The 60,948-nt window shown below is 43.3% G+C and overlaps 1 protein-coding gene across 2 annotated transcripts; it reads right to left on the bottom strand.

The window, feature by feature from the left end:
- Positions 1-11,163: 11,163 nt before the first annotated feature.
- Positions 11,164-37,532, bottom strand: cdk1 (cyclin dependent kinase 1). Of its 2 annotated transcripts, none has more exons than XM_072557912.1 (9): positions 37,358-37,532; positions 35,468-35,572; positions 24,644-24,700; positions 23,207-23,363; positions 22,061-22,184; positions 15,357-15,527; positions 13,760-13,923; positions 12,416-12,554; positions 11,164-11,514 (listed from the first exon to the last, which is right to left on the bottom strand). In XM_072557912.1, the coding sequence occupies exons 3-9, from the start codon at positions 24,678-24,680 to the stop codon at positions 11,401-11,403; spliced, it is 906 nt and encodes a 301-aa protein (XP_072414013.1). In that variant the 5' UTR covers positions 24,681-24,700; positions 35,468-35,572; positions 37,358-37,532; the 3' UTR covers positions 11,164-11,400. The 2 variants fall into 2 exon arrangements, with proteins under 2 accessions (XP_072414013.1, XP_072414015.1); XM_072557914.1 differs by lacking the exon at positions 37,358-37,532 and adding an exon at positions 36,751-36,769.
- Between the last annotated feature and the right edge of the window lie 23,416 nt (positions 37,533-60,948).

Below are 60,948 nucleotides of genomic sequence, written 5' to 3'. Positions count from 1 at the left end.
ATCCCCAGACTGAGGCGGACAGGAAACTTCCCTCAATAAACCCACCCCCATTGAGGGCAGGCACTGGGCTGGATTGGGAGGGGGAGGGTGGAGGATCGGGGTGGCAGGGGGGTGAGGGAAAGGTAACCACAATAACCAAACCCACCACCCCCAGGGAGCCGTCAGTGCCCCATCCCCCGGGCAGCCATCAATGTCCCCTCTCCGCTCCCCCGCCCTCTCTCTCCGACAGCCATCAATGCCCTCCTCCCCCAGGCAGCCGTCAATGCCCTCTCCACCACCGCCACCTCTCCCCCCCCCCCCTCCCCCTCCCCCCCACCTAGTGCACCCTCCCCTCCCACTGAGCAGTGGTCAGAGCAGGCAGTGCCCCCTGCCCAGTCAGTGGTCAGTACAGCTTCATCCTGGGGTAGACCCAGGGCTCAGGGCTTGTGGGCTTCCAAGTGGGTGTCTGAGGGGCTCTGCCCCAGCCTGGCGCCTGGAGAGTCAGCCCACTCCAAGGCCCCTGACGGTGGGAAATAAAAGGCCGGGGAAGCGGCAAAGCCTCTACTTGGGCCTGAGCTGGCCACAGCCAGGGGTCCAGACCAGCACTGCCACAGATGGACTGGCGCCCCCTAGTACCGGTGGCTGACTCAGTGGCCCCCTCCAACACCTGTGGGCAGTACAAGTTGCCAATGTCTCCTAAGGGCAGACCCCTGATCCTGTGCCCCTCGGGATCGCCAGTGATAGGGCCCCGTAACCGTCTGGGAAAGTGGCTGCAGCTGTTCCATCCTGGGCCTCCCAGCCTCTTCCCCGGAAGCCGCTGTTCTTCCCTGACCTTCAGGCGTGCTGGCAGCTGGTGGCAGTGGAGACAGGCCACAGTTCCTCTCCATCCCGCTCACCGCTCTGGTCAGCAGACCCCAGGCGCTCTCTGACTGGCTCGGGGTGAGGACAGGGCTCGGAAAAATGGCACCACCCACTCAGGCTGTCTGCAAGGGCCCAGCGTTTGCCCACAAACACATCTGCTGAGGCCTGGCACAGTGCTGCGATGTAGGTCTCTCCTGGACCTGACTCCTAGGCCTCAGGAGATGGTGACTGGCCTGAGAGGCAGTGATCAGAGTGGCTCCGTCAGTCACTTCCTGCTGGAGACAAGAGGCTGTAGAGGCTGTGGCAGTGGCAGCATGGACACATACTGAGAAACCGTCGCTCTGCTGCTGTCTGTACCAAACGCGATTCACCATCAGTGGTGTTGAATGCACAGGAAATTCACAATCCCTCTCATTGCGGACCAGGGAGGTCTTCTTGGTTAGCTGGTCCCCCGAAGGTGAGGTGTTACTGGCAATGACGTGCCCTTTAGGTGGGTCAGTGCCTGAATGTGGCCCTTGTATCTCTGTGGCGTTGGTGGCAGAAGCGTTGCCCTCCAGCAGCCTCACTGCCCAGCGTCCATGCCTCTTGACTTGGAGCTACAGCAGCTGCTGCTGCGTCTGCCGCACCAGGGTCTGACCTGGAAATGCCCGCTGGGTGCCCAGGGCCCAGAGGAGCTTCTGTGCCACCTCGTCGACGGGTGCGGGGGGTCAGTGTGTGACCGTCGGTTGGCACCCCTTCCTCACTGGCTCTGGTGTCGGGGACCTTGGTTCCTCCACGGGGGCTGGCAGTGGGGTGACTTCTTTCCCTGGCAGAGGTGTGCCGCCCAGCGAGGCATCCTTGGCAGTTTGGGGCACAGGCTCTCTGGCATTGCCTTGCCCGTCGCTCAGGGGGAGCCTCTCGGCGGCGACAGACTTGACCTCCTTGTTGAAGATGCCCAGGTGCCGCTGGGTGAGGCGGTTCTGGGTGATCACCCAGCTGGAACGGGCGGAGGGTTTGGCAGCAGATCCCGACTCAGCCCTGGCCCGCTGGCAGTGACACCCGCTGGTCTTACTCGCTCCCTGAGCCCAGGGTTTGCGTTGAGATGGCTTCTTGCCGAGGTCCCAGCCAAACTTGGCGCGGTTCAGCTCTCGCCGCGTCTTCCTGCGCTTCACTTTGACGGCCGTGTTGCAGGTCTGTCCCGGCGCAGGACGCGTGTTCGTGACGGCCGACGGGAGGCTGCCCTTCTCTCGGGGTGATCCCCTCAGCGCCGACTCAAAGGACTTCAGGATGTTGCTCCTGTTTGCTGTGTGATGGTGGCTCATTGTCAGCCCGCTCCCATGACACTCTCTTTCCAGACGCTACATCTGGGTTCCTTAAACACGCTCCGCCATTCACCGCATATCCCGCCCTATTTCGGCCATCCTAACAAGGGCTTTTATTTAATTGTGATGGTGACCCTGGCTGGGCCGGGGCCCCCTTGGGAGAGGAATCCCGCACGAATATGTGTTTTTGTTACGAGTTGATGTTAATGCATTCCGAGCATGTATCTCACTACCCAATTTCTGTGTTATCGGTCGTTTTTTTTTCTCTTCTTTGAATAATGTAAGAGACTTAATTATACACTCTGGTTAGTTGTAGGTTAGGTTAGTAGTTTTGTTTTTTAGGGGTTTTTTTTGTGTTTGATAAATTTTGGTTATTATTTATTTAAGATTTAATTGTATATCAATGTTTATACTGGGATTTTTTAATTTGTAAACTTGTAAAAATGTTAAATTTTCAATAAAATATCTATTTAAAAAATTATTATGTGTTCAGGCCTCCAGCACGGTGCACAGTTCTACCCATGTTCCTAATCCCAAGTTGAGGTGTCAGTGGGGAAGCGCTTTGGGGCCAGTGACTATAACTATTAGTTTTAAAATAGCGACGGAAAAGGATAGACCAGATCTAAACGTTTAAGTTCTCAATTGGAGAAAGGCCAATTTTGACGGTATTAGGCAAGAACTTTCAAAAGCTGACTGGGGGCAGATGTTCGCAGGTAAAGGGACGGCTGGAGAATGGGAAGCCTTCAGAAATGAGATAACAAGAATCCAGAGAAAGTATATTCCTGTCAGGGTGAAAGGAAAGGCTGGTAGGTATAGGGAATGCTGGATGACTAAAGAAATTGAGGGTTTGGTTAAGAAAATGAAGAAAGCATATGTCAGGTATAGACAGGATAGATCGAGTGAATCCTTAGAAGAGTATAATACGTTAAGGACAAAAGGGGAACTAGGGAGAAGATAGGACCTCTCAAAGATCAGCAAGGTGGCCTTTGTGTGGAGCCGTAGAAATAGGGGGAGATACTAAACAAGTATTTTGCATCAGTATTTACTGTGGAAAAGAATATGGAAGACAGACTGTAGGCAAATAGATGGTGACACCTTGCAAAATGCCCATATTACAGAGGAGGAAGTTGCTTTTCAGACTGGAGGCCTGTGACCAATGGTGTGTCATAAGGATCGGTGCAGGGTCCACTACTTTTCATCATTTATATAAATGATTTGGATGTGAACATTGGAGGGATAGTTCGTAAGTTTGCAGATGACACCAAAATTGGAGGTGTAGTGGTTAATGAAAAAGGTTACCTCAAAGTACAACGGGATCTTGATCAGATGGGCCAATGGGCTGAGGAGTGGCAGATGGAGATTAATTTAGATAAATGTGAGGTGCTGCATTTTGGGAAAGCAAATCTAAGCAGGACTTATACACTTAATGGTAAGGTCCTAGGGAGTGTTACTGAACAAAGAGACCTTGGAGTGCAGGTTCATAGCTCCTTGAAAGTAGAGTCATAGGTAGATAGGATAGTGAAGAAGGCGTTTGGTATGCTTTCGTTTATTGGTCAGAGTATTGAGTACAGGAGTTGGGAGGTCACGTTGCAGCTGTACAGGACATTGGTTAGGTCACTGTTGGAATATTGCGTGCAATTCTGGTCTCCTTCCTATTGGAAAGATGTTTTGAAACATGAATGGGTTCAGAAAAGATTTACAAGGATGTTGCCAGGGTTGGAGGATTTGAGCTATAGGGAGATGTTGAATAGGCTGGGGCTGTTTTCCCTCGAGCCTCGGAGACTGAGGGGTGATCTTAGAGAGGTTTATCAAATCATGAGGAGCATGGACAGGATAAATAGACAAAATGTTTTCCCTGGGGTGGGGAAGTCCAGAACTAGAGGGCATAGGTTTAGGGTGAGGGGGAAAGATATAAAAGAGACCCATGGGGCAACATTTTCACGCAGAGGGTGGTACATGTATGGGATGAGCTGCCAGAGGAAGTGGTGGAGGCTGGTACAATTACATTTAAAAAACATCTGGATGGGTTTGGAGGGATATGGCAGGTGGGACTAGATTGAGTTGGGATATCTGGTCGGCATGGACAAATTGGGCCGAAGGGTCTGTTTCCATGATGTACATCTCTATGACTCTATGTTCACAATTCAACACTGCTCCCAGTGGAGCAAGGCATAAACTACACTGTTTAGGCCCTAAGATGATCACCGAACACCCAAATGCTGACAATCCCTAGTCACCAAGATCAACACTTCCTTGCCCTTATGCTGTCCACTTTATACTTCACCATTTTGTCTGCGTAGTTCTGCACTTCACCTTGTCTTGTCAAAAATGCTTGACTATTTAAAGTAAATCCTGCTACTGTAATTCTATGGGAGAAAATACAATTATGAATAAAAATATCCAATTGTAATACAAGGACGTTTATTGTGCATTCAGTATGTTCAAAGCTTGAATGTGTTTCAAATTGCTACATATTATTTGGACCACTACTTCCTGACTTGTTTCTCAATAATTGCAAACAGCTTATAATGAAAGTATTGTATACAATTGCACAAACAACAGCACTACCATGACATCTAGTGGTTAGTCAGGCCTGATTCAATCACATGATGAAATCTAATCTGAATACTCAAATTTCCAAATGAAGTGCAATTAACTTAAGAGGAAATTTAGAACCACAAAAATAGTTCTCCTTGGAAGTGAATTGTTTCTTCAAGAAAATATATCATGCAGTGGACTCCACATAACTTTGGAGTAAAAACAATGACTGCAGATGCTGGAAACCAGATTCTGGATTAGTGGTGCTGGAAGAGCACAGCAGTTAAGGCAGCATCCAAGGAGCTTCTTGGATGCTGCCTGAATTGCTGTGCTCTTCCAGCACCACTAATCCAGAATCCACATAACTTTACTGTGTTGTGACACTTTGACACTCCAGTCATTAATTCAGGTTCTTTGTCACCTCAAATCCTGTATTAATTTTCCTGTCCACCTGGGGTTTCAATCTACCTGGAGTTGTAGTTACTTCTCAGCACTCTACCGACTAATACTATCAACTTTGTCCTAAAAGTCCAACTGTAAACCATTAGTGACCCAAATACGGCTGGACTATATTAATTACTACTCAAGCTCACAACAGCAGCAGAAAGGGGCTGGGAAACTGGAGGGTTAATGTACAAGATTGGACTGGTTTGGGATAAAACGATGGCAGGATGGTTGGGTGCTGTTGGAAGGAAAGGAGATCCTAGTGAATCTGAAAACCACCTGCCAGTCATGGGTCAGCAGGATACTGTGGCACTGGACATTGGTCATTGGTCAGATCTAGAGTGACTGAGCACCGTCCTCAGCAGTTTGGATAGTCTCGAGATTAAAGTCATCAGGGGGCATATAAATGTCAAGCATAGAGTGGAAATTCAAGAAGAGGAAGGAAGGTAGGGAGGCAGGCAGGCAGTGGGAGGAAAATGAGCTTTGCCACATGGTATTTGTCAGCAAATTAGATCCTAATTTCAGTTGTTGCCTTTGGCAACATTTCAGGTATATACTTCAGCATCTGCCTTACATTTTAATTGAAACGTAAATTGACTCAGATTTAATTGAAACAGGAAACCTATACTAATTCAGAAAAATAGTTCAGACTTGAGTGGGGACCCATTACTTCTCCATTCGAATAAACTTTAAACTACTTTCATGGAAGGAAAGTATAATTAAAAACCAATAACTTCAATTTCTACAAAAATTGAAAACTGCCCTTAGCCAATGTCTCTGAAACTGCAGCATGGAATCATCTAAAAATCATAAGCTTTGTTGCGAGCTTAAGTGTTTACTGTTAAATACCAACATCTTGAAGACATACCAACGGTGCCATGAGGAGGAGGAGGAAGGTATTTACCTGATTCATGAAGACTCAAGAATCACACTGAGTGTAGCTTGACCACATCCAAGAAGTGTTCATTTAATGGTTAATCTCATGTACCAATACTTTAAGTCTACAGATTGAAGTTGGTACATCTTCATCAACATAGCTACATGTTACAGAGGTGCTGGGGTGGACAAGGTCAGAAGTCACCCCACACCAGGTTATAGACCGACAGGTTTATTTGACATCACAAACTTTCGGAGCATTGCTCCTTCGTCAGTGACTATAACCTGGTGTCATGTGACTCCTAAACATGGCTACATGTACTCCTAAACAGATGTGTGGGCCTCTGTTCAAATGATAGAAAATGCATGAAATGAGTTGATATGGGAGAAGAATCATTTGTACTCAAATGAAAACACCAAAACTGGGCATTCAAACATACTTCCTGCTTTGTTCGCCAACCACATACGGAGCAGGATACTTGCAAATTACGGTGCCTGGATGGGATACAGGTTCAATTTCTGCAAACTGCAGTCACATTATCTCACAAATGACCAAATGGAAGCCGGGTGCACCTTCAACAATTAAACAGTAGCAATAAACAGGCAAACACCGACTCCAACTTCCAAGGCCAAGGAACCCTGAGAAATGACTTTACTTCCAGTGTGATTTAACCATCTCAGATTGAAAATGAAATCTTGCATTGGTTATATAAAACACGAATCGTGCCATATTATTGTGAATCATTTCATAATTCAGAAGCTCATGGATAAATTTCAAAATAAGCCATCGACTGAGATTTAGACCACCGGCTCAGCTTTTAAGAGGGGCTCAGGGTCCATACCTCTGAGCTAGGAAGCCCAGGTTCAAGTCCCACCTGCTTCAGAGGCATATAGTAACATCTATGAACAGGTTGATTAGAAAATATCAATGAAATGAATTCATCTTAAGCAGATGAATTCACAACCTCCCAAGATGAACAAACAACCTCCCAATACTCAGCTCCTCCCAGCTCTATTTCATATTACAACCTTGATTCAAACAGACAAAACAGCACAATTCCAAATGCCAGAAAGGGCAATCAAGGTAACATATGACTAAATCTATCAATAAGCATGAGTACAATTCAAGTAAAGTGAGGGAGAAAATCAGCCACTGGTTAGTCAGAGCAACCACAGCTAATGGTTGTAGTCATTGGAAACCAATCATCTCACTTTGGGGCAGAGTCATAGCATGGAAACAGACCCTTCGGTCCAACTAGTTCCCAAAGTAAACTAGTCCAACGTGCCTGCATTTAGCCCCTTTCCCTCTAAATCTTTCCAATTTGTGTACTTACTCAAACATATTTTAAATGTTGTAACTGTACCTGCATTCACCACTTCCTCTGGCAGTTCATTCCACACATGAACCATTGCAAAAAAGTCACCCTCTGCCTTTAAAAACTCTAACCTTAAAATTATGTCCCTTAATTTTGAACTCACCCACCCGATTCACCATATCTATGTACCTCATGCTTTTATAAACCTCTAGGTCACCCTTCAACCTACTACACTCCAGTGAAAGAAGTCCCAGCCTATTTTTATAACTCAAACCCTCCAGTCTTGGCAACATCCTGATAAATTTGAGAAGGTTCAGAAAAGATTTAACGATATCCTTCCGATAGTAGGGCAACCAGAACTGCACACAAAACTCCAGAACAGGCCTCTCCAACTTCCTTTACAATCTCATGCTCCAACTCCTACACTCAAAGGTCTGCACAATGAAGGGAGTATGCTGCATGGTTTAACCACCCTGTGTCATAACTAAGGGACATAACTACCTGTGATACAAATTTCAAAGAATTATGTACCTGAACCCCTAGGACTCTGTTCTACGGCACTAACCAAGGCATGAACACGAATTGTGTAAGTCATGCCCTTGTTTGTTTTACAAAAATGCAATACCTCACATTTCTCCAAATTAAATGCTGTCTACCACTCAGCCCATTGACCCAATTGATCAAGATCTCTTTGTAATGTTAGATCAGCTGTCCACTATACTACTAATTTTGGTTTCACCCACAAACCATACCTCCTATATTTTCACCCAAATCATTTATATAAATGTAAGTGGACCCAGCAGCAACTTCTGTGAAACACTGCTGGTTACAGGTCTCATCCTCAAGCTCTTCTTGGCAGTGCGTTAGGCCAAATTATCTTCAGTTGCTTCCTCAATGACTATGGTCTATTATAGGACCAGAAGTCAAAATGTGCTGATAATTGCAAAATATTCATTCCAATCTTAACATCTCAAACAACAGGACAGTTTGCATCTCAATGCAAACCCTAGATAGTATTGAGGCTGGAGTTAAATAACATTCAGACCAGACATTGACCATTTCCAACAATCTGATCCAAGAATCATCACTTGACATTCAATGGCTTTACTGCTAAATTCACTACTGTTACCATCCTGGGGCATACCAGAACTGAATAAGTCACAGATACTGGAGTAATAAGAACAGGTCAGATGGTGGAAACTAGAGTAAATCTCACCCTATTTCCCCAATGCTTGTTTGTTCACCATCCTCAAGGCAAAACTCAGTGTGAATGAATGCTGTCCATTTTGTTGGATGAATGCAGCTCTGACAACACCCAGAATACTCCACATCATCTCGGGCAGTGCAACCACTTACACAGCACTCCCTCCACAACTGACAGCAACAGCAGTATGCCCCATCAACAAGTTTCACTGCAGCAACTTGCCAAGACCCCTTTAACACCACCTACCAAACCTTTGGTTCCTGCTTCCCAAGAGGAGAAGGGCAGCACATAGAACATAGAACAGTACACCACAGTGCAGGCTGTTCAGCGTTGTCCTTTTATCCGACTCAACATCAGACTAATCTATCTTCCATGTGCCTATCCAAGAGTTGCTTACATGTCCGTAAAGTACCTAACTCTACACAGAGACTGGTGGGTGTGTGGAATGCATTGCCAGCAGTGGTAGTAAAGAACCAACTCTGACATCTCCCCTAAACCTTCCACCAATTACTTTAAAATTATGTCCCCTATTTCCACCCAGGGAAAACATCTCTGGCCATCCACCAAATCACATCTCATGCTTTTTCACTCCCACGAGAAAAGTCAGAGCTCCTTCAACCTTTCTTCGTAAGACATGTCCTCTGGTCGAGGCAGCATCCTGGTAAATATCCTCTGCACCCTCTCGAAAGCTTCCACATCTTTCCAATGAGGCAACCAGAACTAAATACAATATTCCAAGTGTGGTCTGACCAGGGCTGTAACAAACTGCAGCATAATCTCACAGCTCTTAAACTCAATCCCCTACTAATGAAAGCCAACACACTATACACCTTCTTAACAACACTATCAACTTGGGTGGCAACTTTGAGGGATCTATGGACACGGACCCTAAAATCCCTCTGTTCATCCACACTGCCAAGAATCCTGCCTTTAACCCTGTAATCTGCATTCAAATTCAATTTTCCAAAGTGAATCACTTCAGTTTTCCAGGTTGAATTCTATCTGCCACTTAGCAGTTCAGTTCTACATCCTGTCAATGTTCTGTTTGCCACTAGCAAGTTCGGAGAAGATTTCTAGCCCAGGTTGAGGTTCTGGATCTAAGTTTGTTTGCTGAGTTGAAAGGTTTGTTTTCAGATTTCCGTCACCATATTAGGTAACATCATTGTCGAGCCTCCAGTGAAGCACTGGTGTTATGGCCTGCTTTCTATTTATGAAAGCAGGCCATAACATCAGTGCTTCATCGGAGGCTCACTGATGATATTACTAGTATGGTGACAAAACGTCTGAAAACAAACCTTCCAGCTCAGCGAGCAAACTTACATCACTCCACCAACCTTTGTGGCATCAGCGAACTTATGAACCGTTCCACTTCCTTAAAGTCGTTTATAAAAATCACAGAGCAGAGGCCCCAGAACCAAGCCCTGCGGATCACCACTGGCCACCAAGTTCCAGGCTGAATACTTTCCATCTCCCATCACCCTCTTTCTTCTATGAGCCAGCCAATTCTAAATCCAGACACCCAAATCTGATATAGACAAGTATAGGACTATACACTTTCCCATATCATCGGCTTCTATCCCTCTCCACAAGTATCCTATGCCTCCTTACTTTCTGAATGAGCCTACGGGGAAACTTATCAAATGCCTTGCTAAAAGGTTCTTTCAACTTATGCCTTTCCTTGCCTCAATGGGACAAACCTGTCCAGCACTATCAGCAATTGCTCCCTAAACAACACCCACATATCTGTCGTGCATTTCCAAGAATATCTGTTCCAATTTAGGCACCCCAGTTCCTGCCTCATAGCATTGTAACTCCCCGTGCCACAATTAAATACTTTCCCATACCATCTGCTGCTATCCCTCTCCATGAGGGGGTCAGGGAGTTGTGACCACTATCACCAAAATGCTCTCACCTGGCATGGCTCATTGCCAAGCTCCAAATCCAATATGGCCTCCCCTCTAGTCAGCCTAATGCATATTGAGTCAGGAATCCTTCCTGGGCACACTTGACAAAAACTGCTTTATTCAAACTATTTGAACTAAGGAGGTTCCAATAAATATCTGGGAAGTTAAAGTCACCCATGACAACCCTGTCACTTCTGCACCTTCCCAAAATCTGCTCTTCCGTGTCTCTGTTGCTATTGGGGATGTGTCTGGAGAAAACTCACAATAAAAAGTGACTGCTCCTTGCCTGTTTGATTTCCACCTATTCTGACTCTGTAGACAAACCCTCCTCAACGACCTCCTTTTTGCAGTTCTGATATTATGCCTGATTAACAATCCCACTCCCCCAACTCTTACCTGTCCCAATTCCTTTGAAAACATTTAAACCCTGGAACATCCAACAACCATTGCTGCCTCTGTGACAGAGGAGTCTCCATAATGGCCACAACATCATAGCTCCAAGTAATAACCCGCTATTTCCCATTCCAACCACACACCATCCTGAGTGGGACATATTGCCATTTCTTTCACCGAAACTCGGTCAAAATCCTGGAATGTCCCTCTCGAAAGTCAGTGGCTCACCTTCAAGAGAAATTAGTAAATGCTAACCTAGTCAGTGTTGCTTACATACCAATGAAGAATGGAAAAAAAAATTGAACATGAAGAGTGTCAATCACAAAAAACCTAGTCCACCTGCAATATGGTGTACATTAAGCCTTTATTTGTATTTACAAGTTATACAGGTACAAAAACAGTATTGTGCCACAATAGAATAGTTAGAAGGAAAGAAATACATAGATATGAACAGACAAATCTACACAGAGGTTTAACACAAATGGTTGTAGCTGGATTTTTTTTTTAAAAAGTTGGTGAAGTGGTCCTGGTGCATTTGGCGATTCCCAACTGCCAAAAAGAGGCAACACACCTTTCAACAACCATTAATTCCTTTGGATATTGGCAGGGAGACTAGATTTATCCAAGTCATCAAAATACGGGTGACGCAAAGCTTCCTTTGCAGATATTCTTCTGGCAGGATCATAAATCAAGGTTTTCTGGTAAAAGACAAATACTTCATTACAGAGGTGAGAGTTTGCTATGCCTAGTGAGAGAGAACTATCTAGTTTACAAAATTTAACAGGTACACGTGAATGTAGCCATAAACACACAAAGCTTAAAAGAAAATAATGTAAACTCAAAATTCTAACAAATAAATGCTTGTACAAGTCAACGGTGCAATGAAACATTTGAGTTTGTCTTGTTTTATTTATGCAGGTCATTCTGCTTTAATGTGTTTCATCAACAAGAGTTCGCTATATGTGATTAGAAAATGTCCCCAGTTTGTTAAAGTGTGAACTTTTAAAATGTGTGTTGGCTGTAATGCAATTACATCACCAACACTTAGTATTATTTCTAAAGCACAATCTTTCTCTAACACAGGGCTGTAAAAACAACTACAGACAGTTCTGTATTGTGCTAACTCTGAATTTCACAAGTTCAGGTGGTATTCCTAAATACATCAATATGCTTGCTGTTTATGAAATGGTAACATTTCATATTTGAAAACGTTCACATCAGCACAAATTTTATTCCCAATTGCTTCTTGCACCATTACATACAGCTTACTCATTACAATGCAAATTGGCTTTGTTCAATTTGCCAAATAATTGGAGCATAAGCAAACATTGCAGCCAGTTAACAGAAGACTGTGTAATGAAAGCATTCATAGAAATTCAGAAAATATGCTGCAAATGTGTACTGATAGTCTAATTGTAGCAGTGAACTGTTAAAATCTGAATCCATTACCATAGGGCATATAAATTTAGCTCAAACGTAGTTATAGCAGGGAATTTAAAGTTCCAGCTAGTGGTACTACTATTTAAATGAATGAATTCACATCTGCTTACACAAAATAGCGACAGAAAGCAGGGAACATATTTGTAAAAATTCACTTACTGCTAGCAGGTCAAGGCCATTTGCATCAATGTTCTTGACTTGTGACAAGCTGCCTGCCTTCCATTTGGGAAAGGTGTTCTTGTAATCTGGCAAAGCCTCAACCTCAGGCCAGATTTCATTGTTTGGGGTACCCAAGGTCCTGAGAAAGCAAGACAAGATTGAAAATTACAGTAAGGTGCTTCAATGTTGCCTCAAGGTCCATTGTGGCCCTCCAACCCACTTCATACTGGGATAACCCAGAAGTCTAACATCTTCGTAAAGTCATTACCACCCTAAAGTCACAACATAAAAAGGCTAAAAGCTATCACTTCCATTACTGTTCTCTCTGCAATTTGGTTGAATGGGAATAAACTGGCTCTCGAACTGAACTTCCAGGAAGGCTTTCATAAAGAAGCTGCTTTGATTTTATATTCACTGCCAACATGGAGGTAGGATTACAAAAACAGCTGAAGGGGAGAAGTGACTTACAGATTCATCTGACAAGACCTTAATACACTGGCTTTCAATGACTCAAATTACACCAAGTTAGTCATCTCATCAACACCCCAAATTTTTTTATTATCTTGGTGACCTCCTTGTTACTCCACCATGAATACTGATGCACAAAGTAAATTAAATTCTCACTGCTCTTCAAATATGAAAGTTAACATGTTAATTAACTTGATGATAGAGTTACATGAGACACTTGAATGAAAACATTGCCTGGTCACTTGCATCACTCAGCAACTTATCCTCAGTAAAGAGCAAGGAAATACAATAGAATCCTCCAGACTTATTTTGGACAATCCTTTAGAATTGATCATAACCACTTCAAACAAAGAACACAAGGAGGAACCTAAACATATAGATGTTAATTCAAAGCAAGTTCCCTCTGGATTATGGACAGGTGTCAGTAAATTGAGTCACTCATGAATAGTACTGATTGGCATATAGAGGACTTCTCTGGACACAAAATGGATTTATGCCATGTGAAATAGCTTCCATTTCCATAGACTGAGCTGACAGAAATGCTGTATACTCTCATGTTATTTAGAGGGATAGGAGCCAAACATGAGCAATGGGACGAGTTCAGTTTAAAAAACCTGGTCACAAAGAAGAGTTGGGCCAAAAAGCCTGTTCCCATGCTGGATGACTATAATTCTGTGACTGCTGTCATGTTGTAAATCTTTTTTTTTGCCCCATTATAAAAAGGGAACATTTCCTCCTTGTAGTGCACTTCTAACTTTGGAAAACATGGAAAACATGGAAAACATGGAAAACCCACTCTAGAGATGAGGGGAAAGATAGAAGCAGAAATCTTCTTGCACCTTGTTATGGAGACGGAGTGCTTTTGTTTCAATGTACCTGAAAATTCTGAACAGTTGATCAATTTCAGAGTCTCCATGGAAGAGAGGTCTCTTAGTGGCCATTTCAGCGAATATTGTGCCAATACTCCAGATATCCACTGGTGTGGAGTAACGGGCAGAACCAAGGAGTACTTCAGGAGCCCTATACCACAGTGTCACAACCTTTGAAAACAAAATCACACATGCAATTACCTATTAGCCTGTAAAACTCCCATTTAATGGAGGCCCCAATGACAGTAAGGCACACCACAGAATACTGTTCAGCACTGATAATGAAATCAATATTTCTTGACAACAGCTTTTAGAATTAGAAACCCTGTCAAAAGAGGAACTCGAAAACAAACATTTTCACAAGCACAGAGATGACTTAAATGTGTCCATGAAACATTACATGGGAAAGATTAAAATGCTGGCAAAGTACTACTTTGTTGAAAAAATTCAAAACGTGAGGGAGAGTGTGTGAGAGAGTGAAAGTGTAAACATTTCTGATTAATAATCTTTTGTCAGAACTGAGAACATCATCATCCGATAGGGAAGGAAAGATCAAACAGAAAAGTTTTCGATCCAGTGGATGTGGAGAGACTAAACACCCAAATATTGATATCTGTTAAAAAAAGTGTCAAGTGAAGAACCCATCTAAAAGAGAATATGGGTGGAATCCGGAAAACTGTTTTTAAAACCGTGAACTTTGTTCTGGAATAAATCCTCTCCAGGTTAAGACTGGCCCTGAATTCCTCCCTCATTTATTAGGAATATAACAAAGCTGAAGATAATGGGAGATGGCACTGGAACAAGAAAAAGCAATGTATTAGAGAAGGTCAGACCACCAACAGCTGCCATCAAGGACCAATGGCTCTGACTCAAATTATATGATCGCATATTGAGTCCTGAAAGCTGTGAAGTACATCACAAACATGGAATGCTGTTCCTTGAACTTAAATTTGAAAAGGCATTGCCTAGCCTTCTGGACTCAACATGAACAACTATCATCGATCGTCTGTATAAATGGGAAGCGTACAGGGACAAAAGCTGTTTTTCCTTTTACTGTTACCCATTTCTCAATGTCCTGTCTTCTAGCTGATCATCTTGCTTTTGGCCAGTCCTCTCCAGCTGAAAGCCTTTACGTTGCCAAGTACCAGTTCTGATAAATGGTCATCAACCTGAAGCATTCATTCTATTCCTCTTTTACTGTATGTTTGTTTTTACTTAGGAGAATGTTGGCTCCCTGGGATTTCAGATTCCAATTGTCCATCTATGAAGGTAAAGATGGAAATCAACATACTTCCATTTAAGGTTGCATGAACGGTTAGACCATCTGTGTTACACTGCTTGCAAATAGCTGTGCTTTCATCTGTAAAGTGGACACAAAGAATGCAAAGGGCCAGGAAAGATTTAAAGCTGAAGACCTATTCGGTAGCAAAAGGCAGCCAGTCCAATTATTGAGGAATCTTAATAAACGGGCATTCTATTGAAACTTAAAACTGCTAATTTGAAAACAGATGCAAAGCAATCATTAAAGCAACTTGAATAGAAAACCTTTAAAAGCGCATTCATTCATATGCTGGAACAAAGAAACTGCACAACTGGACATGTACCTCATGAGTATAAACTCTGACAGGGACACCAAAGGCACGAGCCAGTCCAAAGTCAGCCAATTTAATTACGCCTTTACTATCAATCAGCAAATTCTGAGGCTTTAAGTCTCTGTGCAAAACTCTTCTCGAGTGACAGAACGCAATCCCTTGTGTTATCTGGTACAGGTAACTCTGAGAAAAAAAAAAGAGAAACGAACCACATCAATCACCATAGGTCATAAATACGGAGAGAAAATTGGTTTAAACCACATAAGGAGACTATCATTTTACTTCAAAACTGATTGCGTAGCAGAGTAACAGGCTAGGGAGAAATACAGACAACAGCGAACGTTAGCATGCACTTATCAACCTAAACAAGTTTAAACAAAAAGTGGATGGGAGAGGCTCAAGGAGACTGGAGATGCTGTGGAGGGCAGTGTGAAAGTTACTGTTTAACCCAACATCTACGTATCCATCATTGCTGACAACTTTTTTTAATAAACCAAACTTTGGAGCAAATAGATTAGCTGTAAGGGTGCACTTTTAAAAGCAGTATTCATTTATTTGAAATTGGGAAACCAAACACCAGCATCCAGGATAAAAATTTAAAAATTAGGATATGCAAGGAGTCCAGAGTAGATAAGACTCAAGATTGTACAAGTGCAAAGACTTGGGAATTGAGATCAGAGCAAAGAATGAGTTTAAGCAAAAGACAGATGAATTAACTAAACACGCAGCATTCATACAAGGACAAACATGGATAAAATGACACTTGGAGCTCAAGAAGATATCTTACAAAATAACACATGGAAAGTGGATTCTAAAAACAACAATCTATTGTCCCTGGCTAAAAGTGGAAGATGCGTAACATTGCACATAAACAGACTGGTTCTTAAACAAAAACAGATATCACTGGAAAAGCTCAGCAGGTCAGGCAGCATCTGTGGAGGGAAATCAGAGTTAACGTATCACATCCAGTGACCCTTCTTCAGAACTGATGGTAGCTCAAAAGAAAAAATGGATTTTATGCAGAAGATAGGGTGTTGGCGGGGTAGGGATAGCAGGGAAGAGGAGAGAAGAAGAGGTAAGGAATAAAGGATAGTGAAGAGTTCAAAGAGAGAGAAGAACAATTGGATAAATGAGTGCATAACCATCAGTCTAGGAGAACAAGCAGCTGGTCATAGGGACTAGTAGCGGCTCACAATAGGTTGTGTGTATTAGCAGACCATATAATAACATGGGGAAAGAAATGAGGATTGCAGATTCTGGAGATTAGAGTCAAGAGTGTAGTGCAGGAAGAGCACAGCAGGTCAGGCAGCAGAGAAGTAGAGTTAATGTTTCGGGCACGAGCCCTTCGACAGGAATGCTCCTCAAATGCTGCCTGACCTACTGTGTTTTTCTAGCACCACACTTTTGGACTCATCACCAGCTTTTCAGGCCTCACTTTCTCCTAGTACGTTCAAGGAGGCAGCAACTGGAGGCTCTTTTTTTATGGATACACGTAGGTGTTCTGCTAAGTGGTCAGCCAGTCTATGATTCGCTTCCCCAATGTTGATGAGGACATTGTGAGCAGGGAATGCAGTAGACTAGATTGCGTGAAGTGCAGGTAAAGCACTGCTTCATCTGGAAGGTGCGACTGGAGGTGGTGGAAACAGCCACAAATGATCCTCTGGTTCTTGTTTCTTTCTGCCAATTACAAGAAACAGAAGCACTGGGGTCCATAAGATACAGGAGAAGAATTAGGCCATTTGGCAAGAGTCTACACCACCATTCGATCATGGTTCATATGTTCTCAACCCAATTCTCCTGCCTTCTCCATATAACCTTGGATCCCCTTACCTTTCTATCTCACTCTTAAAACACACAAAATCATGAAGGGCATGGATCAGATAAATAGACAAAGTCTTCTCCCTGGGGTGGGGGACTCCAGAACTAGAGGGCACAGGTTTAGGGTGAGAGGGGAAAGATATATTAAAAAAAGGAGACCTATGGGGCAACTTTTTTCATGTAGAGTGTGGTGTGTGTATAATGAGCTGCCAGATGAAGTGGCAGAGGCGGGTACAATGGCAACATTGAAAAGTCATCCGGATAGGTATACGAATAGGAAGAGTTTAGAGGGATATGGGCTGGGTGTGCTGGCAGGTGGGACTAGATTGGGTTGGAATATCTCGTCTGCATGGACAGGTTGGACTGAAGGGTCTGATTCTGTGCTGTACATCTGTGACTTGGCCTCCACAGCCTTCTGCAACAATGAGTTCCACAGATTCACTACCCTCTGGCTGAAACATTCCTCATCTCAGTTCTGAAGGGTTGTCCCTTCACGCTGAGGTGAGACTTGTGGGTACTAGTCTCTCCTACTGGTGGAAGCATCTTTGCCACATCCACTCTATCCAGGCCTCTCAGTATTCGAGAGCTTCAATCAGATCCCCCCTCAATCTAGAGTTCTGGAATATTTATACTGAGTAGGAAAGCATTCAGTCCTGAAATAAAAACTGTTTAAATAATTGCGCAATGGAACAGATATAGCACTTGAACTCAAGTTAGCAAACCCAAGGAAGCGGATGGATGGAATAACAACAGGTAAAAATGAAATATCAGAAGTATCTGGCAGCTAGAATCAGAAAATGAAACAAGAAAAGCCTCCCTTTATTTAAACCATTGTAAAGTACAGACCTCAGTATCTAATGAATACAGTAGAATCTCAGAACAATACTGTTACAGTAGTCCAGCGACTACCTTACTGGAAAGATACCTAAAAGCCAGACGAATACACAAACGAGAATTTAAGTTTCATCATGGTAGTCACAAAGCAAATCGTAAAAATTTGAAAATAATGTTGCTATAAGTAAAAGTACGCATGGAACTACAAACCTCATGTCAAAGCTCTCTAGATTCATTAATGTCAGAGATATACAGCAAGGAAACAGACCCTTCGGTCCAACTCGTCCATGACGACCACATATCCCAACTCATTCTAGTCCCACCGACCCATATCCCTCCAAACCCGTCCTGTTCATATACCCATCCAAATGCCTTTTAAGTGTTGCAATCATACTAGTCTCCACCACTTCGTCTAGCAGCTCATTCCATACACTTACCATCCTGTGTGAAAAAGTTGCCCCTTGGGTCTCTTTCCCCCCTCATCCTAAATCTATGCCCTCTAGCTCTGGACTCCACTACCCCAGGGAAAACACTGTCTATTTATCATATCCATGCCCCTCATGATTTTATAAACCTCCATAAGGTCACCCCTCAGCCTCCAACGCTCTAGGGAAAACAACCCCAGTCTGTCCAACCTCTCCCTATAGCTCAAATCCTCCAGCCCTGGCAACATCCTTTTAAATCTTTTCTGAACCTTTTCAAGTTTCACAATATCCTTTCAATAGGAAGGAGACAAGATTTGCATGCAATATTCCAAGTGGCCAAACCAATGTCTTATTCAGCCGCAACATGACCTCCCAAATCCTGTACTCAATACTCTGACCAATAAACAAAAGCGTACCAAACGCTGCCTTCACTATCCTATCTACCTGTGACTCCACTTTCAAGGAGCTATGAACCTGCACTCCAAGGTCTCTTTGTTCAGCAACACTCCCTAGGACCTTACCATTAAGTGTATAAGTCCTGCTAAGATTTGCTTTCCCAAAATGCAGAACCTTGCATTTATCTGAATTAAATTCCATCTGCCACTTCTCAGCCCATTGGCCCATCTGATCAAGATCCTGTTGTAATCTAAGGTAACCTTCTTCGCTGTCCATTACACCGCCAATTTTGGTGTCAAATGCAAAGTTACTAACTGTAACTCTTATATAAATGATTTGGATGTGAGCATAAATGACGAAAACTAGAGGACCCAGCATTGATCCTTGTGATACTCCACTGGCCTCCAGTCTGAAAAATAACCTTCTACCTTGGAGCCAGTTCTGTATCCAAATAACTAGTTCTCCCTTTATTCCATGAGATCTAACCTTGTTAACCAGTCTCCCATGGGGAACCTTGTTTAACACCTTACTGAAGTCCATACAGATCACAAGGACCTCTCTGCCCTCATCAATCCTCTTTGTTACTTCTTCAAAAAACTCAATCAAGTTTGTGAGACATGATTTCCCCCACACAAAGCCATGTTGACTATCCCTAATCAGTCCTTGCCCTTCCAAATACATGTAAATCCTGTCCTTCAGGATTCCCTCCAACAACTTGCTCACCAATGTCAGGTTCACAGGTCTAAAATTCTCTGTCTTATCCTTACTACACTTCTTAAACAGTGGCACATTTGCCAACCTCCAGTCTTCTGGCACTTCACCTGTGACTATCGATGATACAAATCTCTCAGCAAAAGGCCCAGCAATCACTTCCCTAGCTTCTCACAGAGTAATGTCTTTTAGGGAAGGAAGCCCAGCAGTCTGGACTATGTGGCTTCAGTTTAACAATAACTCCTCCCTGGAGAAATTTATCATGTTGTATTAATATTCTTTTTCTGAATGTTACGCTGATTAAACAAGTAGCATTGACCAAGTAGCCAAGCACAGGCCATTGCTATCAGGAACAGCAAGCAAGACAGGAGAGGGAGACTAATGAGAACGAGTGTTAATGGAGAGTCAGTTACTGAAACATTGATTACAGCACAGAAAGTAATTTGGAGAAGATGATAACTACATGTGCACCTTTAGTGGGAGACAGTTGATAATATTAGAAAGTGTGTAAAGGTGCAACCTCAAAGTTTGGCAGTGCCCAGGCTTACGCAATGTTCAACCAGGTTCAAGGGGATTTTTACAGGTCAGTACAAGAGAATGTCAAGCAAATCCTAAATCGTAATTATAACAAAAAAAACAATAAGTTGAGAAGGCAGAATGGAAATCTCTAATTTGATATTAGTCTACTGCTGAATTGCAATTTAGGTCAAACTTACGAAAGAAACGAACTTTGTAGTGATTGAAACCTTTGAAGAGCAGGTGTGCATGCTGAAATGGATAGAGATAGACGAAGCTGATGTGCTGAAAATTTTGTCAAACATTAAGATTGACAAGTCATCAGGTTCGGACCAGATTTGTCCTCAGCTGCTTTGGGAAACGAGAAATGCAATTGCTTCGCCACTTGCGAAGATCTTTTCATTCTCGCTCTCCACTGGAGTCGTACCTGAGGACTGGAGGGAGGCAAATGTAATTCCTCTCCAAGAAAGGAAATAGGGAAATCCACAGCAATTACAGAGCAGTAAGTCTCACGTCTGTCATCTGCAAGGTGTTAGAAAGGGTTCTGAGGGATAGGATTTATGACCACCTGGAAGAGCATGGCTTGATTAAATGCAGTCAACACGGCTTTGAGAGGGGCAGGTCATGCCTCACAAACCTTATCGAGTTCTTTGAGGATGTGACTAGAAAAGTTGATGAGGGTCGAGCTGTGGATGTGGTGTATATGTACTTCAGCAGGGCATTTGATAAGGTTCCCCATGGTAGGCTCATTCAGAAGGTCAGGAGGAATGGGACTCAGGGGAACATAGCTGTCTGGATACAGAATTGGCTGGCCAACAGAAGACAGCGAGTGGTAGTAGAAGGAAAATATTCTGCCTGGAAGTCTGTGGCGAGTGGTGTTCCACAGGGCTCTGTCCTTGGGCCTCTATTGTATGTAATTTTTATTAATGACTTGGATGAGGGGATTGAAGGATGGGTCAGCAAGTTTGCAGACGACACAAAGGTTGGAGGTGTCGTTGACAGTATAGAGGGCTGTTGTAGGCTACAGCGGGACATTGACAGGATGCAGAGATGGGCTGAGGGGTGGCAGATGGAGCTCAACCTGGATAAATTAGAGGTGATGCATTTTGGAAGGTCGAATTTGAAAGCTGAGTACAGGATTAAGGATAGGATTCTTGGCAGTGTGGAGGAACAGAGGGATCTTGGGGTGCAGGTACATGGATCCCTTAAAATGGCCACCCAAGTGGACAGGGTTATTAAGCTCTATAAAACTTTGGTTAGACCGCACTTGGAATACTGTGTCCAGTTCTGGTCGCCCGTTTATAGGAAAGATGTGGATGCTTTGGAGAGCGTTCAGAGGAGGTTTACCAGGATGCTGCCTGGACTGGAGGGCTTATCTTCTGCGGAGATGTTGACTGAGCTTAGACTTTTTTCATGGAGAAAAGGAGGAAAAGAGGGGACCAAATTGAGGTATACAAGATAATGAGAGGCATAGATCGAATCGATAGCCAGAGACTATTTCCCAGGGCAGAAATGACTAACACGAGGGGTCATAGTTTTAAGCTGGTTGGAGGAAAGTATAGAGGGGATGTCAGAGGCGGGTTCTTTACAGAGTTGAGAAAGCATAAAATGCGTTGCCAGCAGCAGTTGTGGAGGCAGGGTCATTGGGGACATTTAAGAGACTCCTGGACATGCATATGGTCACAGAAATTTGAGGGTTCAAACATGAGGATCAGTGGTCGGCACAACATCGTGGGCTGAAGGGCCTGTTCTGTGCTGGACTGTTCTATGTTCTAAATGCTTCCTTATTCCCTTCTAATTTTCCAAGCTAATGTCCATTTACAATGCAATGTTTCCTAGAAGTATCGCACAGCATAAATGCGATTTGCTTAAGTGGAGAATTTGTTTTAGAAAAGCTCAACACTAATTTGTCTATTTAAAAAATGTTTCAATTCGTCAGTTTAAATGAAAACATTACAATTCTATTCACATCTCCCTACCCAATGAAGGCAGTCAGTTAAATAACATTTCAGATACCTTTACTAGCATTTGGTCCATCATCTGGCGATTAGGTAAGGAATCCAAGTACTTTTTCAGATCCATTGAAAGAAATTCAAATATAAGGTACAGCCTTGCATCTTGCATTAGTACATCTTGAAGACTAAAGAAGAAGAGGGAAAAGTTGAATTAATTGCTTGGCTATAATAACTTGCATCGCAACTTCACGTCAAATTCTCTCTTCTCGACAAAAGACAGACTTGATTGAAGTATACTACTATAGATGTCAGAAATTCCCTAGTTGAGTGTCTAGACAGAATACTGGCTGGCTATTATTCTCCTCTTTGAATAGTGCCATGGAATAATTTACAGTTACTCAGAGGAAATACTGCAGAGTGAGTATCATTGGGTATATTAGCAGTTTCTACACTCTCTACACCAAAGGTTAAGTCCTCAATAGTCAAGTCAGCAACAGTTATATGGCTCAGTTCCTCACCGGACAGTGTATCAACATAGCCCTCAAGGGCACCTCCTCTTAATACATTCAACCCTGCTTTTGACTTCAAGCAGTAACAAAGTTGTCACCACCACTGCTTGTTGTGCAGAGCTAATTTCCAACCTCTGAGCCAGGAGGCTGGGTTCAAGACTCACACCCTCTAAAAATGTGTCATAACATATCTGAACAGGTTGATTAGAAAATATTTAAAAATGTTACCAAAAAGGAGCCAATATTTAATTTGATAATATGGTGTTATTCCTTCCCGCTGGCAAATTAATCATTCTGCATCACCCACGTCAGGATCCTCCTGAATCAAAGTGCACCCAGCCTAAGTGAAATAGTTATCTCCATATTCACTTTATACAGAAAACAGCCATTATTCAAATGACCTATTCACTATAATATCGTTTGAACAGTTTTAAACAAACTGCAAATTAACAAGTTACCAAGATTCTCAAATCTTTTTGATCAATTAACTTAAGCAACTTTAGGCACCTGAGTAATTAACTGCAAATTGTTGCATCATTCACACTCTGCAAATTGCTCAACCTTGTGGATTCTTACCAAATGGAGTAAATTAGAACATTTACTGCAGTCTGCAACATTCATGGACGTCGATTGCATTCTAACTTCAGGCAACCTGAATACAAAAATATGTACACCTCAATTTAACTCTGTACACTCACCAGACAATATTAGGGTGCTGTAGTTCTTTTAAAAGGGAAATCTCTCTGATTGCAGTGCTGGGAACACCTTCCTCTTCACTCTCCAACCGGATTTTCTTCATGGCTACTATCTGCTGAGTCGTTTTATGACGCCCTTTATAAACGACCCCATAAGTACCTAAAAATGTTCAGCAATATCTTAAATTCAAGGTTCCTACAGCTTTAGTAAAATGAAATTCTGTGACGTTTCCCCACATTAAAGAAAGAATTTCCAGTAGCCTTGTGAAAGCTGAGCAAGGAGGTCTCAACTATTACACTGTTTTAGATATTGCTGCCCCAGCAGGAATTTGTTCCTGACCTTGTTCACCACGCTCTCAAAAAACATATCTATCAAGTCCTTGGTCCACAAAGTATCTGAAATGGACACTATCAAAAATTCTCTTCACACAAAAGAGCTAAGAAAGCTGGAATTGGGGAATGGAGGCATATACATCATCCCTGTTTGACAGGCTAGTTTTCCTACTACTGCGGTTGCTCTGACAGCTTCCAAAACAGCCATTTACTGGTGGTAAGGGATGAGATTAGATAGGTGGGCAAAACTGGTTCTGGATAGGTGAAGCAAAGCAAAGCAAATCATTAATGGTGGTCAAGCAGACACCAAGAAACATTGGAAAAAGGTTAGAAGTCTCACCTCTTTGTATAAAATTGCAAGACTTTCCACTGACATTGGGCATTTTTGGAAATTGCCATGACTCTTCCAGGTCTGGAAGTCATTTATAAATTCATGACTTTTGCAGATTGCCCTTGACCAACAAGAACTGTTAACTGAACTGTAAAAACTCTGAATAACTTCACTGGTGAAATCATAAAATGACTAGAACAATGCAAGAACATTGTACTTATTGATGAGCTGTTGAGTTTTCATAGAGGTTCACAGTGATAATGAATAGCTTCCCTTTGTACCAACTTCTCTTGTAGCACCTCCCCATCGCACCCCCCCACCAAATCTTTTTCCCACCAAATGACTTAACCTTCCTGGCTCCCACGAGTGATATTATTAACTAGTCCCCATTTCTCCAGGTACTGACCATCTTCTCATTAAAATATCCCATTCTAAAACACCATCCTCAAAAATAAAAACAAACGAACACTGGGCTTGTCTAAACTTCAAACTAATTTAATTGGAGGTGGGAATGCAAAATATTTCATTTAATGCATCAACTGAATTCAAAGTCTTACATCAATCGATGTGACTTCATTGACCAACATGATTTGTATCTTTTCCTCAGAGCTTGCAGTGGCAAAGTAAAGGGATGGGATGATACTAAGGCATTTCATATACAAAGGGAACATGGTTATACAATAAGCAGTTCACATTTCAACTTTAGCCAAAGTATCATTCTGTTGTATACTCTGCAAGTCAGCTTAAAGATTCAACTTAGAAAAGAAATTGCTCACCTTCACCAATTTTCTCAATCTTTACATAATCCTCCATGCTGTTGTTCACAATTCAGCCTGCGAACAAATATCAGGAGACTAGATTTCCATGACAGAATAAAACAGATGAGTTTTGAAATACTGCAAACATTTAAACTCCAAACGTGAACAATGTATAATATTCACTTTACAAATTTTATTGCAAAAGATTTTGTTTTAGGACAAACATTTGGGGACGTAACATGATAAAACTCCCAGCGTTGTGAAGAAATGCAATGGCAGAAGTTTGGCAACATTTAGTTCAGCAGTCAGAGAGGGTGGGGGATGGACTACATGCAGTGTGGGATCCTGTCTGAGTAGAAATAGGGTGAAAGTCTAGAGAAAGTGGCTTGATAGGAAACTCGATCTTGACTATTCTAATTAATATTGATGCAGGAAAACAGATCTTTCTATGCAGTCACAATTTAACCTTCTAGGAATTTACTTCAGGCACCGAAATGATCACAAATGAATCAACATTTTTACACCTCTCACAAAAGAATGCTGACAATAAACAGTGGCTCTGCTATTAGAATTCTGAAATAGCAATTCATGGATCAGAATTCAAATTATAAAATCCACCTGATCTACTAATGCCCTTTCCACAGAAAACCTGACATCCTTAGTCTACGAGACCTCAAACCCACAACAGACAAAGGCAATGGGAGTTACATTCATTCGGACTACTGCAATGCAAGATAGAGGGACTGGATAGACAGGAGTAAAGTGGCAAATGACAATTAATCCAAAAAAGTGAGGGGGGGGGGGGGGGGTGATGGATTTTGAGAGTATTAACAAGGCAAGCACAATTGTAGGACCCGAGGAAATACATATTGCCTGAGAGACATTGTGTGCATGTCCACAGACCCTTGAAGGCAGAACAGGTCAATAACATGGTTAAGGCAGCATGAGATACCTGCTTTTATTTATAAGAGTACTGAATAGAAAGAGCAAGGAGGAGGTTATAATGGAGCTGCATGTAACTGGTTAGACCACAACTAGAGTGCTGAGTGTTCTGGTCACCACATTATACCACAGAACGAATACAGAAGAGATTCACCAGAACATGACTGAATCATCCCAGTTCAGGCAATGGAGAGACTGGAGAGGCTGACATTATTTTCCTGACAGCAGAGAAGGCAGGGGTGGGAGTGGGCAAGAGAACTGATTGAGCTCCACACACTTCTGATTGGCACAGGTAGATAGGGAGAAACTTTTCCCTCTCAGTTGAGGGGTCAATAATCAGGAGACACAATCTTAAGGTTTCGAGGGTATCTGAGGAAAAGAAATTAAAAACCAGCCAGAAACTTACAGGCATCTGGAACACTCTGCCTGAAAAAAGTGTGACAGAGGCAAGGACCCACAAGACATTTGAAACATCACAGCATGCAATGCTATGGGCCAAGGGCTGGAAAATTAGCATAGACAGCTGTTGATGACCAGCACAGATCCCTTGGTCAAAGAACCACTTTCTGTGCTCTAAAACGTTTAAAATATTTTATTCATGCTCCCCCATCATTATTTGTGTCCACTTAAAAATCCATCCACTGCCCCTATTTCTCATCTGCAAGCAGCTCCTTGTGCCATCAGGAAACAAAGCATCATTGTTCAAATGTATGCTAATTGCACACAACTGCACTTCAACCACTCTCAAGTCAACTTCCTCTCCAAGACACTCACTACCCTATCTTGGAAAGCCATTCCTTCAGTGTTACTGGGACAAAATTTTGGAATTCCCACCCTAACGGCATTGTCGGTCTACCTGCAACACATGGATTAAGCTGTTCAAGGAGGTAGCTCACCGCCACCACCTTCTTAACGGTAACTAGGGACAAACAATAAATGTTGGCAATGCAGTAATGCTCATGTCTCTTGAGTGAATCAAAAAACCCTCCACTTGTTTCCAAATTGCCAAACCCCTGATTCAACAGCCAGTAAAGGACCAGCAGAAATTTCCTTCTGTTCGCAGGGAAGTGCAAAGCCATTGTTTTTGATTCTTACTGCAAAGTACTCCCTAGACTGTGGGGAGGTCACATCTGATGATGCTGATTGCATTTTATGGAGGTAACAAGAAGAATTCAATGTGGGGTCTATATGGATTTTAACAAGGTTTGACAAGGATCCAAGTGCAGGCTCATCAGACAGGCAAAAAATGGAGGGCAACATGAATCCAAAGTTGATCCAGTAGCAGGAAGTTAAGGACTTTGTTGTGGTTCTGTTCGCCGAGCGGGGAATTTGTGTTGCAGACGTTTCGTCCCCTGTCTTGGTAACATCCTCAGTGTGTGGGAGCCTCCTGTGAAGCGCAACACATGTTTTTGTAAGTGGAAGATGCCTGCAATACAGCTACACAGGGATCAGCAATGAGTCCATTGCAGTTTGCAGCATAAATAAATGATTTTTAACTTGAATCTAAGAGAAAAAATTAAGATTACAGATCATACAAAAGTTGACTGATGGTAAGAAAGAAAGTTGTAGATTGCAGAGAGATGCCAGTGGCCTGGTCTAGTGAGTAGAAAAGTGGCAAATTGTAGTTTGAGTTTTGAATATTTGACACATTAGGCAGGGGAAAGAGTTATGTAGATGCCCTTTCATCTGGCAGTTACACACCTTACATCAACTGCCTTCAATTTGGTCAGTGGTCAGGGACAGGAGGGTGTGATTACAAACAAAGCAGGTGGACGATTCCAGGACATAGTGCTTGGGGGTGGGGGGAAAGGAGTTGAAGAAGATTGGAAGATATATCGAGAAAGAGAGAGAGGAGAGAGCCAGTTGTCATGGTTCACATCGGTACCAACGACAGACGGAAAGAGGTTCTACTGAGGGAATATGAGCAGGGTCTAAATTATAAAGCACAACGACAAAAGGCAATAATACCCCTATTAATACCTAGGCCAAGAGCCAATTAGCAAACCGTCAAAAAAGTTAACTGGGTAAACACATAACTCAAAGATTGGTGTCGGAGAAACTTGTTCAAATTCATGGAACACTGGCACTAATACTGAGGAAGGAGGAATTTGTTCTGATTGATTTAGGTTAAGTCTGTCTAGAGTCCTGAACACTCTCATGGATAGGGCTTTAAACAATATTGGAGGGGAGCTCTAGTTGCATGGAAAACTTTGAAGGGAAGGAGGGTTTAGCAGAGGTTATTAAAGTTTCCAGAACAAGTAATAGGGTAGAGACTATTTAAAGGCTCAAGGATCTAACCTCACGCACAGCAGGTAAAGGAAAAACTACAAGAGGGGCAGTCAACAACAGGATTGAGGGTACCTTACTTAAATGCATGCAGCAGACCAAACAAAGGAAATGAACTTGTAGCGCAGATTGAATTTGGCAAGTACAATGTTTCAGGTATCAAAATGATGTGGCTGCAAGGGGATCAGGGCTGGGAATAAAATATCCAAGGATACACACTTTATCAAAAAAGGACAGGCAGACGGGCAGAGTTGCTTTGATAGTAAGAAATTAAATGAAATTGATAGCAAGAAGTGTTATACAGCTGGAAGGTGTAGAATGTGTGGGTACAGTTGAATAACCAGAGGAAAGACATTGAGAATTATGTCCAGGACAAGATAACGGTGGCCAACAAGGGAAACCAAGAACAGCTTAAAAGCAAACGACAAAGCAGATAAACATGGTAAAGATTAGTGGGAAACTAGAGGATTGGAAACCTCTAAAAACCAGCAATTAAAACAAAGCTTTTGTGGGGGAAGGGGGGTGTTGGAGGAAGATGATGAACTATAAGGATAATCTTGTCAAATACAACAGAAGATTGCAGTTTTTTTTTAGAAAGAGATATATAAAAAAGAAAGCCAGAAGCAGGAGTGGGCACTGGCCCTCTGAAAGGTGAACCTAGAGAATTAATGGGTATCAAAGAAATGGCAGATGAACCGAGCAGACACTTTAAATTAGAACTTCAAGAATCAGGGCCAAAGGTGAGTGCAGAGGCCATCACTGGGGTGGTGCCGGGGAAGTTGAAAGGTCTGAAGGTGGATAAATCATCTTTCAGGAATCACTGGAATGAGAAAGGGTCTCAACTGAAAAATAGCAAATCTAATACTGCTGATTAAGAAGGGAGGGAGATAGAAGACAGGAAACTATAGGGCAGTTTTCAAAGAGGGTCATGCCTAACAAATCAGTTAGAATTCTTGAGGGATCAAGCAAGTTAGACAAAGATCAGCCAGTGAACAGGATTCACAGATATTTGTACTTCCAGAAGGCCTTTGACAAAGTAATCACAGGAAGCCGATAAATACCATAAGAGCCCATGGTGTCAGGGACAAGGTATTGACACGGATAGAGGATTGGCTGACTAGCAGAAGGCAAGGATAATGGGGTCTTTTTCAGGATAAAGCGAGGACTGCAGATGCTGGAGATCAGAGCTGAAAATGTGTTGCTGGAAAAGCGCAGCAGGACAGGCAGCATCCAAGGAACAGGAGGATCGACGTTTTGGGCATGACCCTGAAAAAGGGCTCATGCCAGAAACGTCGATTCTCCTGCTCCTTGGATGCTGCTTGACCTGCTGTGCTTTTCCAGCAACACATTTTCAGCTTTTTCAGGATGGCAGCCAGTGATAAGTACAGTTTGCAGGGGGCAGTGTTGTAATCACAGCTATTCACATTATACGTAAATGAACAAACAGAGGGCATTGTTTCATCTGCAAACTTAGCAAAGATAAGTGGAAGGCCAGGTAACGGTGAGGAGGCTGCAGAAGAACTAAGGCTAGGAGAGTGGATAAAGAAGTGGCAGATGGAAACAATGCAGGAAGATGTACGGTTACACACTTTGCTAGGAAGAATAGAGGCATAGATTATTTTCTAAATGGGGGAAGTCTTAAGCATAAAGGGATTTTGAGGATTCTCAAGCTTAACATGCAAGATCAACTGGCCATTAGGAAGGCAAATGCAGTATTAGCATTCAATTTAAGAGGACTAGAATATTAGAGCAGAGATGTATTGCTGAGGCTGCATAAGGTTCTGGTCAGGCCACATTTCGAATATAATGAGCAGTTTTGGTCCTTGTATGTAAGGAAGGATGTACTAGCACTGGAAATGGAACAGAGGAGATTTACAAGAATAATCCTGGGGATGAAGAGCTTGTCATGAGAGTTTGAGCTCTAAACGGAGATCAGATTGAAACTGAAGAATGCCGCGAGGTCTGGATAGAGTGGTCACGAAGAAGATGATGTTTCCACGAGCCTCAGAGTGGAAGGCTGACAATTTAGAATGGAGATGAGGAGAATTTCTTTAGCCAGGGGGTGATGAGTTGGTGGAACTCATTGCCATAAAAGGCTGTGGAGGTCAAGTCATTGCGTGCCTTCAAGACTGATAAATAGGCTCGATTAGTAAGGGGATTAAGGATTACTATGGAAGGCAGAAGAATGGGGTTGAGAAAAACACAGCAGTCATGGTTGAAATGTGGAGCAAACTCAATGAGCCAAATGAACTAGTTCTGCTCCTGTAGCTTCTGGTCTTAACCCAGAGAAATGTGAAGTAACATTTCGGAAGGAGAACTATGCAATAATGGAAGGATTCTTGAGAATTAGAAAAGAACAGAGGAGTCTTGAAGCATCAATGGACCCACAAAGGTAACAGACCAACTAGGTAAGCTAGTCAAAAATGCTTTTCTTCATTGACCAAAGACTAATATCTATGTGCAGAAGACTTGCGCTAGAACCGTTGAAAGCACTATACAGACTGCAGTTTTGGTCGTAACATCACATGAAGAATGAGATCACCAGAAGGGAGGGGAGATTTAAAGGTTGTTGACTGGCGTGGAGAATTTTAACAATGTCAAAATATTGGATCAGCTGATTGAGGCAAATTTAATCAATTAGATTAGGCTTTGCTTTAAATCTAGAGAGGTGGGAAGGGGTCTCTAGAGTTCACTAAACATGAAAAGCAGAAACCCTCATTGTATTTAAAAAAACACTGACATGTCCTTGAGGTGCACTAGTGTAAAGGGTTATGGACTAAGAGCAGGAAAATAGGATTAGGCTGATTAGACTTTTCTAGCACCAACAAGATTGAGCAAAAGGCTTGTAGCTGTGTTTGCACCAGTTAAACAATGACTCAACTAAAGTCTTCATAAATTGTTTTTATCTGGCTGGCAATGACTTCCACAATTCTCTATTGCTGTTCTTTCAACTCCACAATCTCCTGATAACTGTACTTATGGAACTGCCTCTTTAGCATCTTCAATTTACAGCAAATGCAAGCTGGTTAGCTTAAATTTGGTGGTGGGGAAACTTCCAGAAATAATAATTCAGAACAAAATTGATAAATTGCATGGACAAGTACAAGATTAAGACAATAGCATGAATTTCCAACGGAAAATCAGGTTGCTGAAAACTTGCTGGAAGCTCTTCAATAGTTAACAGCTTTGCTGAGGGCATGCACTTGATATAATGTACATGGATTCTGAAAAAGGCATTTAATAGTGCTGCCTAGAAGAAAGTGAGAGCATGTGGGGTCTAGTAGTAACATGGATATACAATTGGTCAATGATAGTAAACAGAATTGATTCATAAATACTTTTGGAGCTGAAGGAAGATTTGGAACAGGGGTCAGTATTGAAATCCTCCCTAATCTTGATATTATTGACCTAAACCTTTGAATTGTGCCTGTGCACAAAGTTTATTTTGGAGACAAAACTGGGAGCATTCTAAACCATAAAGGAGAAAAGTGCAGAACTTCATTGGACCTAAACAGTTTGGTAAAATGGAAAGACAAGCAGCCAAAGTTCAATGAGAAAAAATGTGAGGTCGTACATAGTGTTAGGAAGAACAGGGACAAACAAAATTAAGGGAACAATTCTAAAGAAAGGGCACAGGAGGTGAAGGACTCGGACAGATACAGATGTATGTCATTTAGAGTGTTGGGAGAGCAGTAAATATTAATCAAAATTAAAATACTGTACATAAGTAATGTACTAAAATGAAGAGGTGATGTTGAACTCGTACATGATACTTATTAGACCTCAGCTAGAGGGTGGTGTACAGTTCTGGGATCCAAATTATAGGAATAGTATGAACAAATTGGAGAGTTTCAGAAAGAAATACATTCGAATAGTCATGGAAAAGTTGTATGCGCTCAGCCAGAGATCGTATCCAGTTTCAAGCAATGTACTTTAGGGAAGATATGAACGTATTGAGAAAGTGCAGTAGAGATTCACAAGAATGGTTCCAGAGAGTAGAGACATATGTAGACAGATAGGCCAAATTAGGACTGTTTTCCTCAGATGAGATGTACCCCAGGCTACTATGGGAGGCAAAGGAGGAGATTGCAGGAGCCCTTATACTAAGTATCAAATCCTCTCACCACAGGAGAATTACCAGAAGATTTGAGGACAGCTAATGTGCTACCATTATTCAAGAAGTAGAGGAAACCATGGAATGATCAGCGAGCAAGTCTTAGTGGGAGAGATACTTCTGGAAAAATTCTAAGGGACAGAATTAATTTCCATTGAAAGAGGCATGGATTAATCAAGGATAACCATCATGGATTTGTCAGGGAGAAATCACATCTGACAAGTATGATTGCATTTTTTGAGGAAGCAAATAGGTGTGCAGATGACAGCAATAAGTTGATAGTATCTACAGACTTTAGTAAGATGTTTGAGAAGGTGCCATTTGCCAGACTAACCAAAGCAGCAACAGCCAGGGAAACTTGGCAAATTGAACCCAAGGAGTAAAGCAAGAAGGTGGTAGTGGCCAAAATTGTCTGTGTGACTATGCCCATTGGCGTACCAGAGTTGAGTGCTCGTCCAGAAACTATCTGGGATTATGATCTAGACATGAACGCAGGCTACACAATCACCAAGTATACAGATGTTAGAAATTGGTAGTGCAGGAATTAGCAAGGAGAAAAGCTTTCAACTAGGATGACATAGATAAGGTGGAGAAAGTGATGACTGCAGATAGGAGTTGAACAGTGTGGTGCTGGAAATGAACAGCCCTTATGCCCAAATTGTCAACTCTCCTGCTCCTTGGATGCTGCCTGACCGGCTGCGCTTTTCCAGCACCACACTGACTCTGATATAGATGTGGTGATGAGACAAGCTGAACAGTGACAGGTGGAATTTAACCCTGAGAAGTATAACATGATGCTATTTTGACAGCTCTAACAAAGCAAGAGAGGACACGCTGAAGGGCAAGGCACAAATACAGAGGATCAGAGGGACACTTGTGCATTTTAATACATTCTTGAAAGGAACAGGACAAGTGGATAAGGCAGCATTTGGAAGACAGGTAGACAATCCTTTATCTGAAATTCCAAAATCCGAAAAGCTCCAAAGTCCAGAGGAGTTTTTGTGAAGTATTTTTCTCATTAACAAGGTTATTTGGCATGCAAACAGTTAACCCAAGTCGACACCCACTTGTTGCGTGTCACTAGGGGGCGTGGCCCAGCACCAGCAGGCCTCCATTCTCTCTCAAGGCCTATTTTACTTACCAAGTCTGCTTCTCCGGTAAGATTTTGAAAAAAATTTCACCAAACTGTCACTTATTCTGAAATTCGAAAAGTTCTAAAATCCGAAAAACAGCTGGTCTCGACGATTTCAGATAAAGAATTGTTTACCTGGACTTGTTTTTATTAAGTCAAGACATTGAATACAGCAGTGAAGTTACAATGGAGGTGGACAAGATGTTCATTGGAGCAGATGGAGCACTATTGCAATTCTGATCAGTATACAACAGGATTGCACTAGAGAGAATAAGAACTTGATTCACCAAGATGTGGCTTGGGCTGGATTGATTCAACTCAGACAGACAAACTATACAGGCTGGAGTTGCTTTCGTTACAGCTGACAAGGCTGAGGGGAGAACCTGATTGTGGTGTACAAAATTATGAGGATAAAAGACAGTAAATAGGAAGATAGTTTTCCTTTTAGTAAAGGGGTAAATAAACAAGGGACAAAAGCACATGGTAAGGGCAGGAGGTTGAGGGGAATTTCAAGGAAATATTTTTCACCAAGAGTGATAGATTTCTGGAACTCAGCATTTGAGAGACTGGGAGAGACAGGAACTACCACAACATGGAAGTATTGAAATGAATGTCTAAATGTAGGCCAAATGCCAGAAGAGGGAATTAAGGAGGATACGTGCAAGATGAGCAGTGTGGATACAATGGGTCACAGGGCTGCTTTCTCATGTTATAAAATTTCTCAGGAATCTAGAGATACTCAAAACCATAAGGAGTTGACAGATTACTTAAGGGGAAACTATCTCCAATCATGAATTGATTGAGAACATGAGGGCATAGATTTAAAGTAATGATAAAAAAAGCAAAAACAATGAGAAAAATCTTTATGGTCTGAATGCACAGTCTGATAACTGCCACTACCACACACTTCAATCAAGACATGAAAAAAGAGGGATTAAATTGTTCCTTTCCTGCAAGGCGGCAGGAGCACAGAACTAAGTAAATTGCTCATTTCAAATGCCAGTGCAGATACTATGGATAATTGGGGGCCTCATCCTACGCTGAGAATTTAAGAACTGAGATTTAAATAGTAGCCATGCTTTCTGCTGCCTCAACTAAGCTTCAAAGTTTCCTACGGTAACCTTTCTAGCCCTTTCTCTCTTTAAGAGGCTGCTTAAATCCAGCCTATATGAATAAGCTGTTAATAATCTCTTTATGACTCTGCATTCAATTATAGCCAGAAGCCCTTTGTTTTACATTACAGAGATACTGCAAAAATACAAAACGTTATTGACTTAGTTTGGTTTCTTGACGTTGAATTTGAGATCTTGCGTTTCTTAACCAACAATTCCCAACATCACCTCACTTTTGCTTACTTTTACCTCACCTGGAATTCATTAACCGGTCTTAACCTTTTATTCAGATCATTCTTCACCTTTTCCCACTTTACCCAGCATTATGCTGTGATCATACAAATTCACCTTCCCCTTCCCTTTAACAAATCCAAAAGAACTGTTTCCTCTGTGTGACGCAGGCTCACAATCATCCATGCCCATCCAACACAAGGGCAGAGGATGCACCACCTGCACTTTTATCTTCTTCCTTCTTGGGTCCCAAATACTCATTCCAGGTCAAGTAGCAATTTATTTGTACATGCAATTAAGTATGATGCACTGATGATACAGTATCCAAATGCAGTTTAGGTAATCACTTTGTAGAACATCTCTGCTCAGTAGTGACTGGGCTTCCAGTCGTGTCATGTTAATTCTGCCTTCAGGATTCAACAATTTCAGATCATGCTTCCTCCTGTTTACTTTCATCAGTGGTAGCTGATGATTCTGTTACCTCACGGTCATTCTCTCGAGATGCAGCCTGACTGCCAAGTAGCTGTCACATGTGGAGCATTGGCATTTATTGCTTGAACCGTACTGCAGTTTAGTTGCATTGACACTATTTCGGATTACACTGTACAATTTACTCCCTTTGGTAAACGGAATCAGTTATTGCAGTGTGCCAAGAAATCATTGAGGCTCATTCTTAACCGCTTCCCTATTCTTTTGGTTGTATATAGGCAGATGGCTTTAAGAACCTTGGTGCGTTATGCTTGAAACGGCCCATAACTTGTCTGACATGTTGTTATGTATCAAGTATAAAGTGAATGGTGCAACAGTCTGGTGATAATTATAACAGAGGGAAAACAAAGGAATCATGTTTGACTTGGACGAAAGTCTTGGTTGTCATGCATTCTAGTTTCCCCAAGACTACTCCATCTCATTGTTGTTGAGATAGCTGCTTGTAAATCTTGAAGAAAACTTTGGAAATTTGCAGTATTATGTGACAGGTGAAGAATTTACAAGTGGTTAAAATGATGAAAAATCAGAAAACTTACCCGTATTAACAGGCAAAAGTCCCAGGTTAAATCTTTCAGCAATAACTTCAGTACAGAGGACGTTGATCCTTGCAGCTTCCCCCAGGCATGTAATTGTCAGATGGCCTGTTGAAATACAGATAATTGAATGTTATCAATCTGTTCTGTACTTTGAAAAAAATTGCAAGCAGTAAAGTTATGAACTTAATCAGCAATGCAGCAAATAGAGGGGAAAAAAAAAATCTGAATTTCTCCAGACTGACAGTCTTGGATTCTCTAAAGCACGCAACCAAATTAGAGGAATAATTAAACTTGCTGCCTTGAGTTATGCATATTCTTCACAATTGAACGTCTGTGGTAAGGGCCAATGAGCTGAGGTGGACATCAAAGCTAAACATGCCAAAGCTCACATTAAAACATATGCTGTCCAAAGCAGGTCACAAAGCTGGTGCATGAAATAACCGGATTGTCCACACCCACATTCCAACAGCCTTTCTAGCCATTACATTGATAGAAACAAATAACTTCAGAATGGTGATAACATAGGGTGGGATGGAAATAGACATTCATGCAGCATGTTTGCAGTAGGTGTCCATAAGAGCTAGTCACATCAGGTCATTTTTCTCAGTTTCTCTTCAGAAAAAATAAAATCTCTTCCAAAAGCTATAATTAAGACTGCTGTCACCACATTCTCAGGTAACTGCATTCCAGATTTTAATCTTTCATTGGAGAAGTAAAGGTTCTTCCTCATGTCACTGTTGCTTCCTTTACAAATCACCTTAATCAGCCATCCTTCCTCCAGGAACAGTTCCTCCCTATCAATTTAATTTAGACTCATGATTAAAAGCACCTATTAAATCTCCTCTCAACCCTTTCTACTCAAGAAAAAAAATACCACTCCTATACTCCATCCTTGTCACTTAAGACATTTATGTTTGAAACCATTATCAACCTGCTGTAACATCCTTCATAAAAATATGCTACAGTACATGATATATTTGAGTTAAACCAGCTATAAAGGTTCACCGTAATTCCCTTGCTTTTGTGAGTCTTTACTTCACATAAGAAACCATTTAGTTAAGCATATCTTCAACAGCCATCAGCCCTCAAGCCTTATGCCATTTTTAGCTACCAAAAGCAAAGAACTGTGAACATAGAGAATGTTAAATAAAAACTCAGTGAGTCTGGCAGTATCTGTTGAGAAAGAAAATTTCATATTTCGAACATGATAGGACTCTCCTTTAATACTGGAATGGAATTTTTCTAACTCTTGGTCTGTAGCTTTGTAGGTAATATTACCTCACCTTTCAGGAACTAAGTTAAAAATCACACAACACTAGGTTATAGGACAACGGGTTTGTTGGACATAACCTGGTGTTGTGTGATTTTTAACTTTGTACTCCCCAGTCCAACTTGGGTATCTCCACTTCAGGTACTAGCTCACCATCCTCACAAAGGGTTTGAATGCGGAAAACACTCAGCTACTTACTTGGCCTCTGAACCAATTATTTCAAATCGTGCCTAGTTAATGAAAACAACAAATGCTGGAGATCGGTCTCACTTCACTGTAATCTGATGATACAGCTATTAAACCCCCTCTGACCCTACGAGATTAATTAACTCTTCAAAATCAGAATTAAACAAAGACACTTAACAACTACAGGTGTTGGAACTGTAAAGTTCAAAGAGCTTCACATGGGGCCTCCAGAAGTTAGCCGAACTACCTCCCCAACAGCACTACCACCTCGGGCACATCCAGGAGGCCCAGCTTACAGGCCGGGCATGAGGTCTCTCTACTCTCCCATTCCCATCCCCCCCCCAACCCCAACCCCAACCCCGACCCCCGGGGACGGCACTGGATCACCCGGGAGGTGGTTCTGTCCCTGGGTCCCATCAGCGGCCGGGACGAACCTGCAGCCTGTGCGTGGGTGAAGGGGCGCTGGAGAAGGCCGAGCGGCGCTGGGTTGACTGAGACAACAACACTCGTTGCTGTGCCCGCTCCCGCCGCAGTTTGAACACCGCTCGCTCTCTCCAACCGCCCCCTCCCTGATTCAAACCTTCAGCCAATCCGCGCCGCCATTTGGATTCAAAGGGGCCAATCAGGACGGCCGAGCGCACTGGGGTCCTTCGCCCAGCGCTTAGGTGGCCAACGAGAAAGGCGCGAATCGCTGGAGCTCAGCGGCAGAGGATATGGGCGGAGCGTGGCGGTGTCGGGGGCGTGGCGAAGGGGGCGAGGACTTGACCGCGGCATCCCGCCTTGGGGCGCGGCATATTGACGGGGGCGGGGCTTGACGCTTGGGACCCCCCACAAAATAGACGGGGCGGAGCCTGATGGTAGGGGCGGGGCAGTGAAAACCCGGGAACTTTGAGGCGGTCGGGGATGGTACGGAGTCTGAGCGAATGCTCAGTTTGTTTTTCTGGTTGCCGGATTTGTTTTGCTTCGCTGATGGTTTGAGGTGAGCGGGTGGATTTTTAATTGCACAGTTTGTCTCTCTTATTGCACCCAGTCTTGTAAGACATTAGTTTGCACCATGATGGTTAAGCCTGCATTCAGCATCACCTGGGGTGGCACGGGTGTACCATGGTCATCTTTGCTGCATTTACTGTAGAGAATGACTTTGGACAGAAAACATGCATTTCAGAATTCAAATGTGGCAGAGTTGGGCTTTGGGTTGGATTCAGGGTAAGGGCTGGTTGGAAGTGCCTCTTTTTGGCCTTAGGGAGCTGTTCATTTTTGGTCACATTTCCCAATGACCTTCAAAATAGTCAAGCTCAGAACCACGCGAATCACCAGGTTGACAAAATAAGAGTAGGTGTGGGCCACTTAGCCCTTCACACCCCCACACACATTCAATAAGACCATGGAATGTCTGATTGTGGCCTGAACTCAACTTTCCTGCTGCATCAGCAAAAGTGAGGACTGCAGATGCTGGAGATCAGAGTTGAGAGGGTGGTGCTGGAAAAGCACAGCAGATCAAGCAGCATCTGAGGAGCAGGAGAGTCGATGTTTCGGGGAAGAGCCTTCCTGTTACACCCCCTCTCATGCCCCACAATTGTTGGTTCCTTTGAGGATTAAAAAAAACTGCCTGACTTGACTTTTATTATGTGTAATGAACCAGCCTCTGCTGCCTACTGCTGTAAAGAGTGCCAAAGATCAATGAGCTTCCCCCCCCCCCCCCCCCCCATTATTAGAAGAAATTCCTGCTCCTCTCTGGCAAATATTGATCAGGAGTTGGAAGATCGTGTTGTTACTGCACAGGATATTGGTTAGGCCACTTTTGGACTATTAAGGGATATGGTGAGAGCGCAGGGAAATGGAACTGAGTTCACGAAAAGGTCAGCCATGATCTTAGTGAATGGTGGAGCAGGCTCGAAGGGCCAGATGATCTACTCCTGCTCCTAGTTCTTGTGTTGTTATTGTGTGCAGTTCTGGTCTCCTTCCTATCAGAAGGATGGTGTGAAACTTGAAAGGGTTCAGAAAAGATTTACAAGGATGTTGCCAGAGTTGGAGGATTTGAGCTATAGGGTGAGACTGAGTAGGCTGGGACAGTTTTCCCTGGAATGTTGGAAGCTGAGGGGTGACCTTATAGAGGTTTATAAAATCATGAGGGGCCTGGATTGCACAAATAGACAAGGTCTTTTCCCTGGGGTGGGGGAGTCCAGAACTAGAGGGCATAGGTTAAAGGTGAGAGGGGAAAAATTTAAAACGGACATAAGGGGCAACTTTTCATGCAGAGGGTAGTGTATCTATGGAATTAGCTGCCATGAGAAGTGATGGAGGCTAGTACAATTACTACATCAAAAGACATCTGGATGAGTACATGAATAGGAAGGGTTTGGAGGGATATGGGCCAAGTATTGGCAAATGGGACTCTATTAGGTTAGGATATCTGGTTGGCATGGATGAGTTGGACTGAAGGGTCTGATTCTGTGCTGTATATCTCTATGACTCTAAGTATGAAAGCCACCTTGTTTCCTTTGCCACTGAGAATGGATGGGGGGGTGCCTTTTTTTGTTTTGCTGTTTGCCTGTCTGTAGACAATATATCACAAAATGGTAGGAGCCATGCATTTCAAGAAAACTTGACTGAATAAAAGAGCACTGATTGGTTGGCATGTCATCTCTGGCTGAGGCATTGCCATACAGAAAGCAGCGGACAGCAGTAGATTCCCAGGCACCTGGTTAATTCAAGGAATCGGGGCAGGGCTTGAACATATTCCTTTTGCTTGTAGACAATGGGTCCCAATGGAAGAATGCGTACCACTTCTGGCAATTACAAGCTTAACTGATTATCTTGATTTGGTTGATAGTATAGCTATCTGGAATATCTGAAATCCTCAAGACCAGCTGTTTGTATTTGACAGAGGAATACTCCAAGCTGCTTTCTCCAATTTATAGAAATAGTAAAGGCCCCATTATCTGGATCCCAATCATGTGGAATTCTCATGTAATCAGTAACCAAGATTCAAGAGGGGAATTTCTCAGGACCAGCATTTTTATTTTGAATAAGGATATTTTTGGTTTTCAAATACACTTACCCTGAAGGTTCATTAAGGTTTGTTCAAATCTTTTGGGGGAAAAAAAAAACTTAGATTGGCTTGAATGCACCTAAAAGTGAAGTATTTTTAGAATTATAAAATCCCTACAGAGTGGAAGCTGGCCATTCGACCTATCAAGTCCACAATTAAAATTTGACCAGCATTAGGTATTGGAAGGGAATATTGGATTGGATGCTGAGTTAAAGCTAGTTCAAAAACGACCTTCTCAATAAAGATAGAACCACTGATCATGGCCAGGTATTCATGAATGGTTCCAGCTGCTCGTTTTTAGAATGCACATACATCTTCTGCCACCACTTGTATTTCTCATGCAAATGTCAGATTCTGCTTTATAGTAAAAAAGCTCCCATTCCCCATGCATGCTGGATACCAGGGAGATTACTGTGAATTAAAGTCACCCATGATTATTGTTGTTCCTTTATTACAAACACCTTTTCTACCTTTTTTCCTGATGATAGGTTTTGCCCGAAATGTCGATTTTACTGCTCCTTGGATGCTGCCTGAACTGCTGTGCTCTTCCAGCAACACTAATCCAGAATCTGGTTTCCAGCATCTACAGTCATTGTTTTTACCTTACATACCTTTTGTTCCATGTTTTGCTGTCTTTGATAACAGTGCTAACCCTCAATGACATACACCCTCAATATTCAAAATTCAATCCTTCTCATCCTGTAGCCAGTCAATGAAGGCAAGCATGCAGGTACAGCAGGTCGTGAAGAAGGCTAATAGCATGCTGGCCTTCATAACAAGAGGGATTGAGTATAGAAGCAAAGAGGTGCTTCTGCAGCTGTACAGGGCCCTGGTGAGACCACACCTGGAGTACTGTGTGCAGTTCTGGTCTCCAAATTTGAGGAAAGACATTCTGGCTATTGAGGGAGTGCAGCGTAGGTTCACGAGGTCAATTCCTGGAATGGCAGGATTGCCTTACACGGAAAGACTGAAGCGACTGGGCTTGTATACCCTTGAGTTTAGAAGACTGAGAGGGGATCTGATTGAAACGTATAGGCTTATGAAAGGACTGGACACTCTGGCAGGAGGGAACATATTTCCGTTGATGGGGGAGTGCCGAACCAGAGGACACAACTTAAAAATACGGGGTAGACCATTTAGGACAGAGATGAGGAGAAACTACTTCACCCAGAGGGTGGTGGCTGTGTGGAATGCTCTGCCCCAGAGGGCAGTGGAGGCCCAGTCTCTGGATTCTTTTAAGAAAGAATTGGATAGAGCTCTTAAAGATAGTGGAGTCAAGGGGTATGGAGATAAGGCTGGAACAGGATACTAATTAGGAATGATCAGCCATGATCATATTGAATGGCGGTGCAGGCTCGAAGGGCAGAATGGCCTACTCCTGCATCTATTGTCTATTGTCTATTGTTTCTGTAATGGTTATCAGACTGTATTTCTTAGCTTCACTGTGCACTATCAGTGCATTTATTTTATTATGAATGCAATGAAGTTTTTGCTGCCTTTGTAACATCTAGTCTTGATTGTTGGCATATTTCTAATTTTTTTCCCCGTCTCTGCCTCATCCTGCCATTCTCTGACTCTTATTCCCCAAAAACCTGTTTTCCTCTCTTACCTTTGTCTCCACTTTCTGACATGCCACATCTTCCCATTTCTCCTAGCAACAGTGACAGTGGCCCACAAACCAGAACTACTTTCCCCACAGCAATCGTTGAGCCACATATTCATCTCTCCAACTTTATGTCCCTTATGCCAATTTGCACACAGCTCAGGTAATAAAGCAGAGATTCGAACCTTTGAGGCTCTGCTTTTTAATTTAGTGACTGATTCCTCATACGTTTGATACAGAACCTCTTTCCTAATTCTCCCTGTGTTGTTGTTCCCTACATGGACCATGACCACTGAATCCTTGCTGTCCCACTGCAGGTCACTCTTGCCCTGAGCATACGTCCTGAACCCTGGCACTGGGCAGGCAATACGTTTCCCTGGACTCTCACTTTTTGCTGCAGAGAATAGTGTCAATCTGTACCTAAGATGGCACCAAGGTGGTGACATTACAAACTTTTCACTGCATTCATTCGTCTGCACATAGCAACATAGGTGAATTCTAATTCTAATTCCACACTATCCCCTATATTCCTTGCATTCCCTTGACTTGAATGGCCGTGGTTCAGTTTGTTTATTGACACTGCAGCTCCCGCTGTCATCCAAACAGACTGAGAGAATGCAATAGTTATTAGACAATTGCATCCCCTTACACAGCCTCCTGGTCCTGACCACTGACCAAATCAGAAGACTCTATCCAAAGTATTGTGACTGCCTCCTGGTACAAAGGATCTGGGTAACTTTCCCCCTCCCTGATATACGACAGTGTCTCTAGTTCAGCCTCCTGTTCATAAGCATCAAACTGAAGCTGTCCAAAATTTAAACTGTTACCACAGACATGTTTGATTATAGAATCCCTACAGTGTAGAAGCCGGCCACTTCAGACCATCATGTCCACACCAACCCTCTAAAAAGCATCCCACCCAGACCTATAATGCTGCTAATCCAGCTATGCCTGGACACTACTGGCTATTTAGCATGGCCAATCCACCTAGCCTGCACAGTTTGGACTGAGAGTAAAACCAGAACAACCAGAGGGGACCCATACAGACATGTGCAAACTCCATACACACAGTTAACCAAGAGTGGAATCAAACACAGGTCCCTGAGGCATCAATACTAGCCACTGAGCCACCATGGATCACACACAGTGCTCTCCAGGAGCTCCCACATCCTGGAGCTTTGACAAACATCTGAACTACTGCCTTCACAACTTTTAATTATTTAGTTATATTTGTGTTACTTTCTTTATATTGTATTAATGTTACCACTAATTTGTATGCTATGTTAAAATTAAGACTAGGAAAGACCTCAAAAACTTATCAGATACTCAGCAAACAGCTCGCCCCATTTTCTTTAGTACAGCTTGAACCAATTCCAATCAGCTACAATTGATTGGCACCATTTTCTGTATTTTTAAAAATTATATATGGAAATATACATCCGATTTGAATATAAAATGTAAATGGATTGAATGTAAAACAAAAATGCCTTCTATTTATATACTACTTTTCAAGCCCAATTGCATCACAATATATTAAGTGTCCCCTTCTTAGAGAGGCCATGATAAAAGTTTGCAGGAAAAGGATGATTCATGTTCAATGAAACCAGAATCAGATTGAGTGAAGCTGAGTACCAGTCTAATCCAGTTGGTGGCAGTCTTGCCTCACGGTTCAAGGTCGAATCCGAACATTTATATACATCTTTCATATCAAAAAAATTGTCCCACAGTACAGAAATGCAAGAGACAAATGGACGCTGAACCAAGACAGAAAGCTTGGAATAAATGCCCCATTGTTTGGTCAAACATTTCGTTGGGTCTCAGCACAAAAGAGGCCATTCCATCTCCCAACCATCTGCAAGAGCAACACTGGTAGCCTCACTCCTCTGCTTTTTCCACATTCCCTGCAATTTCTTTTCTCTTCAAACTTGATCAACTTTCTTGAATGTCTTAAATCTACCTTCTACAGGGCCCAGTGGTTAGCACTGCTGCTTCACAGCGCCAGGTACCCAGGTTCAATTTCAGCCTCGGGCGACTGTCTGTGCAGAGTTTGCACATTCTCTCTGTGTCTGCGTGGGTTTCCTCCCACAGTCCAAAGATGTGCAGGTTAGGTGAATTGGCCATGCTAAATTGTTCAGGGGTACAGTCAAAGAGCATGTTGCTGGAAAAGCACAGTCGATCAGGCAGCATCCAAGGAGCAGGAGAGTCGATGCTTCGGGCATTAGCCCTTCAGAGGTATGTAGGTTAGGTGCATTAGTCAGGGCTAAATATACGAAAATAGAGTAGGGGAATGGGTCTGTGTGGGTTACTCTTCAGAGGGTCAGTGTGGCCTTGTTGGGCTGAAGGGCCTGTTTTCACACTGTAGGGATTCTATGATGTAGGGATTCACTGTCAGCCAGGACTTTCCAGATCAAAACAGCCAGATATGTTCTAACCCTTATTCATTGTCCGTAATCTGGGATTCCAGGACATGGGATTCAGGTTGCTGAAGTATCTCACTCCCCAGTGGCGGAGTGAGAAGATTGAAAAGGGGACCTTCAGTAGTGAATGAGCTAAGAGAGGGGCAGAAGGTGGAGGTAGTTAGTATATGAACTGATAAAGTTCCGTGTTGTCAGAAATACTAAAAAAGCAAGGACCAATGTGCACTGTGAAAGAGTATTTAATATTGTTTATACCGAAGAAGAGCAAACTGTCTCAGTGGCTTAACTAACATATTGTCGTCAATCAGAGATCAAAACCAGATAATTGATTACTGAACCTTTGCTATTGGTGGATTATGCTGTGCACATTACATCACCCTAATCCTATTGTGATTTATTTTGTGATATGGTTGAGGGCAACAGAATTAAGTCTTTCAGAGAATGCTTTGAGATAATGTTCGATGTCAAGGCTTCAGCTCTCCACTGTGGTACCAGCAATTCCGATAAATGTTTCTACCTGGTTTCAACTATGTAAAGTGAACAAAATAACCACTACACCACAGAAACAGTGCACAAGGAAATTCCTTTTCCAACCTTTTCTTATTAATTCTAAATCATGGGTGGAATTAGGGCATCGAGCTTGGCTACGAGCATATAGAATGGCAGGGCAGGCTCAGGGGGTGGAATGGCCTTCTCCTTTTCCTATCTTCTATGAGAGGTTTCTGCTCCCAGTTTAATATACAGTTCTCAGACATGGGGAAGCCTTTCAATTGACAGATGCTTCCAAGACGAATGGGACAATAGGATAGATGATGATTGTTGGCTCACGAGGCAAAGACTTAAATGGAAAGGGAATCTTGCATTTATATTCCACCTTCCACATCCTCCGGGCATCCCAAAGCACTTTGTAGGCAATGAAATACTTTTGAATTGTGGTTACTGTTGATAAGTAGGAAGCAAATTGCCTACAGAAAGTGCCAGTAACCAGCAATGCGATAAGGAGCAGGATATCTGCTTTCCTAACTTTGATTGAACGACAAATTTTAACTATTATTTGAAATAATAATTGGCTCTTTTGTGAGAGCGAAGCTGAGATAAGGGAAGTTTCACTTAATGGCTTGTCTGAAAGATAGTGCCTTCAACAGAGCAGTGGTCGGTTAGTTCAGTTGGCTGGATGGCTGAAACAGGAAACAGAAATTGCAGGAGAAACGCAGCAGGTCTGGCAGCATCTATGGGGAGAGAAACAGAGGTAATGTTTTGGGATTCGGAAAGGATGGTATATATGCTGATGACAGAGGGTAGAGGTTGAGGGGAAAAGGAGTAAGCGATAGCTGGAGACAGAACCAGTCAGAGAGGAAGACAGTTAGACAGATAAAAGGATAGATAATGGGAAGCCAGGGTGAAAGAAAAGCTGCTAAAGGGGACCATTGGTGGGTGAGAATGGGATGGCTGTGCTGAAAGCAGCCCGTGTGATTACAGGGCCTGGGTTGCAGGGATGGGTAAAGGATATGGAAGAAGATGCACAAGCCTGAAATCACTGAACTCGATATGGAGTCCTGAGGCTGCAGTGTCCCCAAGGAGGTGTTGAGTGCTTCCAGCTTGCGGTGAGCTTGAGCTGGAGCACAGCAGCAGGTTGGAGACAGAGATATTGACCAGGGAACATGGTGATATGTTGAAGTGGCAGGCGACTGGAAGCTCAGGGTCAGTTTTGCGAATAGAACAGAGGTGTTCTGTGAAGTCTGCGCTACGTGTCCCCAGTGGAGAGGCGACCACACATTGTGAGCAGCCAATACAGTTATGGCTGGAAGGCTGGGTTTGTGATGTAGAGTGATGCCAACTGAGTGGGTTCAATCCCCACACCAGCAGAGTCTCCTTCTCAACCTTTCCCCTTGGTGACCCTCAGGTTAAACCATCATCAGTCATCTCTCTCTCTCTAATGAGGGAGCAGCCATTTGGTCTAGTCGGACTATGCTGACTCGACACCGATAAGCACTGCACTGGTTGACTCTTAGATCATTGATTTTCGTGCTCCAGTCCTGGAGTGGGCAGTGAACTCACAACTTCATAATTCTGGAGTAGAAATGTTATCCACTGAGCCACATAACACAGCTTGTGTTGAATGGACCAGCTCCACACCTGGATTTTAAGTGCTTTAAGCATCTGCACGTGCTGTTGTTCCTGTAATGTTTGCTCCCTGAAAGATTCCATGATATATTTCCTTGCTGTTGTCCACTTCCTTTTTTATTTGCAGCAAACTGTTTGCTGGTGATTTCCTTCCTCCTTTTTTCTGATTCTACTCAAATGCTTCCTCGATTTAAAACAGTCCACCAATTTAAAACAGGACGTTGCCTGAAATGTTGATTTTTTTTATTTTCCCTCTTCAGTTACTGGGGAGATTATTGTCTGTTTCCAGCAATTCTGCTTTCTGTTTAATTCAGGTTTTCAGGACCTTTCCAAGTTCCTTACTGACTTCATTCTCCTGTCTGTTCCACACAGACAACATTAATGGGGCTGGGATCTTCCAATTCTCATTATTATGTATTGTTCTGCTTTTCTGCGCTATGCTTCATAGTTTTGTGTTGAATATTTGGTTGATTGATTTATTTATTGTCACTTGTACCGAAGTGCAGTCAAAACCTTTGTTTATGAGCAGGACAGGTGGATCCTAGAGTCATAGAGATGTACAGCACGGAAACAGACCCTTCGGTCCAACCCGTCCACGCCAACCAGATATCCCAACCCAATCTAGTCCCACCTGCCAGCACCCGGCCCATATCCCTCCAAACCCTTCCTATTCATATACCCATCCAAATGCCTCTTAAATGTTGCAATTGTACCAGCCTCCACCACATCCTCTGGCAGCTCATTCCATATACGTACCACCCTCTGCGTGAAAGAGTTGCCCCTCAGGTCTCTTTTATATCTTTCCCCTCTCACCCTAAACCTATGCCCTCTAGTTCTGCACTCCCTGACCCCAGGGAAAAGACTTTGTCTATTTATCCTATCCATGCCCCTCATAATTTTGTAAACCTCTATAAGGTCACCCCTCAGCCTCTGATGCTCCAGGGAAAACAGCCCCAGCTTGTTCAGCCTCTCTCTATAGCTCAAATCCCCCAACCCTGGCAACAACCTTGTAAATCTTTTCTGAACCCTTTCAAGTTTCACATCTTTCCAATAGGAAGGAGACCAGAATTGCCTGCAATATTCCAACAATGGCCTGTACAGCCGCAACATGACCTCCCAACTCCTGTACTCAATACTCTGACCGATATAGGAAAGCATACCAAAAGCCTTCTTCACTAACCTATCTACCTGCGACTCCATTTTCAAGGAGCTATGAACCTGCACTCTAAGATCTCTTTGTTCAGCAACACTCCTTAGGACCTTACCATTAAGTGTATAAGTCCTGCTAAGATTTGCTTCAAAATGCAGCACCTCACATTTATCTGAATTAAACTCCATCTGCCACTTCTCAGCCCATTGGCCCATCTGGTCCAGATCCTGTTGTAATCTGAGGTAACCCTCTTTGCTGTCCACTACACATCCAATTTTGGTGTCATCTGCATACTTACTAACTGTACCTCTAGTAAGCAAAGATGTACAGAACAAAATATTTAGTTGGAGGCTCACAGATAACATGACACAGGGTGTACAATAGACGTCAAGGTTAGCAAGGTCAACATTATTTGTGGCCAGCGAGTCCATTCAACAGTCTAACAATGGCCAGGAAGAAGCTGTCCCTGAACTCGCTGGTGCATATGTTCATGTATCTGTTTGACAGAAGAGGTTATAGGAGAGTATTACTGAGGTGTGAATGGTCTTTGATGCAATTGTCAGTCTTTCTGCAGCAGGGCGCCATGTAAGTGGGGTCCATGGATGGACAGTTGGCTCCCGAGATGGCCCGGGCTGGGCACACCATCCTCTGTAGTTATACACCCAGACAGTATGCTTTCAGTGGTGAATCTGTGGAAGTTGGTGAGGGTCCTTCCGGACACTCCAAATTTCCTGAGCCGCCTGAGGAAGAAGAGGCCTTCTTGACCATCACAGCTACCGTGGGCAGACCAGGATAGGTTGTCGGCTATTGTCAGACCGAGGAACCTGACGCTGTCCAACCTCTCAGCTTCAGTTCCATGCTTGTAAATGGAGGCGTGTTCTCCTCCTTTCTGACTAAAGTCAATGATCAGCAGTTTAGTTTTGCTAATGTTGAGAGAGAGATTGTTCTCATTGCACCATATCACCAAACCTTCTATCTCCCTTTTTATATTTTGACTTCTTGTGAGATATCCATCCTACTACGGTGGTGTCATGAGCAAACTTGTAGATCGCATTCATTCAGAATTTGGCAGTACAGTTGTGGATGGACAGGGAGTACAGTAGGGGCGCTGAGGACACATCTTTAGGGGGGAGCTCCAGTGCTGAATGTTATTGTGGAGGTGGTGCATTTGTCTATCTTCACTGATTGTGGGCTGTGGGTCAGGAAGCTGAGCATCCAGTTGCAGAGGGCGGAGCCGAGACCAAGGTCACTGAGTTTTGAGATCAGTCTGGAGGGAGAATGTATACCTTAGGAACAGGTCACAGCATGGTGGCTCAATGGTTAGCACTGCTACCTCACAGCATCAGGAACCCAGGCTCGATTCTAGTCTCTGAAGACTGTCCTGTGTAGAGTTTGCATGTTCTCCCTGTTGCCTCCCACAGTCCAAAGATAAGACCATAAGACAGAGGAGTGTAAGTAAGGCCATTCGGCCCATCGAGTCCACTCCGCTATTCAATCATGGCTGATGGGCATTTCAACGCCACTTGCCCGCACTCTCCCCGTGTCCCTTAATTCCTTGTCAATCTCTGCCTTGAATATGTTTAACGTCCCGCCTCCACTGCGCTCTGTGGCAATAAATTCCATAGGCCCACCACTCTCTGGCTGAAGAAATGACTCCTCATTTCCGTTCTAAATTGACCCCCACTAATTCTAAGGCTGTGCCCACGGGTCCAAGTATCCCCACCTGACGGAAACAAATTCTCAGCGTCCACCCTTTCTCAGCGGGCATTATCTTGCAAATTTCTATTAGATCTCCCCTCAGCCTCTAAACTCTAATGAATACAATCCCAGGATCCTCTGCCATTCATCATATGTTAGGCCTACCATTTCCATTCCAGGGATCATCCGTGTGAATCTCTGCTGGACACGGTCCAGTGCCAGTATGTCCTTCCTGAGGTGTGGGGCCCAAAACTGGACACAGTATTCTAAATGGGGCCTAACCAGAGCTTTATAAAGTCTCAGAAGCACATCGCTGATTTTATATTCCAACCCTTTTGAGATAAATGACAACATTACATTTGCTTTCTTAATCACAGACTCAACCTGCAAGTCAACCTTTAGAGAATCCTAGACAAACACTCCCAGATCCCTTTGTACTTTGGTTTTATGAATTTTCTCACTGTTTATAAAATAGTCCATGCCTGTGTTCTTTTTTCCAAAGTGCAAGACCTCACATTTTCTCACATTGAATTTCATCAGCTATTTCTTGGACCACTCTCTTCAACTGTCTAAATCTTTCTGCAGCCTCCCCGCCTCCTCAGTACTACCTGCCTGTCCACCTAACTTCGTATCATCAGCGAACTTTGCCAGAATGCCCCCAAGATGTGCAGATTAGATTGATTAGCCATGCTAAGTTATCCCACAGAATCCAGGGATGTGTGGGCTGGGTGAGTTTGCCACAGCGAATGCAAGGTTACAGGGATGAGATGGGAGAGTGCACATGGGTGGGATGCTTCTCAGACAGCCAGTATGGCCTCAATGGGCTGAATGGCCTGCTTTCCACACTGTCAGGATCCTGTGATACTGTGATTCACTGGTCTGCTCTATTCAAGCCTCCTCACCCGACTCTGCTAACTCTCCCAGCGTGAATGCGCGGCAGTTGTGAAATGTGCACACAGCCAATTCCAGGCTCGCTACCTCATCATGTACTATTCCAATGACACAGTGAGCAAAGGCATGTGCAGAGGAGGGGAGTGAGGACATGGAACTCTCTGCCTGCCTCCTCCCTTCCTCTTTCTACCCCCTCCATGTTCATGTACAGGGATACAGGAGTACAGCTCGACTTGTACTTCACTGAGAGCAATCTGCACCTTATATCATTCCCCCCTCCCTGTTCACAGCCAAAACCCCCATTCTCAGCCGCACCAAGTTTAAATGTGGATCCGCCATCTTAAGAGATGCCTGAGGGTGATGTCTGCAGATATGGTCTCTTTCTTTCTTTCCTTCACAGGTTAGCAAGCCCAACTCTAGTTGTGCATCCCTAATCGCCCTTGAACTGAACAGCTAACTTGGCCTTTTCAGAGGCAACAGTTTGCTGTGGGACTGGAGACATGAGTAGGCCCAGACCAGATAAGAATGGCAGATTCCCTTCCCTGAAGAACATCAGTGAACTAGATGGGTTTATGAATATCAGCCCTTTGCTCTCGTGCAGTTAATTAATTATACAGTTAATCACATGATTCTTGGAGCTTTTATCCAGGTGTTCAGTTTTTCTCGCTAAAGAAAGTACAGGACTTGAATGTGGCAGGGTGCCAATAGCCCTCAGTGAGCTAGCTTGCTCAGAAAGGAACAGCACCGAATGTGTGCAGCTGTAAAACTGTATAGCTACTGTGAATATAGTCTCACATGGACATGGTGGAGGTAATCAAGGCTGGTTGGGAGTGGGGGGGGTGCGTGGGGAACGAGCTCAGCAGTGGGGGGAGAGATCAAACATAATGCAGGGATGGAGCCCTCATGGAGAAAGCCCAACATTGAGTGACTGCAGGCCCATGGCTAAAGAAGGACTGTAATTTGGAACTTTTTAGCTTTATTCCTTATTTATTAATTTATACTGAGAAGAACTGTAATGTTGAACTTTTAAACTTATTTCTTTATTTTCTACTTTTTACCTAAGATTTTATACCTCAGTACTTTGTACCTAAGATGGCACCATGTGTGGCGACATTGTAAACTTTTCACTGTACTCCAGTAGCTCTGTACTTGAGTACACATGACAATAAAACCTAATTCTTATTCTAACCTCTGCTGAAAACCAAGGCAAAATGTGGAAAACTACATGTGCTGTCATTGATGTCAGGAAAGAGTGAGTAAAACACTGCAGGGACACAAACATGGCTGCCTCAAAATGACAACGTCTTCTGTGGACCCGGTGATAAAAGATCAGTGGGGTATAATGAATGATACTGAAAAGGTGACTGGTCGATGATATCTTGAGGAGATAACTGGAGGCAAGTGAAGGAGGGAGTGAGATCTGGGTGAAATAAAGGATTGGAAAAAAGAACAGGATGGAATGGGATAGTGCAGTGGAAGCTTTGGTGTCATGAGGGAGATTGGGCAGAAGAGAAGATATAGGAAAAAGGAGGGAGTGAGTAATGGAAGACAAATTTGTTGGGGTGGAGGGAGCTGATAATCGGGCTAGGTGTTGTGACAAGAGGAACCAGGAAGGAATGCTGTTGGGTATATGAGGTTGCTGGAAGAATCAGTGTTGACCTTGATTCTTCCAGCAAACTCCAGGCTGCTGCTGGATTAACAGCAATATGACCTCCAGGCAGACTGATGAATCAATGAAGAGCCAAGGCAAAGGTGCATGTTGGGTCATAATTGGACAAGCAATGGAGAGCCAGAGGGTGATAGCACAGAGATGTGTTTGTGATTGGAATCATTTTCATCGGGCTCAGTGGCAGGACCTTTGCTTGTTTGTGGCGTACATTAACGATTCAGACTTTATTGTGAGGAATATGATCAAGAAGTTCGCAAATGACCCAAAATAGCGAGGAGGATAGCTGTAACAGCAGGAATGAACTGGTCAGATGGGCAGAGTAGTGGCATGTGGAATTCAACCTGGAAAAGTGTGAGACCGTGCACTTGGGGAGGGCTAACAAGGCAGGAACAGGAGGACCCTGCTGTGTATATCTGCAGATTGCTGAAGGTAGCAGGGCTATAGATAAAGTCATAAAGAAGGCATATGAGATACTTGCCTTTTTGAGCTGAGCTTAACAATACAAGAGCCAGGAAGTGATGCTTGAACTGTATAAAAACACTGGTTAGGCCACAATTGGGGTACTGCATACAATTCTGGTCATCATGTTACACAAAGGATGTGATTACACTGGAGCGGGTGCAGAGGAGATTGAGCATGGTGCTGCCTGGGCTGGAGGGTCTGAGCTATGAGGAAAGATTGGACTGGCTGATATTGTTTTCCTTGGAGCAGCAAAGACTGAGAGGCGACTGGCTAGAGGTTTAAAAATTATGAAAGATAAGATAGCGGGGATAGGAAGGCACTCTTTCCATTAGTAGAGGGATCAATATCCAGACAGCAGAGATTTAAGGTAAGAGGTAGAATCATAGAGTTATAAAGCATTGAAACAAACCCTTCGGTCCAACTCGTCTACACTGACCAGATATCCTAAATTAATCCAGTCTCATTTGCCAGCATTTGATCCATAGCCCTCTAAACCCTTCCTATTCATGAACGCATCTAGGTACCTTTAAATTTAGTAATTGCAAACACCTCCACCACTTCCTCTGGCAGCTCGTTCCATTCTTGCACCAACCTCTGTGTGAAAAAGTTATCTCTCGGGTCCCTTTAAAATCTTTCCCTTTTCACCTTAATCCTATACCCTTTAGTTTTGGACTCCCCTACCCTGGGGAAAATACCTTGGCTATTTCACCCTATCTAGGCTCCTCATGATTTCATAAACCTCTATAAGGTCATCCCTTAGCCTCCAACACTACAGGGAAAACAGCCCTAGCTTATGCAGGGTCTCCCTATAGCACAAACCCTCCAACCCCAACAACATCCTTGTAAATCTTTTCTGAACCCTTTCACATTTCACAGCATCTTTTCGAAAGCAGGGAGACCAGAATTGCACACAATACTTCAAAAGTGGCCTAACCAATGTCCTGCACAGCCGTAATATGACCTCCCAACTTCTGTACTCAATGCACTGACCATTGAAGGAAAGCCTTCTTCGCTACCTGTCTACCTGTGACTCCACTTTCAAGGAACTATGAACCTGCGCTCTAAGATCTGTGTTCGGCTAAAGGTAGATGCTCAGAGGAGAATTGAAAAATACCCAGAGTGTGCTCGAGCCTGGAACTCATTGCTGAGAAAGGTGTTTATGAGAAAATCTGCTAAAATGTAATCAATATTTAGATATGCACTTGCGTTGCATATCCTTCAGGGCAAGGTGCCAAGAGTTGGAAAAAGGGATTAGTGTTGTCACACCTTTATTGAACAGTGTGAATAAAATAGGCCAAATAGCTTCCTTCTGTACTGTAAAGTCTCAATCTATGATCTACAATAAAGCCCATCAAATTTTGATGCCACTCCCAGCTAAGAAGCAAGAGTAGACTGTGTGGTGGAAGGGGGTTGATGAAGTGGGCAGAGATCTGATAAATGGACTTTGCCCAAAACGTCGATTCTCCTGCTCCTTGGATGCCTCCTGACCTGCTGTGGTTTTCCAACACAAAATACTCTCGACAGAGATCTACATCTCCAGATTGGAGAACCTGACAGCACAGAAAGAGGTTTTTATTGCAACAATTACAGTTTTTTACAAATGAGCCTTCTCCTTTACAGATTATAAATAAAAATAGAAATAGATACACAAATGCATCAGGCAGTAGCTGTGGAGAGGGAAATAGAGCCAATGTTTCACATTGATGACCTTTCATGAGAATCTCTGTTTTGCTTTTTTTTAATGTTGTTTGGAGGATGAGTATGGTTGGTTGATCAAAGTGTGTGAAAGTGAACTGATTAAACTCACACATACCCACAATTCCCTTCTACAGGTTTCTTATCTTATTGATCTTATTGATAGGACCAAAATATTTCAGAGTGGCTCAGAATCATCTACCAGGAGCAACATGGTGCTCCTGGAAGATACATACAAAGGCAGACTTTAAAAATAACATACCAGCTGTGAGGCTACAGCAACAGCAAATCTAAAGGTGAAAGGGAGGGGAGCAGCCAAAACTTCTCCCTGTTTCTCAAGCCTGGTCAGGGTTCAGCGTTAATAGCATTACACCAGTGCTTTTAAAAGGTTATCCTCCTTGCCATCAGGAGGCAGAAAGTAGCAGTACCCATCGTGTAGGTTGACAGAGTCTGTTACAAATCACAAAAACTCCTTCAAAAAGTTATTCAAAAACTTCAAAGGCACAACTTCCCAGAAGAACCTCTGTCAAAATCTGGATCACGTAGCTGGATACACCAGTCACAAAATACTTACCATTAAGTACAGTGTAGTTTGACAGTCTTTAGATCAGAAGACCATAAGCCCATAAGACAGAGCAGCAGAATTGGACTATTCAGCCCATCAAGTCTGCTCTGCTATTTGATCATGACTGATATGTTTCTCAAACCCATTCTCCTGCCTTCTTCCCGTAACCCTTGATATCCTTATAACCAGATGGGTCAATGAGCTGAGAAGTGGCAGATGGAGTTTAATTTAGATAAATGTGAGGTGCTGCATTTTGGAAAAGCAAATCTTAGCAGGACTTATAAGGTCCTAGGGAGTGTTGCTGAACAATGAGACCTTGGAGTGCAGGTTCATAGCTCCTTGAAAATGGAGTCGCCGGTAGATAGGATAGTGAAGAAGGCGTTTGGTATGCTTTCCTTTATTGGTCAGAGTATTGAGTCCAGGAGTTGGGAGGTCATGTTGCAGCTGTACAGGACATTGGTTAGGCCACTGTTGGAATATTGCGTGCAATTCTGGTCTCCTTCCTATTGGGAAAGATGTTGTGAAACTTGAAAGGATGTTGCCAGGGTTGGAGGAATTGAACTATAGGGAGAGGCTGAACAAGCTGGGGCTGTTTTCCCTGGAGCATCGGAGGTTGAGGAGTGACCTTATAGAGGTTTACAAACTCATGAGGGGCATGGCTAGGATCAATCGACAAAGTCTTTTCCCTGGGGTCGGGGAGTCCAGAACTAGAGGGCATAGGTTTAGGGTGAGAGGGGAAAGAGATAAAAGAGAGCTAAGGGGCAGCTTTTTCACACAGAGGGTGGTACGTGGATGGAATGGGCTTCCAGAGAAAGTGGCGGAGGCTGATACAAATTGCAACATTTAAATGGAATTTGGATGGGTATATGAATAGGAAGGGTTTGGAGGGATATGGGCTGGGTGCTGGCAGGTGGGACTAGATTGGCTTGGGATATCTGGTCAGCGTGGGTCTGTTTCCATGGGCTGTACATCTCTATGACTATGACTCTAATCAAGAATCTATCTCTGTCTTAAGTACACTCATTGGCTTGATCTTCACAGTCCTTTGTGGCAATGAGTTCCACAGAGTCACCAGCGTTTGGCTGAAAAGAATCCCTCCTCATCTCAGTTCTAAAGCATCTTCCCTTCACTCTGAGACTGTGCCCTCGAGTCCTAGTCTCTCCTACTAGTGGAAACATCTTCACATTCTCTCTCCATATTCTGTAAGTTTAAATTCAGTTACCCCCTTCTCCTTCTAAACTCCATCACGTACAGGCCCAGAATCCCCAACCACTCCTCAAATGACAAGCCCTTGGATCATTCTTGTCAACCTCCTCCAATGCCAGTACGTCCTTCCTTTGATACAAAGGCCCAAAACTGCTCATAATATTCTAAATGCGATCTGACCAGAGTCTTACACAGTCTCAGAAGTAGATTTCTGGATCAATTGGATTCATCTGATAGAATGACAAGGAATTCATTTGGTGGCAAAAATAGCCAATGTGTAGTTAATTTTTTTTTTAAAGATCAGTTCATTTTAATGAGCTTGTGTGCTGAGTGCCGTGGGGCTTTGGTCTGTGTGCAGTGGGTGTGGACTCTGGAGAGGGGGAATTGGAAAGAGAAAGAAAGTCAATAAATTATTTCATGCTGCTGCAGACACTCCTAAGCTCAAGAGGAGGGATTTTTCCTCTGTTTTTGTGGATCAGGATTAGCAGACCGGAGGATTAATCGCGGAGAATTCTAATTATCGATCCTTGTCATCAGAAAAGAGCAGGGCAGGAAGTGAAGAGGCCGGCATGTTTCTGGTGACGGAACAGAACGGATTCCGACAAATTCTGGGATTAACCTTCGAAATTGCCCAAGGTTTAGCTGTTGGCTTCATTCAACCTTGTGGAGCTCCTGGAACTGGGCTGCTGGCTGGTCATGGGAATTTGAAAGCAGGGGATGAGAAAGGCATGGTTGTTGTCAGAGACAGCATGATGGGACCTATGGTCACAGCATCAGCAGACCGTCGGATGAGGACTGAGAAGGCAGTTCAGGGAAAAAGACGCAATCATCCTCAATGGAGATGCCGGTGTTAGACTGGGGTGTACAATGTTAAAAATCGCACAACACCACGTTATAGTCCAACAGGTTTATTTGGAAGCACTAGCTTTAGCGCTGTGTCCTCAATGTTAGCAGCGATGCAAGATGCTGCACATGATGTGGAGGTCCTGGTGTTGGACTGGGGTGGAGAAAGTTAAAAATCTCACAACACAAGGTTATAGTCCAACAAGTGTATTTGTTAGAATCCCTACAGTATGGAAACAGGCCCTTCGACCCAACAAGTCCACACTGACCCTCCCACCCAGATCCATTCCCCAACCCTATTATCACCCCTCACTAATGCATCTAACTGACACATCCCTGAACACCAGGAGCAATTTAGCACAGCCAATTCACCTAACCTGCACATTTTTGATTATGGGAAGAAACCAGAGTACTCAGAGGAAACCCACACAAACAGTTGCCTGAGGTTGGAATCGAACCTGGGTCCCTGGTATTGTAAGGCAGTAGTGCTAATTTGGAAGTCATTTGGAGTTCCAAATTTGGAACTCATTTGGAATTGCAAGCTTTCGGAATGCTGTTCCTTCATCAGGTAGCTAATGGGGCAAGATCATAGGACACAGAATTGAAAGTAAAAGATCAAAGTGTCACACAACTGATGCAATGTATTGAACAAACCTAGATTGCTGTTAAGTCTTTAATTACTTAGAATGGGGTCACAAGTTTTGATCAATTTAATATGTAAATCTCACAACTTGTGGGATGTTCCCTCCCAGTTGGGGAACACTTCAGCAGTCAAAGATATTTGGACTCAGATCTTCAGGTGACCATCCTCCAAGGCGGACTTTGGGATATGCAACAACGCAGAGTCGCCGAGCAGATGACCTCAACTGGGATCTTTGGTTCTTGTCAAAATACAGGTGACCCCCACTATACGATACACTCACTCTCTCTCTCACACATACACACGATCACACTCACACAGACCCTCTCTTATACACGTGCTCTCTCTGACGGTGTGTAGGGGGTGGGGACAGTGAGTAGTGGGTAGGGATGGTGATGTGGGACGGTGTGTAGTGGGTGAGGATCGTGGTGCGCTGGTAGGTGATGCCTTAAGAATCATTTGGATACAGAACTGGCTCAAAGGTAGAAGACAGAGGGTGCTGGAAGTTTGTTTTTCAGACTGGAGGCCTGTGACCAGTGGAGTGCCACAAAGTTCGATGCAGGGTACACTACTTTTTGTCATTTATATCAATGTTTTGGATGTAAGCAGAAGAGGTATAGTTAGTGTGTGTGAGGGAGAGAGAGAGAGAACCTGCACAGTTACTGCCTTTGCTGTTTTTGAATTCATGTATCGCTGGAATATTGCATGCAATTCTTGTCTCCTTCCTATCGGAAAGATGTTGTGAAACTTGAAAGGGTTCAGAAAAGATTTACAAGGATGTTGCCAGGGTTGGAGGATCTGAGCTACAGGGAGAGACTGTACAGGCTGGGGCTGTTTTCCCTGGAGAGTCGGAGGCTGAGGGGTGACCTTATAGAGGTTTACAAAATTATGAGGGGCATGAATAGGATAAATAGACAAGGTCTTTTCCCTGGGGTCAGGGAGTGCAGAAATAGAGGGCATGGGTTTAGGGTGAGCGGGGAAAGATACAAAAAAGACCTAAGGGGCAACTTTTTCACACAGAGGGTGGTACGTGTATGGAATGAGGTGCCAGAGGAAGTGGTGGAGGCTGGTACAATTGCAACATTTAAGAGGCATTTGGATGGGTATATGAATAGGAAGGGTTTGGAGGGATATGGGCCGGGTGCTGGCAGGTGGGACTAGATTGGGTTGGGATATCTGGTCGGCATGGACGGGTTGGACCGAAGGGTCTGTTTCCATGCTGTACATCTCTGACTCTAAGTCAATGTGGGCAAGTCTAACCACATGAGTAAAATGATTCCCATGCCAGTTCCTGTGGCTGCAGCAGTACTATCTTCATCTTACAATTTCCAGTGAGCTCTGCACACAGCAGGAAGATAAAGCAGCATTGCCACACATCATAAGGTACAGGCAGGCAACTCTTTTCTGAAGGCAGGCTTCCCACTTAAAAGGAACCATGCAAATGAATTTGCCGCATTGGAAATTCTTGCAAAAGGATCAGTCGGGATGACCAAGGAGTCCTGACTCCTGGCAGTGGAGACATGGTGCAGGAGAGGAGGGGAGATGCACTGACTGGACGGTGGTTGGTGGAGAAGGATGGGCAAGGGGGAATATCATTCTCCCGGAATCACCCCCACAAGTGTGGAAACAGGAAAGAAGGAAAGTCAACTTCGCCAAAAAAAAACCCAGAGGATGGCCAGAATTTATTGCATCCCAAATTGCTCAGAAAGCAGTTAAGAATCAATCACATTGCTGTGGATCTGGAGTGAAGGCCAGACAAGGTAAGGACAGCAGATTTCCTTTCCGAAAGGATATTAGGAAACCAGATGAGTTTTCCCTGACAGCCAACAATGGTGTGACATTCATTATTAGCCTCTTACTTTCAGATACCTAATGAAGTTAAATTCCAATGCCTGCCATGATGGGAAACATTGCCAGGACTTCAGAATGTTACCTGGGTCTCTGGATTAATTCTCCAGCAACAATAATGGAGTCCCGTGTCTGCAGACTAGGAAGCCATTCAATATGATGTCTGGGGAAGCTGATATCAGTGCTAAATGTCAGCCACAGAGTCACAGAGATGTAAAGCATGGAAACAGACCCTTCGGTCCAACCCGTCCATGCCAACCAGATTTCCAGCAACACATATTTAAGCTCCAAATCATTTATATAAATGACAAAAAGTAGAGGACCCAGCACCGATCCTTGTGGCACTCCACTGGTCACAGGCCTCCAGTCTGATAAACAACCCTCCACCACCACCCTCTGTCTTCTACCTTTGAGCCAGTTCTGTATCCAAATGGCTAGTTCTCCCTGTATTCCATGAGATCTAACCTTGCTAATCAGTCTCCCATGGGGAACCTTGTCGAATACATAGCTGAAGTCCATATAGATCATGTCCACCGCTCTGCCCTCATCAACCCTCTTTGTTACTTCTTCAAAAAACTCAATCAAGTTTGTGAGACATGATTTCCCACACACAAAGCCATGTTGACTATCCCTGATCAGTCCTTGCCTTTCCAAATACATGTACATCCTGTCCCTCAGGATTCTCTCCAACAACTTGCCCACCACCAAGGTCAGGCTCACCGGTCTATTGTTCCCTGGCTTGTCCTTCTTCCCTTCTTAATCAGTGGCACCATGTTTGCCAACCTCCATTCTTCTGGCACCTCACCTGTGACTATCAATGATACAAATATCTCAGCAAGAGGCCCAGCAATCGCTTCTCTAGCTTCCAACAGAGTTCTCGGGTACACCTGATCAGGTCCTGGGGATTTATCCACTTTTAACCATTTCAAGACATCCAGCACTTCCTCCTCTGTAATCTGGACATTTTGCAAGATGTCACCATCTATTTCCCTACAGTCCATATCTTCCATATCCTTTTCCTCAGTAAATACTGATGCAAAATATTCATTTAGTATCTCCCCCATTTTCTGTGGCTCCACACAAAGGCCGCCTTGCTGATCTTTGAGGGGCCCTATTCTCTCCCTCGTTACCCTTTTGTCCTTAATATATTTGTAAAAACCCTTTGGATTCTCCTTAATTCTATTTGCCAAAGCTATCTCATGTCCCTTTTTGCCCTCCTGATTTCCCTCTTAAGTATTCTCCTACTTTCTTTATACTCTTCTAAGGATTCACTCGATTTATCCTGTCTATACCTGACATATGCTTCCTTCTTTTTCTAAACCAAACCCTCAATTTCTTTAGGCATCCAGCATTCCCTATACCTACCAGCCTTCCCTTTCACCCTGACAGGAATATACTTTCTCTGGATTCTTGTTATCTCATTTCTGAAGGCTTCCCATTTTCCAAACGTCGCTTTATCTGCGAACATCTGCCTCCAATCAGCTTTCGAAAGTTCTTGTCTAATACCGTCAAAATTGTCCTTTCTCCAGTTTAGAACTTTAGCTTTTAGATCTGGTCTATCCTTTTCCATCACGATTTTAAAACAAATAGAATTATGGTCGCTGGCCCCAAAGTGCTCCCCCACTGACACTCAGTCACCTGACCCCCCTTATTTCCCAAGAGTAGGTCAAGTTTTGCACCTTCTCTAGTAGGTACATCCACACTCTGAATCAGAAAATTGTCTTGTACACACTTACGAAATTCCTCTCCATCTAAACCGTTAACACTATGGCAGTCCCAGTCGAAGTTTGGAAAGTTAAAATTCCCTACCATAACCACCCTATTATTCTTACAGATAGCTGAGATCTCCTGACAAGTTTGTTTCTCAATTTCCCTCTGACTATTAGGGGGTCTATAATATAATCCCAATAAGGTGATCATCCCTTTCTTATTTCTCAGCTCCACCCAAATAACTTCCCGGGATGTATTTCCAGGAATATCCTCCCTCAGCACAGCTGTAATACTATCCCTTATCAAAAATGCCACTCCCTCTCCTCTCTTGCCTCCCTTTCTATCCTTCCTGTAGCATTTGTATCCTGGAACATTAAGCTGACAGTCCTGCCCATCCCTGAGCCATGTTTTCGTAATTGCTATGATATCCCAGTCTCATGTTCCTAACCTTG

Source organism: Chiloscyllium punctatum, chromosome 38 (assembly GCF_047496795.1).
Source record: "Chiloscyllium punctatum isolate Juve2018m chromosome 38, sChiPun1.3, whole genome shotgun sequence".
NCBI lineage: Eukaryota > Metazoa > Chordata > Chondrichthyes > Orectolobiformes > Hemiscylliidae > Chiloscyllium > Chiloscyllium punctatum.
This window is presented reverse-complemented; position numbering and strand designations above follow the sequence as displayed.

Excerpts from the sequence above, each read along its gene's own strand:
- cdk1 (XM_072557912.1), bottom strand. The coding sequence starts at position 24,680 with ATGGAGGATTATGTAAAGATTGAGAAAATTGGTGAAG. Across the intron at positions 12,555-13,759 it reads CAACTGTTCAGAATTTTCAG|GACCTTGGGTACCCCAAACA; the intron begins GTACATTGAAAC and ends TTGCTTTCTCAG. Across the intron at positions 11,515-12,415 it reads ATGGCCTTGACCTGCTAGCA|AAAACCTTGATTTATGATCC; the intron begins GTAAGTGAATTT and ends GTCTTTTACCAG.